Source organism: Oncorhynchus kisutch, unplaced genomic scaffold (assembly GCF_002021735.2).
Source record: "Oncorhynchus kisutch isolate 150728-3 unplaced genomic scaffold, Okis_V2 Okis06b-Okis10b_hom, whole genome shotgun sequence".
NCBI classification, from domain to species: domain Eukaryota; kingdom Metazoa; phylum Chordata; class Actinopteri; order Salmoniformes; family Salmonidae; genus Oncorhynchus; species Oncorhynchus kisutch.
In genome coordinates this window covers 15,069,235-15,135,110 of record NW_022261983.1, presented here as the reverse complement: position 1 = coordinate 15,135,110, position 65,876 = coordinate 15,069,235, and the positions used below count along the sequence as shown (strand labels likewise).

At 43.8% G+C, this 65,876-nt stretch overlaps 4 protein-coding genes and 1 long non-coding RNA gene across 13 annotated transcripts in view; 3 read left to right on the top strand and 2 right to left on the bottom strand.

The window, feature by feature from the left end:
* The window catches only part of LOC116359835 (UPF0764 protein C16orf89 homolog), a 14,234-nt gene extending 13,902 nt beyond the window's left edge, over nucleotides 1-332 (bottom strand). Inside the window, exon 1 of the mRNA XM_031813685.1 lies at nucleotides 1-332. This exon is cut by the window's left edge and continues 100 nt beyond it. Within this exon, the coding sequence (XP_031669545.1) occupies nucleotides 1-75 (75 nt within the window). The 5' untranslated portion in view covers nucleotides 76-332.
* A 5,282-nt stretch (nucleotides 333-5,614) lies between these two features.
* LOC109878923 (chitobiosyldiphosphodolichol beta-mannosyltransferase-like) lies at nucleotides 5,615-25,087 on the top strand. Of its 3 annotated transcripts, XM_031813969.1 has the most exons (13): nucleotides 5,863-6,190; nucleotides 6,356-6,433; nucleotides 7,099-7,202; nucleotides 10,455-10,603; nucleotides 12,122-12,211; nucleotides 13,664-13,774; nucleotides 15,367-15,488; nucleotides 16,999-17,037; nucleotides 18,002-18,061; nucleotides 21,042-21,152; nucleotides 21,472-21,586; nucleotides 23,985-24,060; nucleotides 24,277-25,087. In XM_031813969.1, the coding sequence occupies exons 1-13, from the start codon at nucleotides 5,899-5,901 to the stop codon at nucleotides 24,412-24,414; spliced, it is 1,485 nt and encodes a 494-aa protein (XP_031669829.1). In that variant the 5' UTR covers nucleotides 5,863-5,898; the 3' UTR covers nucleotides 24,415-25,087. The 3 variants fall into 3 exon arrangements, with proteins under 3 accessions (XP_031669831.1, XP_031669830.1, XP_031669829.1); XM_031813970.1 differs by lacking the exons at nucleotides 23,985-24,060; nucleotides 24,277-25,087 and adding an exon at nucleotides 21,256-21,389 and having other exon boundaries at nucleotides 5,857-6,190; nucleotides 21,472-21,578; XM_031813971.1 differs by lacking the exons at nucleotides 13,664-13,774; nucleotides 15,367-15,488; nucleotides 16,999-17,037; ... (3 more) ...; nucleotides 23,985-24,060; nucleotides 24,277-25,087 and adding an exon at nucleotides 12,874-13,573 and having other exon boundaries at nucleotides 5,615-6,190.
* On the bottom strand, nucleotides 25,043-28,810 carry LOC109878927 (protein-lysine N-methyltransferase EEF2KMT-like). Of its 5 annotated transcripts, none has more exons than XM_031813974.1 (8): nucleotides 28,404-28,808; nucleotides 28,212-28,274; nucleotides 28,003-28,083; nucleotides 27,721-27,822; nucleotides 27,312-27,445; nucleotides 26,704-27,242; nucleotides 25,880-26,029; nucleotides 25,043-25,394 (listed from the first exon to the last, which is right to left on the bottom strand). In XM_031813974.1, the coding sequence occupies exons 1-8, from the start codon at nucleotides 28,527-28,529 to the stop codon at nucleotides 25,294-25,296; spliced, it is 1,296 nt and encodes a 431-aa protein (XP_031669834.1). In that variant the 5' UTR covers nucleotides 28,530-28,808; the 3' UTR covers nucleotides 25,043-25,293. The 5 variants fall into 5 exon arrangements, with proteins under 5 accessions (XP_031669834.1, XP_031669835.1, XP_020326714.2 ...); XM_031813975.1 differs by having other exon boundaries at nucleotides 26,704-26,972; nucleotides 28,404-28,805; XM_020471125.2 differs by having other exon boundaries at nucleotides 26,704-26,948; nucleotides 28,404-28,805.
* A 113-nt stretch (nucleotides 28,811-28,923) lies between these two features.
* Nucleotides 28,924-52,850, top strand: LOC109878926 (phosphatidylinositol N-acetylglucosaminyltransferase subunit Q). 3 transcript variants are annotated; one of them, XM_031813967.1, is made up of 14 exons: nucleotides 28,924-29,207; nucleotides 33,735-33,984; nucleotides 35,579-35,765; nucleotides 40,156-40,382; nucleotides 41,235-41,431; nucleotides 44,554-44,685; nucleotides 44,865-44,985; nucleotides 46,659-46,785; nucleotides 48,640-48,793; nucleotides 50,025-50,136; nucleotides 50,387-50,467; nucleotides 50,735-50,849; nucleotides 51,304-51,365; nucleotides 52,228-52,850. In XM_031813967.1, the coding sequence occupies exons 2-14, from the start codon at nucleotides 33,832-33,834 to the stop codon at nucleotides 52,378-52,380; spliced, it is 1,821 nt and encodes a 606-aa protein (XP_031669827.1). In that variant the 5' UTR covers nucleotides 28,924-29,207; nucleotides 33,735-33,831; the 3' UTR covers nucleotides 52,381-52,850. The 3 variants fall into 3 exon arrangements, with proteins under 3 accessions (XP_031669827.1, XP_031669828.1, XP_031669826.1); XM_031813968.1 differs by lacking the exon at nucleotides 28,924-29,207 and adding an exon at nucleotides 29,580-29,686; XM_031813966.1 differs by lacking the exon at nucleotides 28,924-29,207 and adding an exon at nucleotides 29,603-29,772.
* Nucleotides 52,851-53,055: 205 nt separating this feature from the next.
* LOC116359921 (uncharacterized) lies at nucleotides 53,056-54,780 on the top strand. Its single transcript, XR_004206818.1, has 2 exons — nucleotides 53,056-54,163; nucleotides 54,217-54,780. It is a non-coding gene; the product is annotated as an uncharacterized LOC116359921 (long non-coding RNA).
* The last annotated feature ends 11,096 nt before the right edge of the window (nucleotides 54,781-65,876 follow it).

Genomic DNA, 65,876 nt, shown 5'->3' with positions numbered 1-65,876 from the left:
AATGACCTCCTCCTGCGCCGCATTGGTGGCGGAGAAAACAAGGGCAAAAAACACCTCTACTACAAACCTAGCCATGTTCTGATATAGGCTACTAAAAGTCAAGAAATAGCCGCCCTAGGCTAAACCCCAAACGGTTGACGCAGCGCATATACCTGATTTGCAAGAGTGATTTGCAAGGGTGATGTGCTTGTTTGGCGAAAACAAGCTGTCACGTGGCTCGATCGATTGAGAAGCTGGGAATTCAGTTTTATTAAATTAGGCTAATACAATGTGTGCTAGTTGCATTTCGTCCAAATCGAAATGGTTTCTTCAAGGAATTTGATTCAATGCTTTGTAACTTCCTGGAGTAGCCAGAGCACATTCTAATCTGCCTGTGATGGAATTGGAAAATATAAAGTTATTATTGAGGGGGTACAGAAAGTGTAAGAGGGGTGGGGGGGGGGGGGGGGGGGGGGGGCGTGGAGAGAGTGAGAGAGGGTGTCAAGGCGTGTTTAATTATATTAATGTTTCTATAAACGTCATACATTTGATGACAGAGATGAGATGAGGGGTGCAGGAATTCATAGTGTAAACCAAGACAGTTATGTTGTCCAATGTATAGCCTTGCCTACACCGAAAACCAGATAAGGGAAATGAATAGATCATGTCTGTGGTTTATGGCTACATGTAGTTACAGTCATATAGTTACATAGTACCTGTAGTTTAATAGAATCTCTGTAGTTACAGTCATATAGTTACATAGTACCTGTAGTTACAGTCATATAGTTACATAGTACCTGTAGTTTAATAGAATCTCTATAGTACCTGTAGTTTAATAGAGTCTCTGTAGTTACAGTCATATAGTTACATAGTACCTGTAGTTTAATAGAATCTCTGTAGTTACAGTCATATAGTTACATAGTACCTGTAGTTTAATAGAATCTCTATAGTTACAGTCATATAGTTACATAGTACCTGTAGTTTAATAGAATCTCTATAGTTACAGTCATATAGTTACATAGTACCTGTAGTTACAGTCATATAGTTACATAGTACCTGTAGTTTAATAGAATCTCTATAGTACCTGTAGTTTAATAGAGTCTCTGTAGTTACAGTCATATAGTTACATAGTACCAGTAGTTTAATAGAATCTCTGTAGTTACAGTCATATAGTTACATAGTACCTGTAGTTTAATATAATCTCTATAGTTACAGTCATATAGTTACATAGTACCTGTAGTTTAATAGAGTCTCTGTAGTACCTGTAGTTTAATAGAGTCTCTGTAGTACCTGTAGTTTAATAGAGTCTCTGTAGTTACAGTCATATAGTTACATAGTACCTGTAGTTTAATAGAATCTCTGTAGTTACAGTCATATAGTTACATAGTACCTGTAGTTACAGTCATATAGTTACATAGTACCTGTAGTTTAATAGAATCTCTGTAGTTACAGTCATAGTACCTGTAGTTTAATAGAATCTCTGTAGTTACAGTCATATAGTTACATAGTACCTGTAGTTTAATAGAATCTCTATAGTTACAGTCATATAGTTACATAGTACCTGTAGTTTAATATAGTCTCTATAGTACCTGTAGTTTAATAGAATCTCTGTAGTTACAGTCATATAGTTACATAGTACCTGTAGTTACAGTCATATAGTTACATAGTACCTGTAGTTTAATAGAATCTCTGTAGTTACAGTCATAGTACCTGTAGTTTAATAGAGTCTCTGTAGTTACAGTCATATAGTTACATAGTACCTGTAGTTTAATAGAGTCTCTGTAGTTACAGTCATAGTAACTGTAGTTTAATAGAATCTCTGTAGTTACAGTCATATAGTTACATAGTACATGTAGTTTAATAGAATCTCTATAGTTACAGTCATATAGTTACATAGTACCTGTAGTTTAATAGAATCTCTGTAGTTACAGTCATATAGTTACATAGTACCTGTAGTTACAGTCATATAGTTACATAGTACCTGTAGTTTAATAGAATCTCTGTAGTTACAGTCATAGTACCTGTAGTTTAATAGAATCTCTGTAGTTACAGTCATATAGTTACATAGTACCTGTAGTTTAATAGAATCTCTATAGTTACAGTCATATAGTTACATAGTACCTGTAGTTTAATATAGTCTCTATAGTACCTGTAGTTTAATAGAATCTCTGTAGTTACAGTCATAGTACCTGTAGTTTAATAGAGTCTCTGTAGTTACAGTCATATAGTTACATAGTACCGGTAGTTTAATAGAATCTCTGTAGTTACAGTCATAGTACCTGTAGTTTAATAGAATCTCTATAGTACCTGTAGTTTAATAGAATCTCTGTAGTTACAGTCATATAGTTACATAGTACATGTAGTTTAATAGAATCTCTGTAGTTACAGTCATATAGTTACATAGTACCTGTAGTTTAATAGAATCTCTGTAGTTACAGTCATATAGTTACATAGTACCTGTAGTTTAATAGAATCTCTATAGTTACAGTCATATAGTTACATAGTACCTGTAGTTACAGTCATATAGTTACATAGTACCTGTAGTTTAATAGAATCTCTATAGTTACAGTCATATAGTTACATAGTACCTGTAGTTACAGTCATATAGTTACATAGTACCTGTAGTTTAATAGAATCTCTATAGTACCTTTAGTTTAATAGAATCTCTGTAGTTACAGTCATATAGTTACATAGTACCTGTAGTTTAATAGAATCTCTATAGTACCTGTAGTTTAATAGAGTCTCTGTAGTTACAGTCATATAGTTACATAGTACCTGTAGTTTAATAGAATCTCTGTAGTTACAGTCATATAGTTACATAGTACCTGTAGTTACAGTCATATAGTTACATAGTACCGGGAGTTTAATAGAATCTCTATAGTACCTGTAGTTTAATAGAGTCTCTGTAGTACCTGTAGTTTAATAGAGTCTCTGTAGTTACAGTCATATAGTTACATAGTACCTGTAGTTTAATAGAGTCTCTGTAGTTACAGTCATAGTAACTGTAGTTTAATAGAATCTCTGTAGTTACAGTCATATAGTTACATAGTACCTGTAGTTTAATAGAGTCTCTGTAGTACCTGTAGTTTAATAGAGTCTCTGTAGTTACAGTCATATAGTTACATAGTACCGGTAGTTTAATAGAGTCTCTGTAGTTACAGTCATGTAGTTACATAGTACCTGTAGTTACAGTCATATAGTTACATAGTACCTGTAGTGTAATATCATCTCTATAGTTACAGTCATATAGTTACATAGTACCTGTAGTTTAATAGAATCTCTGTAGTTACAGTCATATAGTTACATAGTACCTGTAGTTTAATAGAATCTCTGTAGTTACAGTCATATAGTTACATAGTACCTGTAGTTTAATAGAATCTCTGTAGTTACAGTCATATAGTTACATAGTACCTGTAGTTTAATAGAATCTCTGTAGTTACAGTCATAGTACCTGTAGTTTAATAGAGTCTCTGTAGTTACAGTCATATAGTTACATAGTACCTGTAGTTTAATAGAATCTCTGTAGTTACAGTCATAGTACCTGTAGTTTAATAGAGTCTCTGTAGTTACAGTCATATAGTTACATAGTACCTGTAGTTTAATAGAATCTCTGTAGTTACAGTCATATAGTTACATAGTACCTGTAGTTACAGTCATATAGTTACATAGTACCTGTAGTTTAATAGAATCTCTATAGTACCTGTAGTTTAATAGAATCTCTATAGTACCTGTAGTTTAATAGAATCTCTATAGTACCTGTAGTTTAATAGAGTCTCTGTAGTTACAGTCATATAGTTACATAGTACCTGTAGTTTAATAGAGTCTCTGTAGTTACAGTCATATAGTTACATAGTACCTGTAATTACAGTCATATAGTTACATAGTACCTGTAGTTTAATAGAGTCTCTATAGTTACAGTCATATAGTTACATAGTACCTGTAGTTTAATAGAGTCTCTGTAGTTACAGTCATATAGTTACATAGTACCTGTAATTACAGTCATATAGTTACATAGTACCTGTAGTTTAATAGAGTCTCTGTAGTTACAGTCATATAGTTACATAGTACCTGTAGTTTAATAGAATCTCTGTAGTTACAGTCATATAGTTACATAGTACCTGTAGTTTAATAGAATCTCTGTAGTTACAGTCATATAGTTACATAGTACCTGTAGTTTAATAGAATCTCTATAGTACCTGTAGTTTAATAGAGTCTCTGTAGTTACAATCATATAGTTACATAGTACCTGTAGTTTAATAGAATCTCTGTAGTTACAGTCATATAGTTACATAGTACCTGTAGTTACAGTCATATAGTTACATAGTACCTGTAGTTTAATAGAGTCTCTGTAGTTACAGTCATATTTTTTTTTATTTTTTTATTTCACCTTTATTTAACCAGGTAGGCTAGTTGAGAACACCTTTATTTAACCAGGTAGGCTAGTTGAGAACAAGTTCTCATTTGCAACTGCGACCTGGCCAAGATAAAGCATAGCAGTGTGAGCATACAACAAAGAGTTACACATGGAGTAAACAATTAACAAGTCAATAACACAGTAGAAAACAAAGGGGGGGTCTATATACAATGTGTGCAAAAGGCATGAGGAGGTAGGCAAATAATGACAATTTTGCAGATTAGATCAGATGGTCATGTACAGGTAGAGATATTGGTGTGCAGAAGAGCAGAAAAGTAAATAAATAAAAACAGTATGGGGATGAGGTAGGTGAAAAGGGTGGGCTATTTACCAATAGACTATGTACAGCTGCAGCGATCGGTTAGCTGCTCAGATAGCTGATGTTTGAAGTTGGTGAGGGAGATAAAAGTTGGTGAGGGAGATATAGTTACATAGTACCTGTAGTTTAATAGAATCTCTATAGTTACAGTCATATAGTTACATAGTACCTGTAGTTTAATATAATCTCTGTAGTTACAGTCATATAGTTACATAGTACCTGTAATTACAGTCATATAGTTACATAGTACCTGTAGTTTAATAGAGTCTCTGTAGTTACAGTCATATAGTTACATAGTACCTGTAGTTTAATAGAATCTCTGTAGTTACAGTCATATAGTTACATAGTACCTGTAGTTTAATAGAGTCTCTGTAGTTACAATCATATAGTTACATAGTACCGGTAGTTTAATAGAATCTCTATAGTACCTGTAGTTTAATAGAGTCTCTGTAGTTACAGTCATATAGTTACATAGTACCTGTAGTTTAATATAATCTCTATAGTTACAGTCATATAGTTACATAGTACCTGTAGTCTGTAGTTACAGTCATATAGTTACATAGTACCTGTAGTTTAATAGAATCTCTATAGTACCTGTAGTTTAATAGAGTCTCTATAGTACCTGTAGTTTAATAGAGTCTCTATAGTACCTGTAGTTTAATAGAGTCTCTATAGTACCTGTAGTTTAATAGAATCTCTGTAGTTACAGTAATTAATCATCACTGGTCGGCTACACTTTTAGAAAAAAGGTATTCAAACAGGTTATTCGACTGTCCCCATTTTGGGTTCCATGTACAACCCTCTTGGGAAACGTCAATATGTACACATGGTTGCTCTTTGCATTTAACTATAGAATTTTACCAGTCAGAGCTCGTTTTTTTACGAGTTCCAAGTTGTCAGGAACGCACTGAAGTCGGAAGTCGGAGATTCACAGTTGTTTTGAACGCGGCACGAGTCCCGAAATGTAAAATACAATTCTATGGGAAAACATTTCTTAAAAGGAAGCAAACGGAACGTAACGAGGAGGGGAGGGGGTACCTGATTTTGTGCATTAGAGACTGTCGTTTTAGTTGAACAAATGTTTGGTCTAATGATTACACCGTAGGTGCACGGTACCTTTAAATCCTAGTTGAACCCCTCCTCCCCCGTCACGTCACACTGAGACACGTCATCAGTCACAACAAACATGGCGGATGCCGGTGAATCTATGACTCTAGTGACAATTTCACTGATAGGTTTCGCGTTACTGGCAGGGTTTTACCTGACCACTTTAAATGCACTATGGACACTGGTCTCCGTTACTGTTACTGCCGTGTTGGTGTCCCAGTTATTGCGGAAGTTACGGAGAAGAGACGCGTTGACGGAGCGGCGTGTATGTGTGCTGGTTCTGGGGGATATCGGACGCAGCCCTCGCATGCAGTACCATGCCCTTTCACTCAGCAAACACGGATACAGCGTAACGTTTGTTGGATTCCCTGGTAAATGAATAGATTGATTGTGTTATATGTACAAATAAGCATGGAGCTATAATTTAATTTGTGGTCTCCCTGCTAGCCGGGTCCCAGATTTGTTTCTGCTCTTGCCAACTCGAGCCCTTCTGACTCTTCTTCTCTACTGTGACAACATGTTGTGGTTATTGTCAGGTACCAAGCCTCATCAGGATGTGATTGGAGATGAGAGGATCACAATCATCCCAATCACAGAACTTAAAGGACTCCAAGGTACTGGAACTGATCTGGAAAGGAGTTTACAACAATTACCATGACCGTATATTTATACCATATTACCATATATTAATACCATATTACCATATATTAATACCATATTACCATATATTAATACCATATTACCGTATATTAATACCATATTACCATATATTTATACCATATTACCATATATTTATTGATACCATATATGTATACTATATCACTGTATATGTATACTATATTACTGTATATGTATACTATATTACTGTATATGTATACTATATTACTGTATATGTATACTATATTACTGTATATGTATACTATATTACTGTATATGTATACTATATCACTGTATATGTATACTATATTACTGTATATGTACACTATATTACTGTATATTTATACTATATCACTGTATATGTATACTATATTACTGTATATGTACACTATATTACTGTATATGTATACTATATTACTGTATATTTATACTATATTACTGTATATTTATACTATATTACTGTATATGCATACTATATTACTGTATATTTATTCATTCCATTACTAATCACTGGTTGTATAACAGTAGTTAGGTCTTGAATCTATGCCATAATATAGCCTGGTTCTGAGAGCCACTACCAGAGAGCACTGAGACGAAAATCCATCTGTCTGTCTGTTTCCAGTGGGTCCTAGGATGGTGAGCTATGTTACCAAGGTGATTCTCCAGTCCCTGCAGCTTCTCCTGGTGTTATTGAAGACTGATGTCCAGTCCCATATTCTCATGCAGGTATAGTTCTACAATACACTCTGCTGTGTGTGTGTGTCCTATATTCTCATGCAGGTATAGTTCTACAATACACTCTGCTGTGTGTGTGTCCTATATTCTCATGCAGGTATAGTTCTACAATACACTCTGCTGTGTGTGTGTGTCCTATATTCTCATGCAGGTATAGTTCTACAATACACTCTGCTGTGTGTGTGTCCTATATTCTCATGCAGGTATAGTTCTACAATACACTCTGCTGTGTGTGTGTGTGTGTGTGTGTGTGTCCTATATTCTCATGCAGGTATAGTTCTACAATACACTCTGCTGTGTGTGTGTGTGTGTCCTATATTCTCATGCAGGTATAGTTCTACAATACACTCTGCTGTGTGTGTGTGTGTGTGTGTGTGTGTGTGTCCTATATTCTCATGCAGGTATAGTTCTACAATACACTCTGCTGTGTGTGTGTGTGTGTGTGTGTGTGTCCTATATTCTCATGCAGGTATAGTTCTACAATACACACTGCTGTGTGTGTGTGTGTTCTATATTGTCATGCAGGTATAGTTCTACAATACACTCTGCTGTGTGTGTGTGTGTGTGTGTGTGTGTGTGTGTGTGTGTGTGTGTGTGTGTGTGTGTGTGTTCTATATTGTCATGCAGGTATAGTTCTACAATACACTCTGCTGTGTGTGTGTGTGTGTGTGTGTGTGTGTTCTATATTGTCATGCAGGTATAGTTCTACAATACACTCTGCTGTGTGTGTGTGTGTGTGTGTGTGTGTGTGTGTGTGTGTGTGTGTGTGTGTGTGTGTGTGTGTGTGTGTGTGTGTGTGTCCTATATTGTCATGCAGGTATAGTTCTACAATACACTCTGCTGTGTGTGTGTGTGTGTGTGTGTGTGTGTGTGTGTGTGTGTGTGTGTGTGTGTGTGTGTGTGTGTGTGTGTGTGTGTGTCCTATATTGTCATGCAGGTATAGTTCTACAATACACTCTGCTGTGTGTGTGTGTGTGTGTGTTCTATATTCTCATGCAGGTATAGTTCTACAATACACTCTGCTGTGTGTGTGTGTCCTATATTGTCATGCAGGTATAGTTCTACAATACACTCTGCTGTGTGTGTGTGTGTGTGTGTCCTATATTCTCATGCAGGTATAGTTCTACAATACACTCTGCTGTGTGTGTGTGTGTGTGTGTTCTATATTCTCATGCAGGTATAGTTCTACAATACACTCTGCTGTGTGTGTGTGTGTGTGTGTGTTCTATATTCTCATGCAGGTATAGTTCTACAATACACTCTGCTGTGTGTGTGTGTGTGTGTGTGTGTGTTCTATATTCTCATGCAGGTATAGTTCTACAATACACTCTGCTGTGTGTGTGTGTGTGTGTGTTCTATATTCTCATGCAGGTATAGTTCTACAATACACTCTGCTGTGTGTGTGTGTGTGTGTGTGTGTGTGTTCTATATTCTCATGCAGGTATAGTTCTACAATACACTCTGCTGTGTGTGTGTGTGTGTGTGTGTGTGTGTCCTATATTCTCATGCAGGTATAGTTCTACAATACACTCTGCTGTGTGTGTGTGTGTGTGTGTTCTATATTCTCATGCAGGTATAGTTCTACAATACACTCTGCTGTGTGTGTGTGTGTGTGTGTGTGTGTGTGTGTGTGTGTGTGTGTGTGTGTGTGTCCTATATTCTCATGCAGGTATAGTTCTACAATACACTCTGCTGTGTGTGTGTGTGTGTGTGTGTGTGTGTGTGTGTGTGTGTGTGTGTGTGTGTGTGTGTGTGTGTCCTATATTGTCATGCAGGTATAGTTCTACAATACACTCTGCTGTGTGTGTGTGTGTTCTATATTCTCATGCAGGTATAGTTCTACAATACACTCTGCTGTGTGTGTGTGTGTTCTATATTCTCATGCAGGTGTTTCTACTACAATACACTCTGCTGTGTGTGTGTGTTCTATATTCTCATGCAGGTATAGTTCTACAATACACTCTGCTGTGTGTGTGTGTGTTCTATATTCTCATGCAGGTATAGTTCTACAATACACTCTGCTGTGTGTGTGTGTGTGTGTGTGTGTGTGTGTGTGTGTGTGTGTGTGTGTGTGTGTGTGTGTGTGTGTGTGTGTGTTCTATATTCTCATGCAGGTGTTTCTACTACAATACCATAAACATAATGTAAACATTCCTACTTATTGACTGTACGAACTTGCAGAAAAACCTGTGAACTTTCATTTATTCTGTTCTGTTCTGTAACCTATCATGTCATATGTCCTGAGACATCTACAGATACTGCTGTGATTTCCCCCAAAACAACTGTTAGGATCCTGTTTGTGTCCTGAGACATCTACAGATACTGCTGTGATTTCCCCCCAAACAACTGTTAGGATCCTGTTTGTGTCCTGAGACATCTACAGATACTGCTGTGATTTCCCCCCAAACAACTGTTAGGATCCTGTTTGTGTCCTGAGACATCTACAGATAACAACTGTTATTTCCCCCAAAACAACTGTTAGGATCCTGTTAATGTGTTTTGCTTTAGTAAAGGGTGAATTTAATGTTGGTTTTAATAGTGTTTATTAAGGACCTGATCTGTCATTCTATTCTATTCTGTTCTATTGTGTTCTATTCTACTTCTTTAAATTCTATTCTACTTCTATTCTTATTCTATTCATTCTATTCTGTTCTATTGTGTTCTATTCTAATTCTATTCTTATTCTATTCATTCTATTCTGTTCTATTGTGTTCTATTCTAATTCTATTCTTATTCTATTCATTCTATTCTGTTCTATTGTGTTCTATTCTACTTCTTTAAATTATATTCTACTTCTATTCTTATTCTATTCTGTTCAGTTGTACTTGCCTCCTCCCCCAGAATCCTCCAGGACTGCCCAGTATAGTGGTGACGTGGCTGGTGTGTTATTGACCTCTTCCTCCCCCAGAATCCTCCAGAACTGCCCAGTATAGTGGTGACATGGCTGGTGTGTTATTGACCTCTTCCTCCCCCAGAATCCTCCAGGACTGCCCAGTATAGTGGTGACGTGGCTGGTGTGTTATTGACCTCTTCCTCCCCCAGAATCCTCCAGGACTGCCCAGTATAGTGGTGACGTGGCTGGTGTGTTATTGACCTCTTCCTCCCCCAGAATCCTCCAGGACTGCCCAGTATAGTGGTGACGTGGCTGGTATGTTATTGACCTCTTCCTCCCCCAGAATCCTCCAGAACTGCCCAGTATAGTGGTGACGTGGCTGGTGTGTTATTGACCTCTTCCTCCCCCAGAATCCTCCAGGACTGCCCAGTATAGTGGTGACGTGGCTGGTGTGTGGTCTGAGAGGATCCAGGTTCATCATTGACTGGCACAACTACGGCTACACCATCATGGCCCTCTCACACGGCCCGGACCACCCCATTGTCAGGCTGGCACAGTGGTCAGTAACATCACCATGGCTGAGTCTCAAATAGATCCCTATTCAATACAGTGCATTCGGAAAGTATTCAGACCCCTTCTCCACATTTTGTTACATTACAGGCTTATTATAAAATGGATTAAATAAACAAAAATCCTCTTCAATCTACACACAATACCCCATAATGACATCACAATACCCCATAATGACATCACAATACCCCATAATGACATGACAATACCCCATAATGACATGACAATACCCCATAATGGCATCACAATACCCCATAATGACATCACAATACCCCATAATGACATCACAATATCCCATAATGACATCACAATACCCCATAATGACATGACAATACCCCATAATGACATCCAATACCCCATAATGACATCACAATACCCCATAATGACATCACAATACCCCATAATGACATCACAATACCCCATAATGACATGACAATACCCCATAATGACATGACAATACCCCATAATGACATCCAATACCCCATAATGACATCACAATACCCCATAATGACATGACAATACCCCATAATGGCATCACAATACCCCATAATGACATCACAATACCCCATAATGACATCACAATACCCCATAATGACATGACAATACCCCATAATGACATGACAATACCCCATAATGACATCCAATACCCCATAATGACATCACAATACCCCATAATGACATGACAATACCCCATAATGGCATCACAATACCCCATAATGACATCACAATACCCCATAATGACATCACAATACCCCAAAATGACAAAGCAAAAATAGTTTTTGGGAAAACGTTGCAAAATGTACAAACAAACAAAATGTATTTACATAAGTATTCAGACCCTTTGCTATGAGACTTCAATTTTAGATCAGGTGCATCCTGTTTCCATTGATCATCCTTGAGATGTTTCTACAACTTGATTGGAGTCCACCTGTGGTAAATTCAATTGATTGGACATGATTTGGAAAGGCACAAACCTGTCTATACAAAGTCCTACAGTTGACAGTGCATGTCCGAGCATGTCCGTAGAGCTCTGAGACATGATTGTGTCGAGGCACAGATCTGGGGAAGGGTACCATGTCTGCAGCATTGAAGGTTCCCGAGACCACAGTGGCCTCCATCATTCTTTAGTGGAAGAAGTTTGGAACAACCAAAATTCTTCCTAGAGCTGGACACACGACCAAACTGAGCAATCAGGGGAGAAGGGCCCTGGTCATCGAGGTGACCAAGAAACGCGATGGTCACTCTGACAGAGCTCTAGAGTTCCTCTGTGGAAAGGGGACACCCTTCCAGAAGGACAACCATCTCTGTAACAAATGTGGAAAAAGTCAAGGGGTCTGAATACTTTCTGAATGTATCTACAGCTTTGCATGAACATGGTCTTCTTCAGTTGGGAACTAAACGGACAGATCAGGGAGGGACCTACCTGAATTTGTCCCAAGAAATTGTTGCAGACTGTTTAGCTACGGTGTGCATTAATGAATAGGACCCATGTTCCTGTCTCTGGCAGGTATGAGCAGTTGTTTGGGCGACTCTCCAGCCATAACCTTTGTGTCACCAACGCTATGAAGAAAGACCTCCAGAACAACTGGAACATCAGGTAAGGATTGTTTTCCTTTCAACATCCGTCTGTCAATCAATCCATCCGTAGATAGACAGACGTACAGACAGACATCGATAGACGGGCGGAACGACAGACACAGATAGACAGACGTACAGACAGACACAGATAGACGGACGGGGAGATAGATAGACGGACGGAGAGACAGACAGACAGACGTACAGACAGATAGACAGACGTACAGACAGATAGACGGACGGGGAGACAGATAGACACAGATAGACGGACGGAGAGATAGATAGACGGACGGAGAGACAGACAGACAGACGTACAGACAGATAGACGGACGGAGAGACAGACAGACAGACAGACGTACAGACAGATAGACGGACGGAGAGACAGACGTACAGACAGACAGATAGACGGACAGATAGATAGACGTACGGAGAGACACAGATAGACGGACGGAGGGACAGACAGATGCAGTGGGGAGTCTGAATCTATCCCCCCTATCCGTATCTCTTCCCCTTGGTCATGACTAACCCCTTGGTCATGACTAACCCCTTGGCCTTGACTAACCCCTTGGTCATGACTAATCCCTAATCCCTATAGGGATTGTATGACAAACCACCTGCCTTATCCTCCTCCTATAGGGCGACTACATTGTGTGACAAGCCACCTGTCTTATCCTCCTCCTATAGGGCGACCACATTGTATGACAAGCCACCTGTCTTATCCTCCTATAGGGCGACCACATTGTATGACAAGCCACCTGTCTTATCCTCCTATAGGGCGACCACATTGTATGACAAGCCACCTGCCTTATCCTCCTCCTATAGGGCGACTACATTGTGTGACAAGCCACCTGTCTTATCCTCCTCCTATAGGGCGACCACATTGTATGACAAGCCACCTGTCTTATCCTCCTATAGGGCGACCACATTGTATAACAAGCCACCTGTCTTATCCTCCTATAGGGCGACCACATTGTATGACAAGCCACCTGTCTTATCCTCCTATAGGGCGACCACATTGTATGACAAGCCACCTGTCTTATCCTCCTCCTATAGGGCGACCACATTGTGTGACAAGCCACCTGTCTTATTCTCCTCCTATAGGGCGACCACATTGTATGACAAGCCACCTGTCTTATCCTCCTCCTATAGGGCGACCACATTATGTGACAAGCCACCTGTCTTATCCTCCTATAGGGCGACCACATGACAAGCCACCTGTCTTATCCTCCTATAGGGCGACCACATGGTATGACAAGCCACCTGCCTTATCCTCCTCCTATAGGGCGACCACATTGTGTGACAAGCCACCTGTCTTATTCTCCTCCTATAGGGCGACCACATTGTATGACAAGCCACCTGTCTTATCCTCCTCCTATAGGGCGACCACATGGTATGACAAGCCACCTGTCTTATCCTCGTCCTATAGGGCGACCACATTGTATGACAAGCCACCTGTCTTATCCTCCTCCTATAGGGCGACCACATTGTATGACAAGCCACCTGCTATCTTCAAGGAGACTTCAGTAGACCTAAAGCACCAGCTGTTCATGAGGCTGGCCAAGACAATTCCTCAGTTCCGGGTCTGGTGAGTCCAGTATAGTCTGTTGATGAGGCTGGCCAAGACTATCCCTCACTAAAGTTTTCCTATTGGTTCTTGGAGGAACACAGGGCCTGTACTATAGTTATCCTCTTGGTTCTAGAGGAACACAAGGCCTGTACTATAGTTATCCTCTTGGTTCTGCTGGAACACAGGGCCTGTACTATAGTTATCCTCTTTGTTCTGCTGGAACACATGGCCTGTACTATAGTTATCCTCTTGGTTCTTGGAGGAACACAGGGCCTGTACTACAGTTATCCTCTTGGTTCTGGAGGAACACAGGGCCTGTACTATAGTTATCCTCTTGGTTCTGGAGGAACACAGGGCCTGTACTATAGTTATCCTCTTGGTTCTTGGAGGAACACAGGGCCTGTACTACAGTTATCCTCTTGGTTCTGGAGGAACACAGGGCCTGTACTATAGTTATCCTCTTGGTTCTGGAGGAACACAGGGCCTGTACTATAGTTATCCTCTTGGTTCTGGAGGAACACAGGGCCTGTACTATAGTTATCCTCTTGGTTCTGGAGGAACACAGGGCCTGTACTATAGTTATCCTCTTGGTTCTTGGAGGAACACAGGGCCTGTACTACAGTTATCCTCTTGGTTCTGGAGGAACACAGGGCCTGTACTATAGTTATCCTCTTGGTTCTGGAGGAACACAGGGCCTGTACTACAGTTATCCTCTTGGTTCTGGAGGAACACAGGGCCTGTACTATAGTTATCCTCTTGGTTCTGGAGGAACACAGGGCCTGTACTACAGTTATCCTCTTTCTGGAGGAACACAGGGCTTGTACTACAGTTATCCTCTTGGTTCTGGAGGAACACAGGGCCTGTACTACAGTTGTCCTCTTGGTTCTGGAGGAACACAGGGCCTGTACTATAGTTATCCTCTTGGTTCTGGAGGAACACAGGGCCTGTACTATAGTTATCCTCTTGGTTCTGGAGGAACACAGGGCCTGTACTACAGTTATCCTCTTGGTTCTTGGAGGAACACAGGGCCTGTACTACAGTTGTCCTCTTGGTTCTGGAGGAACACAGGGCCTGTACTATAGTTGTCCTCTTGGTTCTGGAGGAACACAGGGCCTGTACTATAGTTATCGTCTTGGTTCTGGAGGAACACAGGGTCTGTACTATAGTTATCCTCTTGGTTCTGGAGGAACACAGGGCCTGTACTATAGTTATCCTCTTGGTTCTGGAGGAACACAGGGCCTGTACTACAGTTGTCCTCTTGGTTCTGGAGGAACACAGGGCCTGTACTATAGTTATCCTCTTGGTTCTGGAGGAACACAGGGCCTGTACTATAGTTATCCTCTTGGTTCTGGAGGAACACAGGGCCTGTACTACAGTTATCCAACGTTGCCGGTCTTGGGCTGCCTTCTTTGCCTTTTAACAGTATAAGGAACAGTTATTATAATGTCATTACTCTATCAAATACATTTAACAGACATGTCATAACGCATGTTATAACCCCTGTGTTTCTGTTTATATTGGAGAGATAAAGAACTATCATAAAAATATATATATATTACACGATCATAGACATGTTATAACACATGTTATAACCCCTGTGTCTGTTACAGTGGTGAGCGCCCTGGTGATGAGACAGAGAGAACAGCGTTTTCATGTCGTGACCCCAGTGACCTTTCTGTGACTTTGACCTCAGGTCGACCTGCCCTACTGATCAGCAGCACCAGCTGGACCGGTCAGTACCCCACAGGCACAGTTTGAGTCCCAAATGGCACCCTATTCTCCATAGGGCTCTGGTCAAAAGTTGGGAATAGGGTGCCATTTCGTACGCAGCAGGAGACTCTGCATTTTATTCAGTTTAAATGGGAAGTTTTTCTGGATTTTTACCCCAATCTTAATTGTTTTTCTTACCTCGAGAGCAGTTCTAGCCTCGTCCAAACATCCTGATCGCTCCAGATTACATTCTGTGTGGAGTCAGGTCAGGATGGGGATCAGACTAGAGCCAGATTACATTCTGTTTGGAATCAGGTCAGGATGGGGATTACATTCTGTTTGGAGTCAGGTCAGGATGGGGATTATATTCTGTTTGGAGTCAGGTCAGGATGGGGATTATATTCTGTTTGGAGTCAGGTCAGGATGGGGATCAGACTAGAGCCAGATTACATTCTGTTTGGAATCAGGTCAGGATGGGGATCAGACTAGAGCCAGGTTACATTCTGTTTGGAGTCAGGTCAGGGTGGGGATTATATTCTGTTTGGAGTCAGGTCAGGATGGGGATCAGATTAGAGACAGATTACATTCTGTTTGGAATCAGGTCAGGATGGGGATTATATTCTGTTTGGAGTCAGGTCAGGATGGGGATTATATTCTGTTTGGAGTCAGGTCAGGATGGGGATCAGATTAGAGACAGATTACATTCTGTTTGGAATCAGGTCAGGATGGGGATTATATTCTGTTTGGAATCAGGTCAGGATGGGGATTATATTCTGTTTGGAGTCAGGTCAGGATGGGGATTATATTCTGTTTGGAGTCAGGTCAGGATGGGGATTATATTCTGTTTGGAGTCAGGTCAGGATGGGGATTATATTCTGTTTGGAGTCAGGTCAGGATGGGGATTATATTCTGTTTGGAGTCAGGTCAGGATGGGGATCAGACTAGAGCCAGATTACATTATGTTTGGAATCAGGTCAGGATGGGGATCAGACTAGAGCCAGGTTATATTCTGTTTGGAGTCAGGTCAGGATGGGGGTCAGACTAGAGGTTTTCTGTGTTAGAGCCAGGTTATATTCTGTTTGGAGTCAGGTCAGGATGGGGATCAGACTAGAGGTTTCCTGTGTTAGAGCCAGGTTATATTCTGTTTGGAGTCAGGTCAGGATGGGGGTCAGACTAGAGGTTTCCTGTGTTAGAGCCAGGTTATATTCTGTTTGGAGTCAGGTCAGGATGGGGGTCAGACTAGAGGTTTCCTGTGTTAGAGCCAGGTTATATTCTGTTTGGAGTCAGGTCAGGATGGGGATTACATTCTGTTTGGAGTCAGGTCAGGGATCAGGCTAGAGGTTTCCTGTGTTAGAGCCAGGTTATATTCTGTTTGGAGTCAGGTCAGGGATCAGGCTAGAGTTTTCCTGTGTTAGAGCCAGGATTGTATTTTATGTGTTTAGTTGACATGTGGTACAACGTAAGTACACACAGCTGTCAGATGTAAACACTTGTTAGGGTGTCTCACTGTTTCCCCTGTCTGTGTTCAACAGAGGATGAGGACTTCTCCATTCTGCTGAAGGCTCTGGAAGGTAATCATTACCAGTTGGGCCCCATTTTAAAGAGCATCCCCCCTCCCATCCATCCATCCTCCCATCCTTCCTCCCTCCCATCCATTCATCCTCCCTCCCATCCTCCCTCCCTCCCATCCTCCCTCCCATCCATCCTCCCTCCCATCCATCCTCCCTCCCATCCTCCCTCCCTCCCATCCTCCCTCCCTCCCATCCATCCTCCCTCCCATCCATCCTCCCTCCCATCCTCCCTCCCATCCATCCTCCCTCCCATCCTCCCTCCCTCCCATCCATCCATCCTCCCTCCCATCCATCCTTCCTCCCATCCATCCTCCCTCCCATCCTTCCTCCCATCCATCCTTCCTCCCTCCCATCCATCCATCCATCCTCCCATCCATCCATCCATCCTCCCTCCCATCCTCCCTCCCATCCATCCTCCCTCCCATCCTTCCTCCCATCCATCTATCCTCCCATCCATCTATCCTCCCATCCATCCATCCTTCCTCCCATCCATCCTTCCTCACATCCATCCATCCATCCTTCCTCCCACCCATCCATCCATCCATCCTTCCTCCCATCCATCCATCCTTCCTCCCACCCACCCATCCATCCATCCTTCCTTCCTTCCTTCCTTCCTCCCACCCACCCATCCATCCATCCATCCATCCTTCCTTCCTTCCATCCATCCATCCATCCTTCCTCCCACCCACCCATCCATCCATCCTTCCTCCCTCCCTCCCTCCCTCCCTCCCTCCCTCCCTCCCTCCCTCCCTCCCTCCCTCCCTCCCTCCCTCCCTCCCTCCCTCCCTCCCTCCCTCCCAATCATGTCTTATCAGTGATTCTAAGAGAGAAAGGAAAGAGACCTCTCAGTGGTGTCCTCTTAGGGCCCATGGGGCTCTGGTCAAAAGGTAGTGCACTACATGGGGAGTAGGGTGCTGTTTGGGATACAAGCCCTTGTATTAACCTTGTGTGTTTTCTCTACCAGACTACGAGGGGTTTGTGGAAGCAGGAGCCTCTCTTCCCTCACTGGTCTGTGTCATCACAGGTAACTATAGTGTTGACAGTGTATTGCTGCAGGTCTGTGTCATCACAGGTAACTATAGTGTTGACAGTGTGATGCTGCAGGTCTGTGTCATCACAGGTAACTATAGTGTTGACAGTGTAATGCTGCAGGTCTGTGTCATCACAGGTAACTAAAGTGTTGACAGTGTACTGCAGGTCTGTGTCATTACAGGTAACTATAGTGTTGACAGTGTATTGCTGCAGGTCTGTGTCATCACAGGTAACTATAGTGTTGACAGTGTACTGCTGGTCTGTGTCATCACAGGTAACTATAGTGTTGACAGTGTACTGCTGGTCTGTGTCATCACAGGTAACTATAGTGTTGACAGTGTAATGCTGCAGGTCTGTGTCATCACAGGTAACTATAGTGTTGACAGTGTAATGCTGCAGGTCTGTGTCATTACAGGTAACTATAGTGTTGACAGTGTACTGCAGGTCTTTATGGTCCAGGTAACTACAGTGTTGACAGTGTACTGCAGGTCTGTGTCATCACAGGTAACTATAGTGTTGACAGTGTACTGCTGCAGGTGTGTGTGGTCACAGGTAACTATAGTTTTGACAGTGTACTGCTGCAGGTGTGTGTGGTCACAGGTAACTATAGTGTTGACAGTGTACTGCAGGTCTGTGTCATCACAGGTAACTATAGTGTTGACAGTGTAATGCTGCAGGTCTGTGTCATTACAGGTAACTATAGTGTTGACAGTGTACTGCAGGTCTGTGTCATCACAGGTAACTATAGTGTTGACAGTGTACTGCATGTCTGTGTCATCACAGGTAACTATAGTGTTGACAGTGTACTGCAGGTCTGTGTCATCACAGGTAACTATAGTGTTGACAGTGTACTGCAGGTCTGTGTCATCACAGGTAACTATAGGGTTGACAGTGTACTGCAGGTCTTTATGGTCCAGGTAACTATAGTGTTGACAGTGTACTGCATGTCTGTGTCATCACAGGTAACTATAGTGTTGACAGTGTATTGCTGCAGGTCTGTGTCATCACAGGTAACTATAGTGTTGACAGTGTAATGCTGCAGGTCTGTGTCATCACAGGTAACTATAGTGTTGACAGTGTAATGCTGCAGGTCTGTGTCATCACAGGTAACTATAGTGTTGACAGTGTAATGCTGCAGGTCTGTGTCATTACAGGTAACTATAGTGTTGACAGTGTACTGCAGGTCTGTGTCATCACAGGTAACTATAGTGTTGACAGTGTACTGCTGGTCTGTGTCATCACAGGTAACTATAGTGTTGACAGTGTAATGCTGCAGGTCTGTGTCATCACAGGTAACTATAGTGTTGACAGTGTAATGCTGCAGGTCTGTGTCATCACAGGTAACTATAGTGTTGACAGTGTAATGCTGCAGGTCTGTGTCATCACAGGTAACTATAGTGTTGACAGTGTACTGCTGCAGGTGTGTGTGGTCACAGGTAACTATAGTTTTGACAGTGTACTGCTGCAGGTGTGTGTGGTCACAGGTAACTATAGTGTTGACAGTGTACTGCAGGTCTGTGTCATCACAGGTAACTATAGTGTTGACAGTGTACTGCAGGTCTGTGTCATCACAGGTAACTATAGTGTTGACAGTGTACTGCATGTCTGTGTCATCACAGGTAACTATAGTGTTGACAGTGTACTGCAGGTCTGTGTCATCACAGGTAACTATAGTGTTGACAGTGTACTGCAGGTCTGTGTCATCACAGGTAACTATAGGGTTGACAGTGTACTGCAGGTCTTTATGGTCCAGGTAACTATAGTGTTGACAGTGTCTGCATGTCTGTGTCATCACAGGTAACTATAGTGTTGACAGTGTACTGCAGGTCTGTGTCATCACAGGTAACTATAGTGTTGACAGTGATATGCTGCAGGTCTGTGTCATTACAGGTAACTATAGTGTTGACAGTGTACTGCAGGTCTGTGTCATCACAGGTAACTATAGTGTTGACAGTGTACTGCATGTCTGTGTCATCACAGGTAACTATAGTGTTGACAGTGTACTGCAGGTCTGTGTCATCACAGGTAACTATAGTGTTGACAGTGTACTGCAGGTCTGTGTCATCACAGGTAACTATAGGGTTGACAGTGTACTGCAGGTCTTTATGGTCCAGGTAACTATAGTGTTGACAGTGTACTGCATGTCTGTGTCATCACAGGTAACTATAGTGTTGACAGTGTACTGCAGGTCTGTGTCATCACAGGTAACTATAGTGTTGACAGTGTACTGCAGGTCTGTGTCATCACAGGTAACTATAGTGTTGACAGTATACTGCATGTCTTTATGGTCCAGGCCGGATTACAGTAAAGGACTTTGACATGCTGCGTCTGATTTGGTCTTTTGACCAATCAGATGAAGTCTTTTGACCAATCAGATGAAGTCTTTTGACCAATCAGATGAAGTCTTTTGACCAATCAGATGAAGTCTTTTGACCAATCAGATGAAGTCTTTTGACCAATCAGATGAAGTCTTTTGACCAATCAGATGAAGTCTTTTGACCAATCAGATGAAGTCTTTTGACCAATCAGATGAAGTCTTTTGACCAATCAGATGAAGTCTTTTGACCAATCAGATGAAGTCTTTTGACCAATCAGATGAAGTCTTTTGACCAATCAGATGAAGTCTTTTGACCAATCAGATGAAGTCTTTTGACCAATCAGATGAACTCTTTTGACCAATCAGATCAAGTCTTTTAACCAATCAGATCAAGTCTTTTGACCAATCAGATCCAATAATAGGGCAAAATATAATTGAGCTGCCAGCATTTGTGTCAAATGCTGATGTAAAAAGGGGCCTTATGAATAAATGTGATTTGATTGAGAATCCTCACAAAACAATGACATTATCAACTAACCTGTTGTTGCTAGATTAAACCAACTGAGGAAAAACCTTTACAATTGTTGTCGGTCCTATACTGTTAACCCTAGATACGTGTTGTTTCAATTCCCTGTGTGTGTGTGTGTGAGACCAGGTAAGGGTCCTCAGAAGGACCACTACAGGAAGCTGATCGACACCCTGAGCTTTGAGCACGTGAAGATCTGTACTCCATGGCTGGAAGCAGAGGACTACCCTGTTCTGCTAGGTTAGTGTGTTGTCCCTGTCCCAGGCTCAGCAGGTCTGTACTCCATGGCTGGAGACAGAGGACTACCCTGTTCTGCTAGGTTAGTGTGTTCTCCCTGTCCCAGGCTCAGCAGGTCTGTACTCCATGGCTGGAGACAGAGGACTACCCTGTTCTGCTAGGTTAGTGTGTTCTCTCTGTCCCAGGCTCAGCAGGTCTGTACTCCATGGCTGGAGGCAGAGGACTACCCTGTTCTGCTAGGTTAGTGTGTTCTCCCTGTCCCAGGCTCTGCGTGTGTGTGTGTGTGTGTGTACTGATGTTCTGTATGTTCTCCCTGTCCCAGGCTCAGCAGATCTGGGTGTTTGTCTCCATAAGTCGTCCAGTGGTCTGGACCTGCCTATGAAGGTGGTGGACATGTTTGGCTGCTGTCTGCCTGTCTGTGCCATCCACTTCTACTGGTGAGACAGGACTCTTTAATAGGCACCTTCTGATACACTGTCTGTGCTGTCACCTTCTACTGGTGAGGGAATACTCTAAACCCTGGGTCAACAGTCACCTTCTACTGCTGAGGGAATACTCTAAACCCTGGGTCACCAGTCACCTTCTACTGCTGAGGGAATACTCTAAACCCTGGGTCACCAGTCACCTTCTACTGCTGAGGGAATACTCTAAACCCTGGGTCACCAGTCACCTTCTACTGCTGAGGGAATACTCTAAACCCTGGGTCACCAGTCACCTTCTACTGCTGAGGGAATACTCTAAACCCTGGGTCACCTTCTACTGCTGAGGGAATACTCTAAACCCTGGGTCACCTTCTACTGCTGAGGGAATACTCTAAACCCTGGGTCAACAGTCACCTTCTACTGCTGAGGGAATACTCTAAACCCTGGGTCACCTTCTACTGCTGAGGGAATACTCTAAACCCTGGGTCACCTTCTACTGCTGAGGGAATACTCTAAACCCTGGGTCACCTTCTACTGCTGAGGGAATACTCTAAACCCTGGGTCAACGGTCACCTTCTACTGCTGAGGGAATACTCTAAACCCTGGGTCACCTTCTACTGCTGAGGGAATACTCTAAACCCTGGGTCAACAGTCACCTTCTACTGCTGAGGGAGTACTCTAAACCCTGGGTCAACAGTCACCTTCTACTGCTGAGGGAATACTCTAAACCCTGGGTCACCTTCTACTGCTGAGGGAATACTCTAAACCCTGGGTCACCTTCTACTGCTGAGGGAATACTCTAAACCTGTTACGGCTTTCTAGTGGTGATGAAGGAGAGTCGGACCAAACTGCAGCGTGTCGATTGCGATCCATGTTTATTAGACAAACGTAAAACGCGAACTAAACACGAACACTACAAAAACAAATAAACGAAATGAAAGCAGCCTATACTTGTGTCAACTAACATAAACAAGGACATCAAGACAAATAGGACAAACTCAAAGAATATGGCTGCCTAAATATGGTTCCCAATCAGAGACAACGATAAGCACCTGCCTCTGATTGAGAATCACTCCAGACAGCCATAGACTTTGCTAGAAAACCCCACTAGCTACAATCCCAAATATCTACACACCAAAACCCCAAGACAAAACACACCACAATACAAAAACTCCATGCCACACCCTGGCCTGACCCAATACATGAAGAAAAAACACAAAATACTTAGACCAGGGCATGACAAAACCCTGGGTCAACAGTTCCCTTTTACCCCCATGCAGAGAGGCTATGTGCTGATCTGTTTTGGACTGAGTTTCCTGTGTTGTGTTTAATGTGGATCTAACTCTCTTATATTATCCTGTGTTGTCAGTCTCTCTGTTATATTCTCCTGTGTTGTCAGTCTCTCTGTTAACCCTGTTATATTCTCCTGTGTTGTCAGTCTCTCTGTTAACCCTGTTATATTCTCCTGTGTTGTCAGTCTCTCTGTTGTTAACCCTGTTATATTCTCCTGTGTTGTCAGTCTCTCTCTTGTTTAACCCTGTTATATTCTCCTGTGTTGTCAGTCTCTCTTGTCAACTCTGTTATATTCTCCTGTGTTGTCAGTCTCTCTCTTGTTAACCCTGTTATATTCTCCTGTGTTGTCAGTCTCTCTCTTGTTAACTCTGTTATATTCTCCTGTGTTGTCAGTCTCTGCTGTTAACTCTGTTATATTCTCCTGTGTTGTCAGTCTCTGCTGTTAACTCTGTTATATTCTCCTGTGTTGTCAGTCTCTGCTGTTAACTCTGTTATATTCTCCTGTGTTGTCAGTCTCTCTGTTAACTCTGTTATATTCTCCTGTGTTGTCAGTCTCTCTTGTTAACTCTGTTATATTATCCTGTGTTGTCAGTCTCTCTGTTATATTATCCTGTGTTGTCAGTCTCTCTTGTTAACCCTGTTATATTCTCCTGTGTTGTCAGTCTCTCTTGTTAACTCTGTTATATTCTCCTGTGTTGTCAGTCTCTGTTAACCCTGTTATATTCTCCTGTGTTGTCAGTCTCTCTTGTTAACTCTGTTATATTCTCCTGTGTTGTCAGTCTCTCTTGTTAACCCTGTTATATTCTCCTGTGTTGTCAGTCTCTCTGTTATATTCTCCTGTGTTGTCAGTCTCTCTGTTAACTCTGTTATATTCTCCTGTGTTGTCAGTCTCTCTGTTAATTCTGTTATATTCTCCTGTGTTGTCAGTCTCTCTGTTAATTCTGTTATATTCTCCTGTGTTGTCAGTCTCTCTTGTTAACCCTGTTATATTCTCCTGTGTTGTCAGTCTCTCTGTTAACTCTGTTATATTCTCCTGTGTTGTCAGTCTCTCTTGTTAACTCTGTTATATTCTCCTGTGTTGTCAGTCTCTCTGTTAACTCTGTTATATTCTCCTGTGTAGTCTACATGAGCTGGTGAAACACGAGGAGAACGGGTTGATCTTCAAAGACTCTGAGGAACTATCTGGACAGCTCACGGTACAGTAATATAATACTATTGTTCAGCTGAGGAGATACAGAAACCCCTGATTTATACCACATCACTTCCCAGTGGTATGATCCTGTCAACTGTCATCTGTCTTATCTGACTGTAACCAGTTCCTGTGATAGTGGTATATGGTCTGATATACACATGGCTGTTTTAGCCAGGATCCAATCTACCTGTTTTATAAAACCTGTGTTGTGTCTCTCCAGTCTCTGCTGTGGGACTTCCCTGACTGTGAGGATGAGGGCAAACTGGGTCAGTTCAGGAGGAACCTCCGGGCCAGTGGGGGGCAGCGGTGGGACCAGAACTGGGACCAGAACGTCCTGCCTCTCCTCACTGCACCCTGACTCCCCCTGTTAGACAGACCTCTTTACAGCAGCTGACTCATCCCCTCTCTACATCTTCGCTCCGTCTCAAACCCACTTCTTGAGCCTCCAATCTTGAACATTTTAACAGACGCTCTTATCCAGAGCGACTTACAGGAGCAATTAGGGTTAAGTGCCTTGTTCAAGGGCACATCCACAGATGTTTCACCTAGTCAGCTTCGGGATTCAAACCAGTGACTTTTCGGTTACTGGCCCAACACTCTTAACCGCTAGGCTACCTGCTCTGAACGGCTAGGCTACCTGCTCTGAACGGCTAGGCTACCTGCTCTGAACGGCTAGGCTACCTGCTCTGAACCGTTAGGCTACCTGCTCTGAACGGCTAGGCTACCTGCTCTGAACCGCTAGGCTACCTGCTCTGAACCGCTAGGCTACCTGCTCTGAACCGCTAGGCTACCTGCTACCAACTGCCACATGGTCCACTTTGAGGACCTGTCGTAAAGAGAGATCGTTACATCAGGCTAGTCTTTCCTCTGCTCTCTCTCTCTCCCCATTTCTCTCTCTCCTTCTGTGGATCTCTTCATTCCAGGCCGTTTTGATTCTCCTCTTAAACAACACTTGAATGTATAAATGGGATATTTTCCACACAATGTAAATATTTGATGTAAATAAAGACTTTATTACACAGTAATACACATCTGGTTCTGGCTTGGTCTTATATTGTGTGCATCCCAAATGGAACCCTATTCCCTATCTAGTGCACTACTTTTGACCACAGCCCTATATGGAGCCTGGTCGGAAGTAGTGCGCCCTAAATTCACTATGTAGTGCACTACTTTTGACCACAGCCCTATGGACCCTGGTCAAAAGTAGTGCACTTACAATGGGAATAGGATGCCATTATTATATGTAGAGTTTGATCATCTCTATGGTGGCTTGTCTGTTGTAAAAGAACACATGGGTCACTGGTCCTGTCATGACCTCATGTTGGATTCCAGAACTTTCTGTGGGAGAGAAAAACAAAGGAGAAATTATAGATCCATCTGGAAAGATCCTTCAGTTTCAGATGTTTATAATTATAAATGCATCAGTTTCAGATGTTTATAATTATAGATCCATCAGTTTCAGATGTTTATAATTATAGATGCATCAGTTTCAGATGTTTATAATTATAGATGCATCAGGAAAGGAATTCATCCAAGGCTATACGATTAGATCTCTCCAGAACAGTGGAGATGGACTAGATCAATCACATGTATTTATAAAGCCCTTATTTACATCAGTTGTCACCTAGAACTTCACTGTAACCCAACATACAAGGTGAGGAGTCCACTTAAAGACTATTGAGATTCATCCTCTACAGTATCTATGGGTTGGAGAGTCTCCTCACTCAGCTGCTCTTTGAAGCAGTTGGTTTACTACTAATGATACATTAAACTTGTAAAGCTATTTTCATTAGTTCTCTCAAAGCTCTAGGTTTAGTACTGACCTAGCTGGTGTTTAAAACTGTTATATGTGTCGGGGTTTCTGATGGTGGAGGTGATGTAGACATCAGGAGGGCTGCCATTGGCCGAACACCTCAGGATCTTAGAGAGAAGCTTCACCAGACAGCCAATGATATCTGGATCATAAACTATGTCTATAACACAGGACACAACAGGATATGTTAGCTGACAGAATTAGGAAACACATTTGATCCCTCACCAGCACCCAGGGGGCTGTTCCAGAAAGCTGGATCAATTAGTTAGCCAGGTAACAGCCAGGTAACTACCAGGTAACTGCCAGGTAACTACCAGGTAACAGCCAGGTAACTACCAGGTAACAGCCAGGTAACTACCAGGTAACAGCCAGGTAACTACCAGGTAACAGCCAGGTAACTACCAGGTAACAGCCAGGTAACAGCCAGGTAACTACCAGGTAACAGCCAGGTAACTACCAGGTAACAGCCAGGTAACTACCAGGTAACTACCAGGTAACAGCCAGGTAACTACCAGGTAACAGCCAGGTAACTGCCAGGTAACAGCCAGGTAACTACCAGGTAACAGCCAGGTAACTACCAGGTAACAGCCAGGTAACTGGCTAACTAATAATATATTTTGAGAAATATATACTTTTCTTGTAATTAAAGGCTGGATTCAATCCATATCGCCAAAGCATCGCAGAAGATCTGCATACAAATGTAAAGGTCATTTCTGACCGAGTCGACATATGCAGTATTTATTGTGAAGGAAGTCTCGACAGAGGGAACATTTCCTTTAAAGAGGATCTTCAGCTTTACGGATTGAATAGAATAGAGCCAGACCATGTTCCTACCTGCAGCGATGACCGTGGCGGCTCCGATCTCTCTCAGCTGCTTCTCTGTCACCTCCTCCCAGTCCAGATGCTCCACACTCACTCTGGGAGAGTTCTGGTTGTCCAGCCCATTGAGCTGGACGTTGTCCCTCAGTCTATGTAGAACGCTGAGGTGACAGTCACTGAACACATAGCTGGAGGGACTGCAGGACCTACACACTGCTATACCAGTCAACCCTACACCACTGCCCAGCTCTAGGACTGTCCTGTAGGAGAGCAGAGACAGGACACTCTCACACACACACACAGGGAGAGGACACACACACAGGGAGAGGACACACACACAGGGAGAGGACACACACAGGGAGAGGACACACACACACAGGGAGAGGACACTCACAATAAACACACACCTTGAGATTACGAGTAGTAACCACAGCATGAGTTGTAGACAGAACACAATGACATAACACACACAGTAGTGTACCAACCTATCAGTGAAGAGGTGTGTGTTCTCCAGACAGAACACAATGACAGAACACACACAGTAGTGTACCAACCTATCAGTGAAGAGGTGTGTGTTCTCCAGACAGAACACAATGACAGAACACACACAGTAGTGTACCAACCTGTCAGTGAAGAGGTGTGTGTTCTCCAGAGCCCATTCTGCGAGGTAAAGAGCTGCCTCCCATGTGACCAGGCCTGTAGTTCCTTCAGAGATCACAGCTGTACTCTCTGATAGACTCACTGCTTCTCCACACGGCTACACACACACACACACACACGTACGGTAAATATTAAAATTAAAATGTTATTAAAATAATCTTGAATTTAATAATAATTGTATTATTTTAAAGGATAAAATAGAGGTCCCGTGTGGTTCGGCTGGTAGAGCGTGGTGCTTGCAACGCCAGGGTTGTGGGTTCAATTCCCACGGGGGACCAGTACGAAAACAATGTATTCACTCACTACTGGAAGTTGTTCAGGATAAGAGCGTCTGCAAAATATAGAATACAATGTGGTGTGTGTGTGTAGTACCAGTAAATAGCTCTTGTAGCACTCTGTCCCCTCCTCTACCCCCAGGACTTCCCCCAGTGCATCATAGAGCTCATCCAGGGGCTCCCTCCCACTGGCTTCATGCTGCACACAGGGAAGAGAAGCATCACATTACTGTTGTTTGCTTTACTAATATACTTCTACTTTATTGTATTCATGTGAAACGTGTAAGAATTGCCTTTTTAAATGCACCAGTACAAGAGTGAACTATTTTCTGACAGAATGATACCAGACAAAAAAATATCAGATTTTTTTTAAACTCACCCTTTTGATGAGCTGAGACAGAAACAGTCTCCTATATCTTACCGAGGGAGGATGTTTACAACACAGTGGATGAAGGCATGTCTGGAAACAGGTGACAATAGTCATTGTTAGTGTGCTTTCCAACTCGGTAATCCAATGTACTGTTTCTATATATTTAACTATATAGGTGCGACATAAAAAAAAAAAGCCATGCTTTTGACAGGCGATACCTGCTTTAGAATGTCTAGAATAAGTTCTGATGAGCTGTCGTTCTCGAGCTCCCTTTCAAGCAACTGTAGAAAACAACAATAAATGATGTTATATCTGTATTCATGTCTTACTATTCCTAAACAATAAGAAAAAAACATTTAATTTATGATGCAGACCCTACAGTACAACATGCAAGCAGCCCCGCTACTTACATTCCATGGGAAATTTGGCAATTGACCCATAGTGAAAAAGGAGACTTTAAAGTCATATATAACGTCTGCTCTATTCCTTATGCACGTGACTTCGGTTTTTTCGGTCTGATCCTTAGACAGATACATTTCGTTAATTTTCAACCAACCGAGAATTGAATTACACTAAACCACAGGCTGGCCACGTGTTTCCCTGAGTTTGTTGTCTTCCTCTTTTACCCAAGAAGCATTCCTCCTGTCGCAATGCCTGATGGTCAATGTAGTATAATCACGACAGACAGTAACGCGATAACATCTTCTTTTTTGAAGAAAGTACAAATGAGAAAACGTTTACAATGAGATGAGAGCTGTATTTATTTCCCAATAGAACCTGTATCTGTGGGCCTACTGTTCTCAGTGCAACCCTTGAAGTTGTTGATACAAGTCTACTGTTTGAGACCACTCCCCTGTCTGTGTTATCTCTGCCTCCACAACTGTCATCCCAAATAAATGAAGCACCCAAAATGTGCCAGATTAGGATAATGTAGCCTACTAAAGCTGCATAAGGACATAGCTATTCTTCTGAAATGTGACTTTCTTTGACATTTCAGGTGGAATTAAGATCTCGTCTGAATGAACAAGCTGTGTGCACAAGGGTGTAAGATATTATGGACAGTGGATGTGGGTTACTTATAATATCTACTTGTCTAAAGCTTTTTCAGCCCGCTCTTTTCCTGCAGTGTCATTCAGAGAAGATAACACCTCTACAGTTGTTCTTCATTCAACAGAATGACCTCAAACAGCAAACAACACGTCTGAACATTGAAGGTCAGAAATGTCATTTCGACGGTGATGTTTTCAAATTTTGTAATACTATATTCAAATGGATATTATGGCTGCCTTATTGAGTCGAAATGAGATTCCATGTTTGATTACAATCGTTTTGGTATTAATGAAAAATGTGTCCTTTTCAACTGGCAGAAATGGATGGGATATTTTTTTTAAGAATATTCAGTGGTAGTGGAATTCAGTGGCCATAATAAAGTGTAGTATTTTATGATTATATTTGATATTATTAGGCTAAATATCAAGCTTTTTGTTGTGGCTGGAAATTACTATCAAACAGAGGGTTTAGTTCAGATTATTCACAGAACTGCTACATCATCTCATCCAGCAATACACCGGAACTCTTGTTACTGCAATGATATTCCAACCGGAGCGTAAATGATGACGGTCTATCAACAACAAAGATGGCTACCAACAGACGCTAACTTCAATTTGACAATTGAAGGGTAAATCATGTAACGGTACGATCCCAAATCTGTTTGAAACGGTATTGACATCATATTGACAAAAGCAGATTTTCTTCGAATAGAAATAAACAACCCTGCAGGTATGGAATATTTTATATTATTTACCGAAATGTTGTTAGCCAGCTGAATACGGATTTATTCGTTACTAAGTTAGCTAACGTAAGCTAATGTCTGTCTCTTTGCACTGTGCGCCCAGTGTGGATAACTGCCTGCAGAATATATTATCACTGACATTGAAGATATGCATCACATCAGAGAGGAATACAGAAACTATTGTTGATTGCTGTTGATTTTATTTTGACATCGGATAACGATACGGGTGTCGCACAGCCTCCGAAGCTGGCTGGAGTGTGCACTAACTTCGATTAGGGCCTATTTGTGCTCATTTAATCAAAATAAGCGTCTCACTTTGTCTCAAACGTATACTGCAAAAAGTCGATTAATGCCCCAAATAGTTTTACATGTTATATTAACATGTAACGTAGCTTAGGCAGCAATAGTGCTGTTATAGATGTGACGGGAAACTAAAGCACGACAGCCAAATCAATAGTTAAGCCCACAGGCATGGTTGTCATGGACACGAATGCAAGGCTCAATATTCTGAAGGACACACAGAGGGCAGCAGTGGACAAAGGCAACGGGACTCCACTGATGCGGCCCGACAATGATTCGTTTGAGTTGACTAACAAACAGCTGGTCCTGATTGAAATGTCTGCTAACAGTTGGAGTGAGTCACTCTGACAACCCTCCTGATTCTTGGTCATGTTTATTAAACTAGATCGGCTCACACCACACGAGGACATTCACATTGTGACAAGATGAAACACTGGTATACACAGTATAACTAAACTATATACAGACCTTAACTATGTTACTACTTTGGGGGGGAACTAGTGTGAGTATACTAATTATTGGTAACTAGTGTAGCTGGGTAATGGGTATACTAATTATTGGTAACTAGTATAGCTGGGTAATGGGTATACTAATTATTGGTAACTAGTATAGCTGGGTAATGGGTATACTAATTATTGGTAACTAGTGTAGCTGGGTAATGGGTATACTAATTCTTGGTAACTAGTATAGCTGGGTAATGGGTACTAATTATTGGTAACTAGTATAGCTGGGTAATGGGTATACTAATTATTGGTAACTAGTGTAGCTGGGTAATGGGTACTAATTATTGGTAACTAGTGTAGCTGGGTAATGGGTATACTAATTCTTGGTAACTAGTATAGCTGGGTAATGGGTACTAATTATTGGTAACTAGTATAGCTGGGTAATGGGTATACTAATTATTGGTAACTAGTGTAGCTGGGTAATGGGTATACTAATTATTGGTAACTAGTATAGCTGGGTAATGGGTATACTAATTATTGGGAACTAGTGTAGCTGGGTAATGGGTATACTAATTATTGGTAACTAGTATAGCTGGGTAATGGGTATACTAATTATTGGTAACTAGTATAGCTGGGTAATGGGTATACTAATTATTGGTAACTAGTGTAGCTGGGTAATGGGTACTAATTATTGGTAACTAGTGTAGCTGGGTAATGGGTATACTAATTCTTGGTAACTAGTATAGCTGGGTAATGGGTACTAATTATTGGTAATTAGTATAGCTGGGTAATGGGTATACTAATTATTGGTAACTAGTGTAGCTGGGTAATGGGTATACTAATTATTGGTAACTAGTATAGCTGGGTAATGGGTACTAATTATTGGTAATTAGTATAGTGGGGTAATCAGTATACTAATTATTGGGAACTAGTGTAGCTGGGTAATGGGTACTAATTATTGGTAACTAGTATAGCTGGGTAATGGGTATACTAATTATTGGTAACTAGTGTAGCTGGGTAATGGGTAAACTAATTATTGGTAATTAGTATAGCTGGGTAATGGGTATACTAATTATTGGTAACTAGTGTAGCTGGGTAATGGGTATACTAATTATTGGTAACTAGTATAGCTGGGTAATGGGTACTAATTATTGGTAATTAGTATAGTGGGGTAATCAGTATACTAATTATTGGGAACTAGTGTAGCTGGGTAATGGGTACTAATTATTGGTAACTAGTATAGCTGGGTAATGGGTATACTAATTATTGGTAACTAGTGTAGCTGGGTAATGGGTAAACTAATTATTGGGAACTAGTGTAGCTGGGTAATGGGTATACTAATTCTTGGTAACTAGTATAGCTGGGTAATGGGTACTAATTATTGGTAATTAGTATCAAATCAAATCAAATCAAATTTATTTATATAGCCCTTCGTACATCAGCTGATATCTCAAAGTGCTGTACAGAAACCCAGCCTAAAACCCCAAACAGCAAGCAATGCAGGTGGAGAAGCACAGTGGCTAGGAAAAACTCCCTAGAAAGGCCAATACCTAGGAAGAAACCTAGAGAGGAACCAGGCTATGTGGGGTGGCCAGTCCTCTTCTGGCTGTGCCGGGTGGAGATTATAACAGAACATGGTCAAGATGTTCAATGTTCATAAATGACCAGCATGGTCGAATAATAATAAGGCAGAACAGTTGAAACTAGAGCAGCAGCACAGTCAGGTGGAAGTTGAAACTGGAGCAGCAGCATGGCCAGGTAGACTGGGGACAGCAAGGAGTCATCATGTCAGGTAGTCCTGGGGCATGGTCCTAGGGCTCAGGTCAGTTGAAACTGGAACAGCAGCATGGCCAGGTGGACTGGGGACAGCAAGGAGTCATCATGTCAGGTAGTCCTGGGGCATGGTCCTAGGGCTCAGGTCCTCCGAGAGAGAGAAAGAAAGAGAGAAGGAGAGAATTAGAGAACGCACACTTAGATTCACACAGGACACCGAATAGGACAGGAGAAGTACTCCAGATATAACAAACTGACCCCAGCCCCCCGACACATAAACTACTGCAGCATAAATACTGGAGGCTGAGACAGGATAGCTGGGTAATGGGTATACTAATTATTGGGAACTAGTGTAGCTGGGTAATGGGTATACTAATTATTGGGAACTAGTATAGCTGGGTAATGGGTACTAATTATTGGTAATTAGTATAGTGGGGTAATCAGTATACTAATTATTGGGAACTAGTGTAGCTGGGTAATGGGTATACTAATTCTTGGTAACTAGTATAGCTGGGTAATGGGTACTAATTATTGGTAATTAGTATAGTGGGGTAATCAGTATACTAATTCTTGGTAACTAGTGTAGCTGGGTAATGGGTATACTAATTCTTGGTAACTAGTATAGCTGGGTAATGGGTACTAATTATTGGTAATTAGTATAGTGGGGTAATCAGTATACTAATTCTTGGTAACTAGTGTAGCTGGGTAATGGGTATACTAATTCTTGGTAACTAGTATAGCTGGGTAATGGGTACTAATTATTGGTAATTAGTATAGTGGGGTAATCAGTATACTAATTATTGGGAACTAGTGTAGCTGGGTAATGGGTACTAATTCTTGGTAACTAGTATAGCTGGGTAATGGGTACTAATTATTGGTAATTAGTATAGTGGGGTAATCAGTATACTAATTATTGGGAACTAGTGTAGCTGGGTAATGGGTACTAATTATTGGGAACTAGTGTAGCTGGGTAATGGGTACTAATTATTGGTAATTAGTATAGTGGGGTAATCAGTATACTAATTATTGGGAACTAGTGTAGCTGGGTAATGGGTACTAATTATTGGGAACTAGTGTAGCTGGGTAATGGGTACTAATTATTGGGAACTAGTGTAGCTGGGTAATGGGTACTAATTATTGGGAACTAGTGTAGCTGGGTAATGGGTACTAATTATTGGGAACTAGTGTAGCTGGGTAATGGGTACTAATTATTGGGAACTAGTGTAGCTGGGTAATGGGTACTAATTATTGGGAACTAGTGTAGCTGGGTAATGGGTACTAATTATTGGGAACTAGTGTAGCTGGGTAATGGGTACTAATTATTGGGAACTAGTGTAGCTGGGTAATGGGTACTAATTATTGGGAACTAGTATAGCTGGGTAATGGGTATACAAATTATTTCATACTTCACAAAATGTTTCTCCATTCTGCAGGTATCTGAAGACACTAGGCTAACCTGTGATCACCTACCCCAGGAGGTTAGACTGAAGGAGCGTGCCTGACCTCTGAACCCTGACCTCCAGTCCCATCATGGTGCTGAAGATTTTCTTCCCTCAGTGCTGTAACAAGGCAGACAGTGGGCTGCTTGTGGGGCGATGGATCCCAGGACAGAACTCGGCCGTGGTGCTAGCTGTTATCCACTACCCCTTCATCCCTGGACAGGTCAAGCAGTACATCCACCAGGTAGAGTGTGTGTGTGTATCAGTCAGTGTACATGTGTCAGTCAGTGTGTATCCAGGCAGCAGGTAGCCTAATGGTTAGAGGGGCGGGCCAGTAACCGAAAGGTTGCTAGATCGAATCCCCGAGCTGACAAGGTAAAAATCTGTCGTTCTGCCCCTGAATAAGGCAGTTAACCCACTGTTCCCCGGTAGGCCGTCATTGTAAATAAGAATGTGTTCTTAACTGACCTGCTTAGTTAAATATTAATATATATATATATATTTTTTAAATCTGTCAGTCACCCAATACCCCTTCATCCCTTGTCAGGTCAAACAGTACATACATCAGGTAGAGAGTGTGTGGTGTAACCTTCCTGTCCCTGGTCCAGATGGTACATACAGCAGGTAGAGTGTGTGGTGTAACCTTCCTGTCCCTGGTCCAGATGGTACATACAGCAGGTAGAGTGTGTGTGATTTAACCTTCCTGTCCCTGGTCCAGATGGTACATACAGCAGGTAGAGTGTGTGTGATTTAACCTTCCTGTCCCTGGTCCAGATGGTACATACAGCAGGTAGAGTGTGTGTGATTTAACCTTCCTGTCCCTGGTCCAGATGGTACATACAGCAGGTAGAGTGTGTGTGATGTAACCTTCCTGTCCCTGGTCCAGATGGTACATACATCAGGCAGAGAGTGTGTGATTTAACCTTCCTGTCCCTGGTCCAGATGGTACATACATCAGGTAGAGAGTGTGTGATTTAACCTTCCTGTCCCTGGTCCAGATGGTACATACAGCAGGTAGAGTGTGTGTGATTTAACCTTCCTGTCCCTGGTCCAGATGGTACATACATCAGGCAGAGAGTGTGTGATTTAACCTTCCTGTCCCTGGTCCAGATGGTACATACAGCAGGTAGAGTGTGTGTGATTTAACCTTCCTGTCCCTGGTCCAGATGGTACATACAGCAGGTAGAGTGTGTGTGATTTAACCTTCCTGTCCCTGGTCCAGATGGTACATACAGCAGGTAGAGTGTGTGTGTGATTTAACCTTCCTGTCCCTGGTCCAGATGGTACATACAGCAGGTAGAGTGTGTGTGATTTAACCTTCCTGTCCCTGGTCCAGATGGTACATACATCAGGCAGAGAGTGTGTGATTTAACCTTCCTGTCCCTGGTCCAGATGGTACATACAGCAGGTAGAGTGTGTGTGATTTAACCTTCCTGTCCCTGGTCCAGATGGTACATACAGCAGGTAGAGTGTGTGTGATTTAACCTTCCTGTCCCTGGTCCAGATGGTACATACAGCAGGTAGTGTGTGTGATTTAACCTTCCTGTCCCTGGTCCAGATGGTACATACAGCAGGTAGAGTGTGTGTGATTTAACCTTCCTGTCCCTGGTCCAGATGGTACATACAGCAGGTAGAGTGTGTGTGATTTAACCTTCCTGTCCCTGGTCCAGATGGTACATACAGCAGGTAGAGTGTGTGTGATTTAATCTTCCTGTCCCTGGTCCAGATGGTACATACAGCAGGTAGAGTGTGTGTGATTTAACCTTCCTGTCCCTGGTCCAGATGGTACATACAGCAGGTAGAGTGTGTGTGATTTAACCTTCCTGTCCCTGGTCCAGATGCGTGGCCAGAGTGGGGTGGATCTGACGGTGCTGGGCTCGTGGAGCATGCCCAAGGAGGGCCAGGAGGGCATGGAGAGTTTCCTCAGGGACCTCAGCACCATCTTCCCCCAGGGACAGTGGCTCCAGCTCAGTAGAGAGATGGGCAAGATAGGCTTCAGGTGTCACGTCCTCACAAGGGACCAGAGTAAGTCTCTGTTTGCATCCCAAGTGGCCCCTATCGTTCCCTATATAAGACACCTACTTTTAACCAGGGCCCATGGGGTACATTTTACCCTCTGACCTATGGGCCCTGGTCAAAAGTAGTGCACTATGTAGGGAATAGGGTGTCATAGAGCTCTGGTCTAAAGTAGTGCACTATGTAGGGAATAGGGTGTCATAGAGCTCTGGTCTAAAGTAGTGCACTATGTAGGGAATAGGGTGTCATAGAGCTCTGGTCTAAAGTAGTGCACTATGTAGGGAATAGGGTGTCATAGAGCTCTGGTCTAAAGTAGTGCACTATGTAGGGAATAGGGTGTCATAGAGCTCTGGTCTAAAGTAGTGCACTATGTAGGGAATAGGGTGTCATAGAGCTCTGGTCTAAAGTAGTGCACTATGTAGGGAATAGGGTGTCATAGAGCTCTGGTCTAAAGTAGTGCACTATGTAGGGAATAGGGTGTCATAGAGCTCTGGTCTAAAGTAGTGCACTATGTAGGGAATAGGGTGTCATAGAGCTCTGGTCTAAAGTAGTGCACTATGTAGGGAATAGGGTGTCATAGAGCTCTGGTCTAAAGTAGTGCACTATGTAGGGAATAGGGTGTCATAGAGCTCTGGTCTAAAGTAGTGCACTATGTAGGGAATAGGGTGTCATAGAGCTCTGGTCTAAAGTAGTGCACTATGTAGGGAATAGGGTGTCATAGAGCTCTGGTCTAAAGTAGTGCACTATGTAGGGAATAGGGTGTCATAGAGCTCTGGTCTAAAGTAGTGCACTATGTAGGGAATAGGGTGTCATAGAGCTCTGGTCTAAAGTAGTGCACTATGTAGGGAATAGTGTGTCATAGAGCTCTGGTCTAAAGTAGTGCACTATGTAGGGAATAGTGTGTCATAGAGCTCTGGTCTAAAGTAGTGCACTATGTAGGGAATAGGGTGTCATAGAGCTCTGGTCTAAAGTAGTGCACTATGTAGGGAATAGGGTGTCATAGAGCTCTGGTCTAAAGTAGTGCACTATGTAGGGAATAGGGTGTCATAGAGCTCTGGTCTAAAGTAGTGCACTATGTAGGGAATAGGGTGTCATAGAGCTCTGGTCTAAAGTAGTGCACTATGTAGGGAATAGGGTGTCATAGAGCTCTGGTCTAAAGTAGTGCACTATGTAGGGAATAGGGTGTCATAGAGCTCTGGTCTAAAGTAGTGCACTATGTAGGGAATAGGGTGTCATAGAGCTCTGGTCTAAAGTAGTGCACTATGTAGGGAATAGTGTGTCATAGAGCTCTGGTCTAAAGTAGTGCACTATGTAGGGAATAGTGTGTCATAGAGCTCTGGTCTAAAGTAGTGCACTATGTAGGGAATAGGGTGTCATAGAGCTCTGGTCTAAAGTAGTGCACTATGTAGGGAATAGGGTGTCATAGAGCTCTGGTCTAAAGTAGTGCACTATGTAGGGAATAGTGTGTCATAGAGCTCTGGTCTAAAGTAGTGCACTATGTAGGGAATAGGGTGTCATAGAGCTCTGGTCTAAAGTAGTGCACTATGTAGGGAATAGGGTGTCATAGAGCTCTGGTCTAAAGTAGTGCACTATGTAGGGAATAGGGTGTCATAGAGCTCTGGTCTAAAGTAGTGCACTATGTAGGGAATAGTGTGTCATAGAGCTCTGGTCTAAAGTAGTGCACTATGTAGGGAATAGGGTGTCATAGAGCTCTGGTCTAAAGTAGTGCACTATGTAGGGAATAGGGTGTCATAGAGCTCTGGTCTAAAGTAGTGCACTATGTAGGGAATAGGGTGTCATAGAGCTCTGGTCTAAAGTAGTGCACTATGTAGGGAATAGTGTGTCATAGAGCTCTGGTCTAAAGTAGTGCACTATGTAGGGAATAGGGTGTCATAGAGCTCTGGTCTAAAGTAGTGCACTATGTAGGGAATAGGGTGTCATAGAGCTCTGGTCTAAAGTAGTGCACTATGTAGGGAATAGGGTGTCATAGAGCTCTGGTCTAAAGTAGTGCACTATGTAGGGAATAGGGTGTCATAGAGCTCTGGTCTAAAGTAGTGCACTATGTAGGGAATAGGGTGTCATAGAGCTCTGGTCTAAAGTAGTGCACTATGTAGGGAATAGTGTGTCATTAGGGACAGCATTAAAAGGTGTTTTGTTTAGATTCTCTCTTTGGAGATCAACTGTTGATATAGAATTATTGACGAATGGCTTTCTTATGAAATGAATGTTCTGTCTATAGACGTGCATCACTGTTTTCTCACACTGAAATTAATGTTCTGTCTGTAGACGTGCATCACTGTTTTCTCACACTGAAATGAATGTTCTGTCTGTAGACGTGCATCACTGTTTTCTCACACTGAAATTAATGTTCTGTCTGTAGACGTGCATCACTGTTTTCTCACACTGAAATTAATGTTCTGTCTGTAGACGTGCATCACTGTTTTCTCACACTGAAATTAATGTTCTGTCTGTAGACGTGCATCACTGTTTTCTCACACTGAAATGAATGTTCTGTCTGTAGACGTGCATCACTGTTTTCTCACACTGAAATTAATGTTCTGTCTGTAGACGTGCATCACTGTTTTCTCACACTGAAATGAATGTTCTGTCTGTAGACGTGCATCACTGTTTTCTCACACTGAAATTAATGTTCTGTCTGTAGACGTGCATCACTGTTTTCTCACACTGAAATTAATGTTCTGTCTGTAGACGTGCATCACTGTTTTCTCACACTGAAATGAATGTTCTGTCTGTAGACGTGCATCACTGTTTTCTCACACTGAAATTAATGTTCTGTCTATAGACGTGCATCACTGTTTTCTCACACTGAAATGAATGTTCTGTCTGTAGACGTGCATCACTGTTTTCTCACACTGAAATTAATGTTCTGTCTATAGACGTGCATCACTGTTTTCTCACACTGAAATTAATGTTCTGTCTATAGACGTGCATCACTGTTTTCTCACACTGAAATTAATGTTCTGTCTGTAGACGTGCATCACTGTTTTCTCACACTGAAATTAATGTTCTGTCTATAGACGTGCATCACTGTTTTCTCACACTGAAATGAATGTTCTGTCTGTAGACGTGCATCACTGTTTTCTCACACTGAAATGAATGTTCTGTCTGTAGACGTGCATCACTGTTTTCTCACACTGAAATGAATGTTCTGTCTGTAGACGTGCATCACTGTTTTCTCACACTGAAATTAATGTTCTGTCTGTAGACGTGCATCACTGTTTTCTCACACTGAAATGAATGTTCTGTCTGTAGACGTGCATCACTGTTTTCTCACACTGAAATGAATGTTCTGTCTGTAGACGTGCATCACTGTTTTCTCACACTGAAATGAATGTTCTGTCTGTAGACGTGCATCACTGTTTTCTCACACTGAAATTAATGTTCTGTCTGTAGACGTGCATCACTGTTTTCTCACACTGAAATTAATGTTCTGTCTATAGACGTGCATCACTGTTTTCTCACACTGAAATTAATGTTCTGTCTGTAGACGTGCATCACTGTTTTCTCACACTGAAATTAATGTTCTGTCTATAGACGTGCATCACTGTTTTCTCACACTGAAATTAATGTTCTGTCTATAGACGTGCATCACTGTTTTCTCACACTGAAATTAATGTTCTGTCTATAGACGTGCATCACTGTTTTCTCACACTGAAATGAATGTTCTGTCTGTAGACGTGCATCACTGTTTTCTCACACTGAAATTAATGTTCTGTCTATAGACGTGCATCACTGTTTTCTCACACTGAAATTAATGTTCTGTCTATAGACGTGCATCACTGTTTTCTCACACTGAAATTAATGTTCTGTCTGTAGACGTGCATCACTGTTTTCTCACACTGAAATTAATGTTCTGTCTATAGACGTGCATCACTGTTTTCTCACACTGAAATGAATGTTCTGTCTGTAGACGTGCATCACTGTTTTCTCACACTGAAATGAATGTTCTGTCTGTAGACGTGCATCACTGTTTTCTCACACTGAAATTAATGTTCTGTCTGTAGACGTGCATCACTGTTTTCTCACACTGAAATTAATGTTCTGTCTGTAGACGTGCATCACTGTTTTCTCACACTGAAATTAATGTTCTGTCTGTAGACGTGCATCACTGTTTTCTCACACTGAAATTAATGTTCTGTCTATAGACGTGCATCACTGTTTTCTCACACTGAAATTAATGTTCTGTCTGTAGACGTGCATCACTGTTTTCTCATAGCAAAAGTAAGTTAACAAGAGTTTGTAAATTAGAGCTTAATTCACTCTGCTCTTTTTAATTCATAAACACAGATGTCTGTATATTTAATCAAAAGGCGGATATTTCTGCTGTTATCATCATGCAGTGCATCTCTAATAAAATGTTCCTCTGCCCCTGCCGTAGATGGGAAGCTGGTACAACAGGAAAAGGAGCTGAAAGAGGATGGTGGTGGAGAGAAAGGAGGAACAAAGAGAGGAGGAGGAGAGAAGGAAGTAGAGGGAGAGGAAGGAGGAGGAGAGAAGGACAAGGTGATCTTTATCCACTATGAACAGAGGAAGGTCATGCTGTCTCAGCTGCACCCCATAGACAACGGGGTTCCAGACCCTCAAACTGAGTCACAACTACCACAGGTGACAACATATGTGTTGTCTGTAATTGTTGTTGTTGTTATAATACATATGTGTTGTCTGTAATTGTTGTTGTTGTTGTTATAATACATATGTGTTGTCTGTAATTGTTGTTGTTGTTATAATACATATGTGTTGTCTGTAATTGTTATGTTGTTATACATATGTGTTGTCTGTAATTGTTGTTGCTGCTGGTGTTGTCTGTAATTGTTGTTGCTGCTGGTGTTGTCTGTAATTGTTGTTGCTGCTGGTGTTGTCTGTAATTGTTGTTGCTGCTGGTGTTGTCTGTAATTGTTGCTGTTGCTGGTGTTGTCTGTAATTGTTGCTGTTGCTGGTGTTGTCTGTAATTGTTGTTGCTGCTGGTGTTGTCTGTAATTGTTGCTGCAGGTGTTGTCTGTAATTGTTGCTGTTGCTGGTGTTGTCTGTAATTGTTGCTGTTGCTGGTGTTGTCTGTAATTGTTGTTGTTGCTGCAGGTGTTGTCTGTAATTGTTGTTGTTGCTGCAGGTGTTGTCTGTAATTGTTGTTGCTGCTGCTGGTGTTGTCTGTAATTGTTGTTGCTGCTGCTGGTGTTGTCTGTAATTGTTGTTGCTGCTGCAGGTGTTGTCTGTAATTGTTGTTGCTGCTGCAGGTGTTGTCTGTAATTGTTGTTGTTGCTGCAGGTGTTGTCTGTAATTGTTGTTGTTGCTGCTGCAGGTGTTGTCTGTAATTGTTGTTGCTGCTGCAGGTGTTGTCTGTAATTGTTGTTGTTGCTGCTGCAGGTGTTGTCTGTAATTGTTGTTGCTGCTGCAGGTGTTGTCTGTAATTGTTGTTGTTGCTGCAGGTGTTGTCTGTAATTGTTGTTGTTGCTGCTGCAGGTGTTTGGGACAGTGTGTCAGAGTGAGCCGCTGTTCTTCCTGGATAAGTATGATGACGGTCCAGTGAAGATGACCCACTGGCAATCAGAGGGACGCGAGGGCTCCATTATAGTAGAACTGATGAAACAGGCCTCGACACCGGTCTGTCTGCTAACCACCTGGATGCTAACACTGTGGACCAGCCTCTGTAGTAGCAGGTAAGGGGTGTGTGTCAGTACCTGTCTGTCTGCTAACCACCTGGATACTAACACTGTGGACCAGCCTCTGTAGTAGCAGGTAAGGGGTGTGTGTCAGTACCTGTCTGTCTGCTAACCACCTGGATACTAACACTGTGGACCAGCCTCTGTAGTAGCAGCTAAGGGGTGTGTCAGTACCTGTCTGTCTGCTAACCACCTGGATACTAACACTGTGGACCAGCCTCTGTAGTAGCAGCTAAGGGGGGGGGTGTCAGTACCTGTGTCTGTCTGCTAACCACCTGGATACTAACACTGTGGACCAGCCTGTGTAGTAGCAGGTAAGGGGTGTGTCAGTACCTGTCTGTCTGCTAACCACCTGGATGCTAACACTGTGGACCAGCCTCTGTAGTAGCAGCTAAGGGGGGGGTGTCAGTACCTGTGTCTGTCTGCTAACCACCTGGATACTAACACTGTGGACCAGCCTCTGTAGTAGCAGCTAAGGGGGGGGGGGTGTCAGTACCTGTCTGTCTGCTAACCACCTGGATACTAACACTGTGGACCAGCCTCTGTAGTAGCAGGTAAGGGGGGGGGGTGTCAGTACCTGTCTGTCTGCTAACCACCTGGATACTAACACTGTGGACCAGCCTCTGTAGTAGCAGGTAAGGGGTGTGTCAGTACCTGTCTGTCTGCTAACCACCTGGATGCTAACACTGTGGACCAGCCTCTGTAGTAGCAGGTAAGGGGGGGGGGGGGGGTGTCTGTACCTGTCTGTCTGCTAACCACCTGGATGCTAACACTGTGGACCAGCCTCTGTAGTAGCAGCTAAGGGGGGTGTCAGTACCTGTCTGTCTGCTAACCACCTGGATACTAACACTGTGGACCAGCCTGTGTAGTAACAGGTAAGGGGGGTGTCAGGACCTGTCTGTCTGCTAACCACCTGGATACTAACACTGTGGACCAGCATCTGTAGTAGCAGGTCTGTCTGTCTGTCTCCCAGGATATTGAATGTTTTCATCTGTCTGTCTGTCTCCCCAGGATATTGAATGTGTCTGTCTGTCTCCCCAGGATATTGAATGTGTCTGTCTGTCTCCCCAGGATATTGAATGTGTCTGCCTGTCTGTCTGTCTCCCCAGGATATTGAATGTGTCTGTCTGTCTGTCTGTCTGTCTGTCTGTCTGTCTGTCTGTCTATCTGTCTGTCTCCCCAGGATATTGAATGTGTCTGTCTGTCTGTCTGTCTGTCTGTCTGTCTGTCTGTCTCCCCAGGATATTGAATGTGTCTGTCTGTCTGTCTGTCTCCCCGGGATATTGAATGTGTCTGTCTGTCTGTCTGTCTCCCCAGGATATTGAATGTGTCTGTCTGTCTGTCTATCTGTCTGTCTCCCCAGGATATTGAATGTGTCTGTCTGTCTATCTGTCTGTCTCCCCAGGATATTGAATCTGTCTGTCTGTCTGTCTGTCTGTCTGTCTGTCTGTCTGTCTGTCTGTCTGTCTGTCTGTCTGTCTGTCTGTCTGTCTGTCTGTCTCCCCAGGATATTGAATGTGTCTGTCTGTCTGTCTGTCTCCCCAGGATATTGAATGTGTCTGTCTGTCTGTCTGTCTGTCTGTCTGTCTGTCTGTCTGTCTGTCTGTCTGTCTGTCTGTCTGTCTGTCTGTCTGTCTGTCTCCCCAGGATATTGAATGTGTCTGTCTGTCTGTCTGTCTGTCTCCCCAGGATATTGAATGTGTCTGTCTGTCTGTCTGTCTGTCTGTCTGTCTGTCTGTCTGTCTGTCTCCCCAGGATATTGAATGTGTCTGTCTGTCTGTCTGTCTCCCCGGGATATTGAATGTGTCTGTCTGTCTGTCTGTCTGTCTCCCCAGGATATTGAATGTGTCTGTCTGTCTGTCTATCTGTCTGTCTCCCCAGGATATTGAATGTGTCTGTCTGTCTATCTGTCTGTCTCCCCAGGATATTGAATGTGTCTGTCTGTCTGTCTGTCTGTCTGTCTGTCTGTCTGTCTGTCTGTCTCCCCAGGATATTGAATGTGTCTGTCTGTCTGTCTGTCTCCCCAGGATATTGAATGTGTCTGTCTGTCTGTCTGTCTGTCTGTCTGTCTGTCTGTCTGTCTGTCTGTCTGTCTGTCTGTCTCCCCAGGATATTGAATGTGTCTGTCTGTCTGTCTGTCTGTCTCCCCAGGATATTGAATGTGTCTGTCTGTCTGTCTGTCTGTCTGTCTGTCTGTCTGTCTGTCTGTCTGTCTGTCTGTCTGTCTGTCTGTCTGTCTCCCCAGGATATTGAATGTGTCTGTCTGTCTGTCTGTCTCCCCGGGATATTGAATGTGTCTGTCTGTCTGTCTGTCTGTCTCCCCAGGATATTGAATGTGTCTGTCTGTCTGTCTATCTGTCTGTCTCCCCAGGATATTGAATGTGTCTGTCTGTCTATCTGTCTGTCTCCCCAGGATATTGAATGTGTCTGTCTGTCTGTCTGTCTGTCTGTCTGTCTGTCTGTCTGTCTGTCTGTCTGTCTGTCTGTCTGTCTGTCTGTCTGTCTGTCTGTCTGTCTGTCTGTCTCCCCAGGATATTGAATGTGTCTGTCTGTCTCCCCAGGATATTGAATGTGTCTGTCTGTCTGTCTGTCTGTCTGTCTGTCTGTCTGTCTGTCTGTCTGTCTGTGTCTGTCTGTCTTTCTGTCTGTCTGTCTCCCCAGGATATTGAATGTGTCTGTCTGTCTGTCTGTCTCCCCGGGATATTGAATGTGTCTGTCTGTCTGTCTGTCTGTCTCCCCAGGATATTGAATGTGTCTGTCTGTCTGTCTGTCTGTCTGTCTCCCCAGGATATTGAATGTGTCTGTCTGTCTGTCTGTCTGTCTGTCTGTCTGTCTGTCTGTCTGTCTGTCTGTCTGTCTGTCTGTCTGTCTGTCTGTCTGTCTGTCTGTCTGTCTGTCTGTCTGTCTGTCTCCCCAGGATATTGAATGTGTCTGTCTGTCTGTCTGTCTGTCTCCCCAGGATATTGAATGTGTCTGTCTGTCTGTCTGTCTGTCTGTCTGTCTGTCTGTCTGTCTGTCTGTCTGTCTGTCTGTCTGTCTGTCTGTCTGTCTGTCTGTCTGTCTGTCTGTCTCCCTCCCCAGGATATTGAATGTGTCTGTCTGTCTGTCTGTCTCCCCAGGATATTGAATATGCGCCCGATGAGGTTCATCTCCAGTAAGTTGTCTACTTGTCTCCAGCTGAGCTACAGAACAGAACACCTTCAGACAGTCTGCTCTCCTACCAGAGCCACCGCACACAACCACTTCATGAGGTAGAGACCACACACACACACACACAGCCATGTGGCAGACTGGCTACAAGATGGTATCTAACTCACCCCATTGCGTCTCAAATCGCACACTATTCCCTGTATAGTGCAGTGCATTTGACCAGAGCCCTATTGCCCTCGGGTCAAAAGTAGTGACTCTCTCTCTCTTTCTCTCCACACAGGAAAGCCAATATCTTTGTGTCGTTCTTTGTGGATGTGTCTCTGGGCCTGCTGTTGGTGTCGTGGATGTATAGAGAAAACCGTATAGGCAAACTGGCCAACACACTGGTACCTGCTGCTGATGTAAGACATCATGGACCACATTTCCCCAGTGCAAAAGCAATGTACAACAATTACCTTTAAACCTCATTTATAATCTGTCAGAGATTTTCTTTAAAAAAAAATGTCTTCAACAACGTTCAGTATCGAGAGGTGATTATTTCTGTATCGCTCAGTTGACTAAAGGTGACTTATAAATTAGGTTTAAAGGTCATTTATTTATTTATTTCTGTATCACTCAGTTGACTCTAGTTACATAACCACCTCCGTAAAACTCACATTGGTGAAGATGAGCTTCAAATGAAATCACGTTGCCACATTATAAAGAGGTTCAGGGTCGTTTTTGCCCTACGAAATATCCCCCTAGAATATCCCCCTCAATATCCCCCTAGAATATCCCCCTCAATATCCAACCCAATATCCCCCTAGAATATCCCCCTCAATATCCAACCCAATATCCCCCTAGAATATCCCCCTCAATATCCAACCCAATATCCCCCTCAATATCCCCCTAGAATATCCCCCTCAATATCCAACCCAATATCCCCCTAGAATATCCCCCTCAATATCCCCCTAGAATATCCCCCTCAATATCCCCCTCAATATCCCCCTAGAATATCCCCCTCAATATCCAACCCAATATCACCCTAGAATAACCCCCTCAATATCCAACCCAATATCCCCCTCAATATCCAACCCAATATCCCCCTAGAATATCCCCCTCAATATCCAACCCAATATCCCCCTAGAATAACGCCCTCAATATCCAACCCAATATCCCCCGAGAATTACCCCCTAAATATCCCCCTCGATATCCCCCTCAATATCCAACCCAATATCCCCCTAGAATAACCCCCTCAATATCTCCCTTGATATCCCCCTAAATATCTCCTAAATAATCTTTATCGCTGAGTATGTGTGCTGATCTAGGATCATTTTTGCCTTTTAGATCACAAGGAATAAGATAACATGGACCGAGGGGAGCTGATACGGCCCCACGTCCCTCCTGTCCATTAGAATCATATTCATTATGATCTAGGATCAGGTCCTCCTGTCCATTTATAATCATGTTCATTATGATCTAGGATCAGGTCCTCCTGTCCATTAGAATCATATTCATTATGATCTAGGATCAGGTCCCTCCTGTCCATTTATAATCATGTTCATTATGATCTAGGATCAGGTCCTCCTGTCCATTATAATCATATTCATTATGATCTAGGATCAGGTCCTCCTGTCCATTATAATCATATTCATTATGATCTAGGATCAGGTCCTCCTCTCCATGTAATCTGATTCATTGTTGTGTGTTTTGTTGTTAGCATGTAGCTAAGCTATGTATTGTTGTGTGTTTTGTTGTTAGCATGTAGCTAAGCTATGTATTGTTGTGTGTTTGGTTGTTAGCATGTAGCTAAGCTATGTATTGTTGTGTGTTTGGTTGTTAGCATGTAGCTAAGCTATGTATTGTGTTTTGTTATTAGCATGTAGCTAAGCTATGTATTGTGTTTTGTTGTTAGCATGTAGCTAAGCTATGTATTGTGTTTTGTTGTTAGCATGTAGCTAAGCTATGTATTGTGTTTTGTTGTTAGCATGTAGCTAAGCTATATATTGTGTTTTGTTGTTAGCATGTAGCTAAGCTATGTATTGTGTTTTGTTGTTAGCATGTAGCTAAGCTATATATTGTGTTTTGTTGTTAGCATGTAGCTAAAGAGCTGGAGGAGCTGTTGCAGTGGCTGATGGGAGCTCCAGCTGGTCTGAAGATGAACCGGGCTCTAGACCAGGTGTTAGGACGATTCTTCCTCTACCATATACACCTGTGGATCAGTGAGTCTCTCACACACACACACACCCCCATGCCCCTCCTCCACACACACACACCCACCCATGGCCCTCCTCCACAGACACACCCACCCATGGCCCTCCTCCACAGACACACACACCCATGGCCCTCCTCCACACACACAAACACCCATGCCCCTCCTCCACAGACACACACACCCATGGCCCTCCTGCACAGACACACACACACCCATGCCCCTCCTCTACAGACACACACCCATGGCCCTCCTGCACAGACACACACACACCCATGCCCCTCCTGCACAGACACACACACCCATGGCCCTCCTTCATATACACAAACACCCATGGCCCTCCTGCACAGACACACACCCATGGCCCTCCTCTACAGACACACACCCATGGCCCTCCTCCACAGACACACATACCCATGGCCCTCCTCCACAGACACAAGCACCCATGGCCCTCCTCCACAGACACAAACACCCATGGCCCTCCTCCACAGACACAAACACCCATGGCCCTCCTCCACAGACACACACACCCATGGCCCTCCTCCACAGACACAAACACCCATGCCCCCCCTCCACAGACACAAACACCCATGGCCCTCCTGCACAAACACCCATGGCCCTCCTCCACAGACACAAACACCCATGGCCCTCCTCCACAGACACAAACACCCATGGCCCTCCTCCACAGACACACACACCCATGGCCCTCCTCCACAGACACACACACCCATGGCCCTCCTGCACAGACACAAACACCCATGGCCCTCCTCCACAGACACACACACCCATGGCCCTCCTGCACAGACACAAACACCCATGGCCCTCCTGCACAGACACAAACACCCATGGCCCTCCTCCACAGACACAAACACCCATGGCCCTCCTCCACAGACACACACACCCATGGCCCTCCTGCACAGACACAAACACCCATGGCCCTCCTCCACAGACACACACACCCATGGCCCTCCTCCACAGACACACACACCCATGGCCCTCCTGCACAGACACAAACACCCATGGCCCTCCTCCACAGACACACACACCCATGGCCCTCCTCCACAGACACACACACCCATGGCCCTCCTCCACAGACACAAACACCCATGGCCCTCCTCCACAGACACACACACCCATGGCCCTCCTCCACAGACACAAACACCCATGGCCCTCCTCCACAGACACACACACCCATGGCCCTCCTCCACAGACACAAACACCCATGGCCCTCCTCCACAGACACAAACACCCATGGCCCTCCTCCACAGACACACACACCCATGGCCCTCCTCCACAGACACACACACCCATGGCCCTCCTCCACAGACACAAACACCCATGGCCCTCCTCCACAGACACAAACACCCATGGCCCTCCTCCACAGACACAAACACCCATGGCCCTCCTCCACAGACACAAACACCCATGGCCCTCCTCCACATACACACACACACACACACCCATGGCCCTCCTGCACAGACACACACACCCATGGTCCTCCTCCACAGACACACACACCCATGGCCCTCCTCCACAGACACAAACACCCATGGTCCTCCTCCACAGACACAAACACCCATGGTCCCCCTCCACAGACACAAACACCCATGGCCCTCCTCCACAGACACAAACACCCATGGCCCTCCTCCACAGACACAAACACCCATGGCCCTCCTCCACAGACACACACACCCATGGCCCTCCTCCACAGACACAAACACCCATGGCCCTCCTCCACAGACACAAACACCCATGGCCCTCCTCCACAGACACACACACCCATGGCCCTCCTCCACAGACACAAACACCCATGGCCCTCCTCCACAGACACACACCCATGGCCCTCCTCCTCCTCTCTCTGCAGGCTACATTCACCTGATGTCTCCGTTCATTGAGATGATTCTGTGGTACGTGGGTCTGTCTGCCTGCCTGGGCTTGACCTTTGCCCTCTCCCTGCTCTCTGACATCACCGCCCTGCTCACCTTCCACATCTACTGTTTCTACGTCTATGGAGCCAGGTGAGAAGAGACCAGCCACGATGCCTCCCAAAAGTGCACCACGTTTGACCTTAGAACAAGCGGATATTTTAGGTGAACGAAACCGAATTGCATCGTGAGAGAGCTGTTCATTTACTCCCTATTGTGCATACTGGTAGGCTACTACGGATTTTTTGTGATTCTCTTCAGATAAATTATGAACACATTTGATGAAGATGTTGAGTCCCTCACTGCAGGAACAATAGGTAGTAGAGCCTTATTCTGGTCCAGAATATGATTAAAAAAACAAACAGATTGAAGGTTATAAAAGGTGATGTCATGATACTTAAGGATATTGGTCTACTGATGTGATTTAAAGTGTTGGCAATGGAGTAAATCAACTGCTGCTTTCTGTGAAGCAAAGCCCATGTTTAACACCTGCTTCAATCATCAGTCATACCTGTTGGTCTATTCATGGGCTCCTGACTTTGTATCAAGTTGGGGTGCCCCATCTGGCAGGGGGGTCCGGGGGTCCTCCCCCTGAAAATTTTTAAATTTTTAAAACAATTATGGGATATTGTGTGTAGATTGAGGGGGGGGGGGGGTGTTTTTAAGGCTGTAATGTAACAACATGTGGAAAAAGTCAAGGGGTCTGAATACATTGTGAAGGCTCTGTACCTCTCAGCCCTGTGAACATCATGGTGACGTGTTACCCTCTTTCCCCTTTACTAATTGATGTGTGAGGAGCTCTCAGCATGTCATTTACAGACTTATTAAATGTGTATGAAGGCTAAAAATATCTCCCTTCTCTCACCCTCCATCCTCCCTCTCTATCCCCTCCCCCTCTCCGCCCTGCTCTTCTGCCTCCTTTCCCTTTCGTCTCCCCATCCCTCATTCCCCTCCTCCCTCTCCTACCTCCTCTCTCTCTCTCTCCCCTCCTCTCTCTCTCCCCTCCTCTCTCTACTCCCCTCTCTCTCCCCCTACTCCCCTCTCTCTCCCCTCTCCTACCTTCTCTCTCTCTCTCTCTCCCCTCCTCCCTCTCTCTCTCCCCTCCTCTCTCTCTCTCTCTCTCCCCTCCTCCCTCTCTCTCTCCCCTCCTCTCTCTCTCTCTCTCTCTCTCCTACTGCCTCTCTCTCCCCTCCTCTCTCTACTCCTCTCTCTCTCTCTCCCCTCCTCTCTCTCTCGCTCTCTCTCTCTCTCCTCCCCTCCTCTCTCTCTCTCCCCTCCTCTCTCTCTCTCCCCTCCTCCTCTCTCTACTCCTCTCTCTCTCCAGGCTGTACTGTATGACAGTATATGGTCTGTCCTCTCTGTGGAGGCTGTTCAGAGGGAAGAAATGGAACGTTCTCAGACAGAGAGTAGACTCCTGCTCTTATGACCTGGACCAGGTAGTCACACACACCTATTACTCTCTCACACACACACACACCTATTACTCTCACACACACACACCTATCACACACACCTATTACTCTCACACACACATACACACACACACACCTATTACACACACACACACACACACACACACCTATCACACACACATTTGTTACAGTGAACTAATGTGTGTATATTTGTTACAGTGAACTAAAGTGTGTGTGTATTTGTTACAGTGAACTAATGTGTGTTGTTTTCTAGTTGTTCATCGGGACGTTACTCTTCACCATCCTGCTGTTCCTCCTGCCAACCACAGCTCTATACTACCTAGTGTTTACCCTGGTGAGAACACACACACAGGCACTTTCATCCCCTCTCCATCCATGGGCGCTGTCCCTGGGCCTGGTGAGAACACAGGCACTTTCATCCCCTACAATTGTTCTCCATCCATGGGCGCTGTCCTGCGGCTGACCCTGGGCCTCGCCACGTGTGTCTGGGGGTGTTGGGAAAGGAACAAAAACACATTCTCCTTCTAACCAATGAAAAATAAAGTGTCTATTCTTTGACCCCTTACTGTCTCTGTCTGTCTGTCTGTTTCTCTCTGTCTAGCTCCGCCTTGTGGTAGTAATGTTCCAGGGAGTTCTCCACCTCAGTGTTGACTTCATCAACTCCTTCCCTCTGTTCGCCATGGGCCTCCGACTCTTCAGATCCTACAGACTGGCAGGTGGGAGGGACAACATGCCTAACTGTGTAGAAGCAGGAAATGTACTTTAACACTTTGTGGAAGTGACTTTGCCGATATGAAACGACTTTGCCGATATGAAACGACTTTGTCGATATGAAACGACTTTGTCGATATGAAACGACTTTGTCGATATGAAACGACTTTGTCGATATGAAACGACTTTGTCGATATGAAACGACTTTGTCGATATGAAACGACTTTGTCGATATGAAACAGACAATCATAATGTCAGTCAAAAATATCAAATTTCCAGTTTATGTTACAAAACCAACTTTATAAAATGTTTTAAAAAATGTTCTGTACTGTGGTTTCTATATTCCTTTTATTTAACCAGGTTAGTCTCTATTTTAAGAGAGACCTGGTTGAATGAGGGAGGAGACGGTGCTGGGCTGTGATGTTCTGTGTTTGACTGAGATGTGTGTGTTCTCTACAGAGGGGGTGAAGTTCAGAGTGCTCTGTGAGGAACCAGGAACACCTCTACACCTCATGATGGATGTAAGACATCTCTCACTCTCTTCTCTCTCTCTCTCTCTCTTTCCTTCTCTCTTCTCTCGCTTTCCTTCTCTCTCTTCTCTCTCTGTTTCTCTCTCTTTCCTTCTCTCTCTTCTCTCTCTTCTCTCTCTTTCCTTCTCTCTCTTCTCTCTCTGTTTCTCTCTCTCTCTTCTCTCTTTCCTTCTCTCTCTTCTCTCTCTCTTCTCTCTCTTTCCTTCTCTCTCTCTTCTCTCTCTTTCCTTCTCTCTCTCTTCTCTCTCTCTTCTCTCTCTTTCCTTCTCTCTCTCTTCTCTCTCTCTTCTCTCTCTTTCCTTCTCTCTCTTCTCTCTCTCCTCTCTCTTTCCTTCTCTCTCTTCTCTCTCTGTTTCTCTCTTCTCTCTCTCTTCTCTCTCTTTCCTTCTCTCTCTTCTCTCTCTGTTTCTCTCTCTTTCCTTCTCTCTCTTCTCTCTCTTTCCTTCTCTCTCTTCTCTCTCTTCTCTCTCTTTCCTTCTCTCTCTTCTCTCTCTTTCCTTCTCTCTCTTCTCTCTCTTCTCTCTCTTTCCTTCTCTCTCTTCTCTCTCTGTTTCTCTCTATCATAACATACATTGTCTTTTCGTTCTGTCTTTTTAATCATTTAAAACTTGATCCACACAAAATGATGCATTTGATTAAGAATCATTGAGGAACCAAAAGGTATACGACTGATTTCAATTGTGATCCTCTTTGATGACAGCGTTTGTCAGGGAAAATAAACGGAAGCTCAAAATGGCAGTCGGTTTAGGTTATGTATTCCTGTAAAACCACATAGACATACCCTACACATGTGTCATTCACAGTTTTTCTCCTAGATAAACCTAGACATGTTTATGTCTCCCCCACCTCTCAGATTAACCCTCTCAAGGTGAGCAGTGTGGTTCAGACCTACAGGACCCCCACCTACAGCTGCTACCCTAAAGACTCCTGGCTGGCCCTCTGCAAGAAGCTGTTCCTGGGAGAACTCATCTACCCCTGGAGACACAAGACTACCAAGATAGACTAGGACCAGGGAAGAGAGAGATGGGGGGGCTATTTCTGGGAGAACTCATCTACCCCTGGAAACACAAGACTACCAAGATAGACTACGACCAGGGGAGAGAGAGATAGGGGGGGGGGGGGCTGTTCCTGGGAGAACTCATCTACCCCTGGAGACACAATACTATGAAGATAGGCTAGGAACAGGGGAAAGAGACAAAGGCGAGAGATGGGGAGAGAGACGATGGGGAGAGAGAGATGAGGGAGGCTGTTTCTGGGAGAACTCATCTACCCCTGGAGACACCACCAAGATCAACTGAGACCAGTGGAGAGACCGAGAATAGAGAAGGGGGAGGAATAGGGGGGAGAGACCGAGAATAGAGAAGGGGAGGGATAGGGGGGAGAGACCGAGAATAGAGAAGGGGGGGGGATAGGGGGGAGAGACAGAATAGAGAAGGGGGAGGTATAGGGGGGAGAGACAGAATAGAGAAGGGGGAGGTATAGGGGGGAGAGACAGAATAGAGAAGGGGGAGGGATAGGGGGGAGAGACAGAATAGAGAAGGGGGAGGAATAGGGGGGGGGGACAGAATAGAGAAGGGGGAGGAATAGGGGGGAGAGACAGAATAGAGAAGGGGGAGGGATAGGGGGGAGAGACAGAATAGAGAAGGGGGAGGAATAGGGGGGAGAGGGGGAGGGATAGGGGGGAGAGACAGAATAGAGAAGGGGGAAGGATAGGGGGGAGAGACCAGAACACCAAGGTTGATGAGTGGAGGGGGAGGGGTGGTGGGAGAGGATGTTAGTGTGAGAATGTTGGTGCTGCTGATGAGAGTTTGTAAAGGAGGTGTGTGTGTGTCTCCTTTTAAATCAGGTATTTAGGGCTGCTGGCACCCTATTCCCTTCATAGTGCACTACTGTTGACCAGAGCTCTATGGGGCCCTGGTCAAAAGTAGTGCACTATGTAGGGAATAGGGTGCCATTTGATGCTGTCTAAAGCATCTACTGCACTAATTACTCCTAGTCTTATTTAACTCCAGATGTGTTTTATATTATAAGAGTAAAATAAAACACTCACATTTTCAGGATGAATTGATTGTTTATACATTCCGACTAATGTGTAGCGAGATTATGTCAATGCATTTATTTTCATTGAAAACATTCCGTATTTATTCTTAGTTTAGTATTCTAGGTCATTTTTTTACTCTGGTAATGTGCCATTTCCCCCCTAAAAACCTGCTAACCCCAAACCTACAGTACAGTATCTAACTGCCAGAGAAGTACTAGAAGTATAGAAGTACTGTATTCAGTACAGTATCTAACTGCCAGAGAAGTACTGGAGTATAGAAGTACTGTATTCAGTACAGTATCTAACTGTCGGAGAAGTACTAGAGTATAGAGGTACTGTATTCAGTACAGTATCTAACTGCCAGAGAAGTACTGGAGTATAGAAGTACTGTATTCAGTACAGTATCTAACTGCCAGAGAAGTACTAGAGTATAGAAGTACTGTATTCAGTACAGTATCTAACTGTCAGAGAAGTACTAGAGTATAGAGGTACTGTATTCAGTACAGTATCTAACTGTCGGAGAAGTACTAGAGTATAGAGGTACTGTATTCAGTACAGTATCTAACTGTCAGAGAAGTACTAGAGTATAGAGGTACTGTATTCAGTACAGTATCTAACTGTCAGAGAAGTACTAGAGTATAGAGGTACTGTATTCAGTACAGTATCTAACTGTCGGAGAAGTACTAGAGTATAGAGGTACTGTATTCAGTACAGTATCTAACTGCCAGAGAAGTACTAGAGTATAGAGGTACTGTATTCAGTACAGTATCTAACTGCCAGAGAAGTACTAGAAGTATAGAGGTACTGTATTTATTTAACCTTTTTATTTAGCATTACGTTTGAAAGATTCCCCTAACTTTCCCCAAATTCCCAGGTTTTCCTTCAGAAATCCTGGTTAGAATATTCCCTGAATCTGGAAGGAAGAAGCAGGAAATCAGGGAATCCTCCATCTGGGAATTCTGAAATACAAAAGGAATTTCTCAACTTTATTGAGAGCCTTTATTTTTTAACAATAACAACCTGGTATTATCCTGGTTTATCTTCTTAGAACCTATTTTTTTAATTCTCCTTTAATTTCATAGACTGATTTTTTGTTGTGCCATAATGGAAGAAATAAGAAAACAATTGATTCTAAATCAGGACCGTAGTTCGTCATATTGTCATGTTTGATTGCATTTGATTTGTGTTGAGTGTTGACTAGTACTGAAGTTGTTGAATGTACAATGTACCTAAATGTCCGGGTATGTGTCTCAAATGGAACGCTATAGACTAAGTAGTGCACTACTTTTTGACTAGGCCTATGTGGGACGTATCCCCAATGTTCCTTTCATAATAATAATAAAGGCCCAGTTTATTTGAATGTGGTTTGAAAAGGAGTAGCCTCATTGTTTTCCAGTTGAGAGAGAGACACATAGAGAGACACATAGAGAGACACATAGAGAGAGACACATAGAGAGAGACACATAGAGAGACACATAGAGAGAGACACATAGAGAGAGACACATAGAGAGAGACACACAGAGAGAGACACATAGAGAGAGACACATAGAGAGACACATAGAGAGAGACACATAGAGAGAGACACATAGAGAGAGACACATAGAGAGAGACACATAGAGAGACACATAGAGAGAGACACATAGAGAGAGAGAGACATAGAGAGAGACACACATAGAGAGAGACACATAGAGAGAGACACATAGAGAGAGAGACACATAGAGAGAGACACATAGAGAGACACACATAGAGAGAGACACATAGAGAGACACATAGAGAGAGACACATAGAGAGAGACACATAGAGAGAGACACATAGAGAGAGACACATAGAGAGAGAGACACATAGAGAGAGAGACACACAGAGAGAGACACACATAGAGAGAGACACATAGAGAGAGACACATAGAGAGAGAGAGAGACACATAGAGAGAGACACATAGAGAGAGAGACACATAGAGAGAGAGAGACACATAGAGAGAGACATAGAGAGAGAGAGAGAGACACATAGAGAGAGAGAGAGAGACACATAGAGAGAGAGAGAGAGACACATAGAGAGAGAGAGACACACATAGAGAGAGAGAGAGAGAGACATAGAGAGAGAGACACAGAGAGAGACACATAGAGAGACACATAGAGAGAGACACATAGAGAGAGACACATAGAGACACATAGAGAGACACAGAGAGAGACACATAGAGAGAGACACATAGAGAGAGAGACACATAAGAGAGAGAGAGAGAGACACATAGAGAGAGAGAGACACATAGAGAGAGAGAGAGAGACATAGAGAGAGAGACACATAGAGAGACACATAGAGAGAGACACATAGAGAGAGACACATAGAGAGAGACACATAGAGAGAGACACATAGAGACACATAGAGACACATAGAGAGACACATAGAGAGACACATAGAGAGAGACACATAGAGAGAGACACATAGAGACACATAGAGAGAGACACATAGAGAGAGACACATAGAGAGAGACACATAGAGAGAGAGACACATAGAGAGAGAGACACATAGAGAGAGACACATAGAGAGAGACACATAGAGAGAGAGACACATAGAGAGAGAGACACATAGAGAGAGACACATAGAGAGAGACACATAGAGAGAGACACATAGAGAGAGAGAGACACATAGAGAGAGAGAGACACATAGAGAGAGAGACACATAGAGAGAGAGAGAGACACATAGAGAGAGACACATAGAGAGAGAGAGACACATAGAGAGAGACACATAGAGAGAGAGAGACACATAGAGAGAGACATAGAGAGAGAGACACATAGAGAGAGACACATAGAGAGAGACACATAGAGAGAGAGACACATAGAGAGAGAGACACATAGAGAGAGACACATAGAGAGACACAGAGAGAGAAAGAGACACATAGAGAGACACAGAGAGAGAAAGAGACACATAGAGAGACACAGAGAGAGAAAGAGACACATAGGGAGAGAAGAGACACAGAGAAAGAGAGACATAGAGAGAGAAAGAGACACAGAGAAAGAGAGACATAGAGAGAGAAAGAGAGACATAGAGAGAGAAAGAGACACATAGAGAGAGAGACACATAGAGAGAGAAAGAGAGACATAGAGAGAGAGAGAGAGAGAGAGAGAGAGCAGAGCAGAGCAGAGAGGAAGTCACAATCAGATGAGCTCCTGCATTTTTCAGCATTTTCTTTAAAAAAGATAGATTAGGAGTTAGATAAACTTAGATTTTTTGTCAGGAACACATACTGGATTCTACCCTCTACAACATAACCCCTACTTCAAATCAAAACTTAAAACCTACAACCTGATTTTGGACGGAATTACGGAATCACCTGGAAGGTTCACAACTACCAAGATTTGTTTCTCTATACAGCAAATTCTCTGGAAAACAACAGAAACCTGAAAACACCATCCAACCTGGAACTGACTTGATACAGCTTCAAATAGCACTGACGTGTCAAGTGAGAGGTGTCAAAGCTCATTAGCCCAACAATGGCAGGAGAGTCACACAGTCTACCCCAACCAAATGGAGAGACCTTAGAAGCTCCCTCCCGCTGTTCAGAGGTAATTAAAATACAGTACCCTGTGCATGTAAAGAACGAGAAGGCAAGAAAAGATTACAAAATGAAGCTCCTTATGGAAAATCAAGAGACACTTTTTGCTGACTATTACAAAAATGGGAACATCAGCAACCTTATCTTCCACACAAACCATCCCCTGGCATGGCACAGTGCTATATTAGCACACTACCCCTCTGTTACGAGAGGGGGGATTAACGAGGGGTGGAAACTCAGAATACTTGACAACGAGGACTCTGAGTTAAGTAATATAAATATCTATAAGTCCGGAACAGTGATGGTACAGCGTAACCACAAACAGTTTCAGCTGGACTTTCACCTAATCAAAGAATTAGCTCAGCAGGAGAAACTCTCCCTTGATAAAGATACCCCCACCCCGAGAGGATCAGACCAGACCTCTTCATTATGTAACCCCACAGATGAGCAACCCCCAGCGGAGGGTCAACCTCCCAGCACAGATTACCACTCCCTCATTGAAATGAAGGACAAATTCACCCAGCTGGAGATAAGGCAGGTGGAGCTGGAACAGCAGGTGATTACACTTCAGTCAGCACAGACCCAGACAACAGTCCAGCACAACAACAGCCCCTTAACCAGACCCGGAGAGCTGGAGGTGGACAGAGACATATCTGCACTTTGGACAGTGGTGAGACAAATACAACAGGAGAAAGAGGAGCAGAACAGAGCACTAGAGGAGAGTATCAGACTGCTGGTGGAGGAGAGGTTGAGGGGGATGGAGGAGAGGGTGAGGGGGATGGAGGAGAAGTTGAGGGGGACGGCGTGTGACAGAGAACAACCCACTAGAGAGGTGGCCACCCCCACAGAGAAGCCAGCAGAACAGCCCACCTCAGCACCCAACAAAAGTCTCGACACCACAGCAGAACAGTCCACACCAGACCCTGACCATAGAGTCGACATCACAGCAGAACAGTCCACACCAGACCCTGACCATAGAGTCGACATCACAGCACAACAGACAAATGAAGAACCCCAAGCCCAGAGGCTCTCACCCCCTCTGAGCACCCCCTCTGTCAGCCACCCTGATAGCCCTTCTGTCAACCCCCCCACACCCACTGAGGACAAACACAAGACACAGATTGTACTACTTATGGACTCAAATGGGAAATATATAGAAGAAAAAATACTTTTTCCCAAACACAGTGTGTCTAAACTCTGGTGTCCAAACACCCAGCGTGCCCTAGACCTTCTGTCTGAGGCCAAACTAGGCTCACCCAGCCACATAATAATACACACAGGCACAAACGACCTGAGAGCACAGCAGGAAAGAGTGGCCACAGCACTGAAGGGAGTGATTGAAAAGGCTTCTTCTACTTTCCCCAACGCACAAGTGGTTATCTCCACCCTGCTACCACGAAAAGACTTCCACCCCGCCACAATACAGCGGGTAAATGCAAGTATTTCCCGTGACTGTGCCTCAAAACCAAACGTTTTCCTGGCCCACCACTCCACCCTGGACTTGAACAGCCTCTATGACCAGGTCCACCTCTACAAGGCAGCAGTGCCCACCTTTGCCCGGACTCTAAAGGACATCGCTCTCAAACGTATCCCCAACACTCCACACAGGAGTAACAGATCAATAGACACCCCACCCAGACCAGCGAGACACCCTCCCAGATCTGCAGGACCTCCCCCTGGACCTACACATAGAGGACCCACGCCAAGAGGAATTACATCCAGACCACAGTACACCCAGACACATCCACACCCCCACCCCAACCAATCAACACCCCCCCACGTCAACCATGCCCACACTCCATTTAGGCCCCCTCAGATCAGACCTATGCCACTCCTGCCCACCCCATGCACCCCACCCCCGCAAAGAGGGCCTCAACATGGAAGCCACACATACGCCCAGGTAGTGAGCGGGCAAACAGTCCCAACCCCCACTCTCACACTCGCCCAAGCCAATGGCATGTACCAGATGCTCAGCAGGCTTTGCTCACACTTACTGGCCTGAGGCTAAACCACGACCAACATCATTGGACACTCTATGGAACAAAAAGCCTTCACTATATTATCCTGGAATATCCAAGGCCTGAGGTCATCTGCCTTTGGCCTAAAGAGCAGAAACCCGGACTTCACCAAAGAAATCGGTAATACAGACATTGTCATCCTGCAAGAAACCTGGTATAGAGGAGATGGACCCACTGGTTGCCCTCTAGGTTACAGAGAGCTGGTAGTCCCATCCACCAAACTACCAGGTGTGAAACAGGGAAGGGACTCAGGGGGTATGCTAATTTGGTATAGAGCAGACCTAACTCACTCCATTAAATTAATCAAAACAGGAACATTCTACATTTGGCTAGAAATTCAAAAAGAAATTATCCTAACAGAGAAAAATGTCCTCCTGTGTGCTACCTATATCCCCCCACTAGAATCCCCATATTTTAATGAAGACAGCTTCTCCATCCTGGAGGGGGAAATCAATCATTTCCAGGCCCAGGGACATGTACTAGTCTGTGGTGACCTAAATGCCAGAACCGGACAAGAACCTGACACCCTCAGCACACAAGGGGACAAACACCTGCCTGGAGGTGACAGCATTCCCTCCCCCATATGCCCCCCTAGGCACAACTATGACAACATAACCAACAAAAACGGGTCACAACTCCTGCAGCTCTGTCGCACGCTGGGTATGTACATAGTCAACGGTAGGCTTCGAGGGGACTCCTATGGTAGGTACACCTATAGCTCATCTCTTGGCAGTAGTACTGTAGACTACTTTATCACTGACCTCAACCCAGAGTCTCTCAGAGCGTTCACAGTCAGCCCACTGACACCCCTATCAGACCACAGCAAAATCACAGTCTACTTAAACAGAGCAATACTCAATCATGAGGCATCAAAGCCAAAGGAACTGAGTAACATTAAGAAATGCTATAGATGGAAGGAATGCAGTTTGGAAACCTACCAAAAAACAATTAGGCAACAACAAATTCAATCCCTCTTAGACAATTTCCTGGGTAAAACGTTCCACTGTAATAGTGAAGGTATAAACTTGGCAGTAGAAAATCTTAACAGTATATTTGACCTCTCAGCTTCCCTATCAAATCTAAAAATCTCAAATAGAAAACCGAAGAAAATTAACAATAATGACAAATGGTTTGATGAAGAATGCAAAAATCTAAGAAAGAAATTGAGAAACCTGTCCAACCAAAAACATAGAGACCCGGAAAACCTGAGTCTACGCCTTCACTATGGTGAATCACTAAAACAATACAGAAATACACTACGGAAAAAGAAGGAACAGCATGTCAGAAATCAGCTCAATGCAATTGAAGAATCCATAGACTCTAACCACTTCTGGGAAAATTGGAAAACACTAAACAAACAACAACACGAAGAATTATCTATCCAAAATGGAGATGTATGGGTAAACCACTTCTCCAATCTTTTTGGCTCTATAACAAAGAATAAAGAGCAAAAACATATACATGATCAAACACAGATCTTAGAATCAACTATTAAAGACTACCAGAACCCACTGGATTCTCCAATTACATTGAAAGAGTTACAGGACAAAATAAAAACCCTCCAACCCAAAAAGGCCTGTGGTGTTGATGGTATCCTCAATGAAATGATCAAATATACAGACAACAAATTCCAATTGGCTATACTAAAACTCTTTAACATCATACTTAGCTCTGGCATCTTCCCCAATATTTGGAACCATGGACTGATCACCCCAATCCACAAAAGTGGAGACAAATTTGACCCCAATAACTACCGTGGAATATGTGTCAATAGTAACCTTGGGAAAATCCTCTGCATTATTATTAACAGCAGACTCGTACATTTCCTCAATGAAAACAATGTACTGAGCAAATGTCAAATTGGCTTTTTACCAAATTACCGTACAACAGACCATGTATTCACCCTGCACACCCTAATTGACAATCAAACAAACCAAAACAAAGGAAAAGTCTTCTCATGCTTTGTTGATTTCAAAAAAGCCTTCGACTCAATCTGGCATGAGGGTCTGCTATACAAACTGATGGAAAGTGGTGTTGGGGGTAAAACATACGACATTATAAAATCCATGTACACAAACAACAAGTGTGCGGTTAAAATTGGCAAAAAACACACACATTTCTTCACACAGGGTCGTGGGGTTAGACAGGGATGCAGCTTAAGCCCCACCCTCTTCAACATATATATCAACGAATTGGCGAGGGCACTAGAAAAGTCTGCAGCACCCGGCCTCCCCCTGCTAGAATCCGAAGTCAAATGTCTGCTGTTTGCTGATGATCTGGTGCTTCTGTCACCAACCAAGGAGGGCCTACAGCAGCACCTAGATCTTATGCACAGATTCTGTCAGACCTGGGCCCTGACAGTAAATCTCAGTAAGACCAAAATAATGGTGTTCCAAAAAAGGTCCAGTCACCAGGACCACAAATACAAATTCCATCTAGACACTGTTGCCCTAGAGCACACAAAAAACTATACATACCTTGGCCTAAACATCAGCACCACAGGTAACTTCCACAAAGCTGTGAACGATCTGAGAGACAAGGCAAGAAGGGCATTCTATGCCATCAAAAGAAACATAAATTTCAACATACCAATTAGGATCTGGCTAAAAATACTTGAATCAGTCATAGAGCCCATTGCCCTTTATGGTTGTGAGGTCTGGGGTCCGCTCACCAACCAAGACTTCACAAAATGGGACAAACACCAAATTGAGACTCTGCACGCAGAATTCTGCAAAAATATCCTCCGTGTACAACGTAGAACACCAAATAATGCATGCAGAGCAGAATTAGGCCGATACCCACTAATTATCAAAATCCAGAAAAGAGCTGTTAAATTCTACAACCACCTAAAAGGAAGCGATTCACAAACCTTCCATAACAAAGCCATCACCTACAGAGAGATGAACCTGGAGAAGAGTCCCCTAAGCAAGCTGGTCCTGGGGCTCTGTTCACAAACACACACTACAGAGCCCCAGGACAGCAGCACAATTAGACCCAACCAAATCATGAGAAAACAAAAAGATAACTACTTAACACATTGGAAAGAATTAACAAAAAAACAGAGCAAACTAGAATGCTATTTGGCCCTACACAGAGAGTACACAGCGGCAGAATACCTGACCACTGTGACTGACCCAAAATTAAGGAAAGCCTTGACTATGTACAGACTCAGTGAGCATAGCCTTGCTATTGAGAAAGGCCGCCGTAGGCAGACTTGGCTCTCAAGAGAAGACAGGCTATGTGCTCACTGCCCACAAAATGAGGTGGAAACTGAGCTGCACTTCCTAACCTCCTGCCCAATGTATGACCATATTAGAGAGACATATTTCCCTCAGATTACACAGATCCACAAAGAATTCGAAAACAAATCCAATTTTGAAAAACTCCCATATCTACTGGGTGAAATTCCACAGTGTGCCATCACAGCAGCAAGATTTGTGACCTGTTGCCACGAGAAAAGGGCAACCAGTGAAGAACAAACACCATTGTAAATACAACCCATATTTATGCTTATTTATTTTATCTTGTGTCCTTTAGCCATTTGTACATTGTTAGAACACTGTATATATATATAATATGACATTTGTAATGTCTTTACTGTTTTGAAACTTCTGTATGTGTAATGTTTACTGTTCATTTTTGTTGTTTTTCACTTTATATATTCACTTTGTATGTTGTCTACCTCACTTGCTTTGGCAATGTTAACACATGTTTCCCATGCCAATAAAGTCCTTGAATTGAATTGAATTGAATTGAGAAGGGTGTGGGATCAATTCTATCCTACACCAGCACTACTACAGCGTTGGTATAACGGTCTGCTCTGAAGGCAGCAGCAGGAACGGCTGTGGATTGGACACAAACACACAAACGACACTCCACCTTCTATTCCTTGGGGATCCCTCATAGTCTAGTATGATTCCCCTCCACAGTTCCTGGAGGGTTCCAGTCAGTGTGTGAGGATATTTATATGGCGTGCCTGTTTACACACCAGGATCTGCACAGGGGCTAGTCAGGGACAGAACCTGGCTCCAATGGCAAGGCAGGGATCTAGAGGATTGGGAGGCCTGTCCCGAAGCAGCATACCAGAGCCCTGTTGGCCACACAAACACAACAGACACACAGATTCAGATTGATGATGGATAATCCAGGGTTTATATATATTATCTGAGATTCAGATTGATGATAGATAATCCAGGGTTTATATACATTATCTGAGATTCAGATTGATGATAGATAATCCAGGGTTTATATATGTTATCTGCATCATTGTGATGATTGGTATAATCCACTAGTAAAGTATATTGAGATTTAGAGGCTAAAGCAGATTATTCCAATGGGAGTTATTGACCAAGTGCTTTTGGTTCATACAATATTGTTCCCATAGATTGTGTGTCTGTCAGTGGTGTTTGTGTGAAATAGCTGTGTGTGCGTTTGCCTCATGGTTGTTGTGAGTACATGCACATCATGGTGTCATAGTGTGTGTGTCTGGAGTCCTGTCATGGTGTGTGTTTTATAGGTGTGTGTAACTCCAATGAACTTATCCTCTGCAGCAGAGGTAACCTCTTCCTTTCCTCACGAGAGACAGTTAACTCTAATGAACTTATCCTCTGCAGCAGAGGTAACCTCTTCCTTTCCTCACGAGAGACAGTTAACTCTAATGAACTTCTCCTCTGCAGCAGAGGTAACCTCTTCCTTTCCTCACGAGAGACAGTTAACTCTAATGAACTCCTCCGCAGCAGAGGTAACCTTGGCTTTTCCTTTCCTCACGAGAGACAGTTAACTCTAATGAACTTCTCCTCTGCAGCAGAGGTAACCTTGGCTCTTCCTTTCCTCATGAGAGACAGTTAACTCTAATGAACTTCTCCTCTGCAGCAGAGGTAACCTTGGCTCTTCCTTTCCTCATGAGAGACAGTTAACTCTAATGAACTTATCCTCTGCAGCAGAGGTAACCTCTTCCTTTCCTCACGAGAGACAGTTTCATCACTTGAAGGTTTTTACGACTGCACTTTTTCCCGCATTGACTAACCTTCATGTCTTAATGAAATGAAAGCCTGTCATTTCTCTTTGCTTATTTGAGCTGTTCTTGCCATAATATAGACTTGGTCTTTTACTAAATAGGTCTAACTGCTGTATTCCAACCCCTACCTTCTCACAACACAACTGATTGGCTCAAACGCATTAAGAAGGAAAGAAATTCCACAAAGTAACTTTTAACAAGGATTTATTTAACACTTTTTTGGATACTACATGATTCCATATGTGTCATTTAATAGTTTTGATGTCTTCACTATTATTCTACAATGTAGAACATAGTAAAAAAGAAAAACCCTTGAATGAGTCGGTGTTCTAAACCTTCTGACTGGTAGTGTATATATATATATATTATATATTATATATTATATATATATATATATTTGTGTGTGTATATAAAATATTTATTAACAACAAATCTAACACAATATAAAAACACATCTTATAAAACAGTATAACAAATGATTTTGGTGCGGCAGATTGCCTAGTGGTTAGAGCACTGGACCAGTAACCGAAAGGTTACACAGGCAGGGGGTCTCTATGGCTGCATTTACACAGGCAGGGGGTCTCTATGGCTGCATTTACACAGGCAGGGGGGGGGTCTCTATGGCTGCATTTACACAGGCAGGGGGTCTCTATGGCTGCATTTACACAGGCAGGGGGTCTCTATGGCTGCATTTACACAGGCAGGGGGGGGGGGTCTCTATGGCTGCATTTACACAGGCAGGGGGGGGGGGTCTCTATGGCTGCATTTACACAGGCAGGGGGGGGTCTCTATGGCTGCATTTACACAGGCAGGGGGGGGGGGTCTCTATGGCTGCATTTACACAGGCAGGGGGTCTCTATGGCTGCATTTACACAGGCAGGGGGGGGGGGTCTCTATGGCTGCATTTACACAGGCAGGGGGGGGGGTCTCTATGGCTGCATTTACACAGGCAGGGGGGGGTCTCTATGGCTGCATTTACACAGGCAGGGGGGGGGGTCTCTATGGCTGCATTTACACAGGCAGGGGGGGGGTCTCTATGGCTGCATTTACACAGGCAGGGGGGGGGTCTCTATGGCTGCATTTACACAGGCAGGGGGGGGGGTCTCTATGGCTGCATTTACACAGGCAGGGGGGGGGGTCTCTATGGCTGCATTTACACAGGCAGGGGGGGGGTCTCTATGGCTGCATTTACACAGGCAGGGGGGGGTCTCTATGGCTGCATTTACACAGGCAGGGGGAGGTCTCTATGGCTGCATTTACACAGGCAGGGGGAGGTCTCTATGGCTGCATTTACACAGGCAGGGGGAGGTCTCTATGGCTGCATTTACACAGGCAGGGGGAGGTCTCTATGGCTGCATTTACACAGGCAGGGGGAGGTCTCTATGGCTGCATTTACACAGGCAGGGGGGGGGTCTCTATGGCTGCATTTACACAGGCAGGGGGAGGTCTCTATGGCTGCATTTACACAGGCAGGGGGGGGGTCTCTATGGCTGCATTTACACAGGCAGGGGGTCTCTATGGCTGCATTTACACAGGCAGGGGGGGGTCTCTATGGCTGCATTTACACAGGCAGGGGGGGGGGGGTCTCTATGGCTGCATTTACACAGGCAGGGGGGGGGGTCTCTATGGCTGCATTTACACAGGCAGGGGGAGGTCTCTATGGCTGCATTTACACAGGCAGGGGGGGGTCTCTATGGCTGCATTTACACAGGCAGGGGGGGGGTCTCTATGGCTGCATTTACACAGGCAGGGGGGGGGTCTCTATGGCTGCATTTACACAGGCAGGGGGGGGGTCTCTATGGCTGCATTTACACAGGCAGGGGGGGGGTCTCTATGGCTGCATTTACACAGGCAGGGGGGGGGTCTCTATGGCTGC

What these genes read in the sequence shown, in the direction of transcription:
- LOC109878923 (XM_031813969.1), top strand. Translation starts at nt 5,899, where the DNA reads ATGGCGGATGCCGGTGAATCTATGACTCTAGTGACAATTTCACTGATA. An exon ending in CAGAACAACTGGAACATCAG is followed by an intron (nt 12,212 to 13,663) that starts GTAAGGATTGTT and finishes CTCCTCCTATAG; the next exon opens with GGCGACCACATTGTATGACA. An exon ending in CAGCAGCACCAGCTGGACCG is followed by an intron (nt 15,489 to 16,998) that starts GTCAGTACCCCA and finishes TGTGTTCAACAG; the next exon opens with AGGATGAGGACTTCTCCATT.
- LOC109878926 (XM_031813967.1), top strand. Translation starts at nt 33,832, where the DNA reads ATGGTGCTGAAGATTTTCTTCCCTCAGTGCTGTAACAAGGCAGACAGT. An exon ending in CTGAGTCACAACTACCACAG is followed by an intron (nt 40,383 to 41,234) that starts GTGACAACATAT and finishes TTGCTGCTGCAG; the next exon opens with GTGTTTGGGACAGTGTGTCA. An exon ending in GCACACAACCACTTCATGAG is followed by an intron (nt 44,686 to 44,864) that starts GTAGAGACCACA and finishes CTCTCCACACAG; the next exon opens with GAAAGCCAATATCTTTGTGT.
- LOC109878927 (XM_031813972.1), bottom strand. Translation starts at nt 28,529, where the DNA reads ATGTATCTGTCTAAGGATCAGACCGAAAAAACCGAAGTCACGTGCATA. An exon ending in TGCCAAATTTCCCATGGAAT is followed by an intron (nt 28,275 to 28,403) that starts GTAAGTAGCGGG and finishes TGTTTTCTACAG; the next exon opens with TTGCTTGAAAGGGAGCTCGA. An exon ending in CAGTTTTAAACACCAGCTAG is followed by an intron (nt 25,395 to 25,879) that starts GTCAGTACTAAA and finishes TCTCTCCCACAG; the next exon opens with AAAGTTCTGGAATCCAACAT.